Source organism: Chrysoperla carnea, chromosome 1 (assembly GCF_905475395.1).
Source record: "Chrysoperla carnea chromosome 1, inChrCarn1.1, whole genome shotgun sequence".
Taxonomy (NCBI): Eukaryota; Metazoa; Arthropoda; class Insecta; order Neuroptera; family Chrysopidae; genus Chrysoperla; species Chrysoperla carnea.
Window position 1 is genome coordinate 99,640,502 of NC_058337.1, and position 72,089 is coordinate 99,712,590.

Consider the following 72,089-nt stretch of genomic DNA (forward strand, 5'->3'; position numbering starts at 1 on the left):
CTAAATGTTTTGGGGTTTAAAACAATTCAGTTTAGCAATGATTCAGTTTAGAAAAGTTTGGCAATGTTATTATCGACACGTAGAAGTCGCAATTATAATTACACAAATATCATTATTTACAAAAATGATTTAGGTAACAGCAGGCTATTTACTATAGTGAATAAAAAAATAATTTGCACATGAATTGTTTCAAATAACAATAAAAATCTTCTTACTGAATAATAATAATAATAATAATAATAATAATAATAATAATAATAATAATAATAATAATAATAATAATATTCCTATAATATACCTACAAATAATACCAGCCATCACCTTACCTATCAACAACAAATACCTATCTACATTTTTACATATTAAAGGGTGTTTTATAAAATAACCGAGAATGTGGATGTGAAAACATCTTTAAAAAAGTAAAAATAACAACCTACTGAGTTTAAAATTACTACCAAAAATATTGGTATCTCTGTTGAATTTGGGACGAATCTATATATTTTATGCAGATATATGAGTGAACAGATCGGAAAACTGTGCCTTGAAATCGGAAATCTTTGGTAATACAAATACAAGCGTAAAAATATGTTGTAGTTTTTATTGCTGGACGATTTTCATGATTAATTATGTTGCTTTTCCATCCTAAAAGATATAAAAAAAATTTTTTCTCAGATCGAGCTATGACAGCATCTATACCAAAGTTATGTTCCTTTCACCAATATTAAGACTTTAAAAACTCTAAACTTCTTAGTTTTAAATATTTCTGATAAATGCTCATCAAAAGCATGAAAGATAAATTAAAAATACAAAATTTGATCAAACAGCTATATCTTTGTGAAAAAATATCGAAAAAGCGCAATAAATCATTGAAAACTTTCATTTCAAGTTTTGGTATTTATTGCTAACAAATATGTTATTGTTCATTTAAAAATTATTTTACCAAAACAAATTTTTAAATTTCTTATTAAATTTAAGATATTTCTCACACTTTCAACCCGCAGAAGGTACAAATACATTCAGCAATATATTCTAAAACTAGAAAGTACAAGTTTTCAAATGAGTTAGTTTTTGCAGCCCAAAATTCGATGATTTTTCGCAGAGATACAGTTTATACTTATTTAATTCATCAACACAGAACTGCAGGATTTTTCATTCGGAAATATTAAAATCCAAAACACAGATGACCTTCTGATGAAAAGTCAATAAAGCAAACTGTAATAAAGTATTCGAGTATATTCTAGCATGTTCCAGGTAGGTGAGAAACTAATGTGAATATTTATAACCAAAGACTAAAATTAAAAATCCGTTTTTATTTTTGCGACGTCGTAAAATTTTACTTTTATTGGTTAAATTCGGTTTTATTACTAAAACATCCTATATAATATATTTCACGGCATTTTCTGTGTGACATAATCATTACGCTCTCATGATTTTTCATTAGTAGAAAATTTTAAATTGCAAGTTTATCATCATAATCATGATTGTAACTATGAATACTGACGATGACTGACTGACTGACTGACTACGGTAGACGACAGTCACGGATACGATATGATATGAAATGATGACTGCTCTCTCCAGTTACCTATATATTTATTATCTCGACGAAGTGAAAAAAAAATGTATACTACACACCTATTTTATAGATATATCCATATCTAACTACCTTGTATCATCACCTTTTACAAAGACCAAAAAGCTACTAAGAGATCACAACATCATTGCATTGACAGTGTGGTATATAATAAAGTTTCGTTCCATATTTTTATTTCTCTGTACAACTGTACAATTGACAACTGACCATTTTGGCCATGACGTCTGGTGGTTAAAATTCCAACTATAATAAACTTGCATGGGATTGTGTCAATTCATAGGATTTATTCTATAATTATACGTAAATACAATTAATAATTATTAAATTAAAATGAGCTCATTTTACAGCTAGATATCTATATCTGCGCTGTGAGGTTCTAAAGTAGTAAGTCTCCTGAAAAGTTTTACGAGTGTTGTGCAAATTGGAAATATATTTGGAGAGTTTGAAAAATTAAATAGATTAAGCACGGGAAGCATGAAAACGTGCTTCGAAATTAATAGATGTATTTCCCAGAATGAGAGATTGCTCATTGCACTTAAATGCAAGTGATTATATATTTACAAGTAAATAACTTTATACTATATATTTCGACATAACACTTAGAAAATGTTAAGCAGTGTGATACTTACGGCGTAAAGTGAAACTTTTTTTCTGGCATACTTGATTTAACCCACAAGGATCTGCAAAATATTAATTTGGCGCTTTATAGAACGATTTTTTCGTATAAATATCGTATGTTCGTTCGATGTTCCAAGACCAAGATATATAACATTCAGCTCTTTAATGTATTTAATTTAGCGCCTCGCGCGGTAAATTTTGTAACTGCTATATATGTTTATAGTATTATTAATTTGAGTTTTCATTGATTGATTTTATCATTTATGTAATCTGATGTATATTTTAATATATTTTAATTGAAAGTTTGGATGGATGGGAATGTTTGGTACTCAATTATGTCAAAACGGCTAAATGGATCTGAATGAAATTTGGCACAATCATAGATTATAGTCTGTAATAGCACACAGGCTACTTTTTAATCTGCTCATAGGCGAACGTCCTGATTTTTCATCGTCTTGACGGACGAACAGACAGGCGAATAACCGGAAATAGACTAAGTGGTGATTTTATAAAAACTATTTATTATTATGAAAACGATTTCCGGAAAATCTTGTTCGTAGCATTAATATTTTTAAGCGTTACAAACTTGGGGTTAGACTTTGTATACCTTGATATGTTTCATATATACATGGTAAAAATATAGAAGTTATAAATGTTCTGCGCGCAGCGTTAAATTCGATTTATACACACCAAAATCCTGGAGGATCTAGCATGATCGACATAAAATTTGTGTTAAATGTTTTCGGCCAAAAACTTTACCAGAATCTTATATTTTTTATAAACCACTTTGTACCATTTTGTGTAATATTTGTTGTTTTATTTCTAATATATACTTTTGAAAAATACACATTTTTTTTCGTCTTTTTTGTACATAGTAAACACATAATTTTTTTTTTTACATAATTTTTCCAGTTGGGATGATTTCTATATGTTTAATTTAAAAATATGTACATCTGTATGCTCTCATATTTAACGAAGAAATTAGAAAAAAAAATTTTAATTACTTATTTTATAATTTCGTGTTTTGTTTTTTAAAATAAATAATTTTTTATTTCAATTGTCACCTTGGCTTCACCCGAGTAATTCTTTAAATAATTTTTTACATACAATATTATGCATTTAGAAAATTTTGTTGTAAATTGTCTATAGTAGATTTGTATTATTGGTAAATACTGTTTTTAACCCCCGACAAAAAATAGGGTTGTTATAAGTTTAATATGGCTGTATAGCGGTGTGTCTGTTGCATCGTAGCTCCTAAACGGATATACCGACATTGATTTTTTTTTGAAAGGTGAACCCAAAGCTCTCACTTCAGACATAGATAGCAAAAAACACTCTTATCGATCAAATTACATTTTAAAAAAAATCAAAACAAGTTCATCCGTTTAGGAACCACATTGCCGCAAATGAATCGATCAGACTTAACTTTGTGTCAACGTGACTCCTAAACTGATTTTGCTTTTTTGTTTGGAAGATCATTTGATCGAGAGTGTTCTTAGCTATGTTTCAAGTGCGAGTTTAGAGTTCTGTCCTCGAAACAACCATAAAAGATGCGATGACCTTCTAAACGAAACAACTAAGCAGATTTTCTTGAAGCATTGTAAAACTAATAAGCTACCTTTCAAACAAACAAACAAAAAATTAAATCCGGTTTCAAAAACATGTTCAAAGCAAAGAATTTTAAGCTTTTTATAAGGAAAAACTTTATAATTTAAAGTGTTGTTTTATTAAACCCTAAATATTTTTTTTCGAACGATTTTCAGGTACATTTTAAGCTAAAAAGATCATGCTTTATATAGTAAGCCTTGAAAAGTTAAATATTTTACCTAGCAATCTTAATTATCTCAGTATAATCTAGCAACCCATAAGCTGGAAGCCTGGTGCTTGATTCGCTTTAAATGTTAAGATTTTTCCCGTCGCTATTAACTTTTTTTAATGTTATCAGGAATGACTTACTTCTGTTCGATCTTCTTGGCCTATAATACTGATTTTATATTGAATTAAATTTGCTATAAATAAATATTCAGTACTCGAAAAAACTTTTAAAGTCATAATATATATTATTCCCCAAAAAAAGTTAAACATAAGCGTAAATTTTACATATTATTAGTATTATTTTAGCATATTTTCTACATTTTTTCATATATTATTTATTCATATCGGAAACTCACGTTATCGAATACATATGATACATATTACAAGTAATATGTATTCACTATATGTTTCGACAATGTATGTTTACAGTGTGATAATCTGTTCAGGAGACAGTAAGCAATAACTAACGCTTTTATTTATTCAATAATATTTTATATCAATATGTATATCATAGAAACTATTGATTAGAAATTAGGATAAATTTGAGTTTATCCTGTGTATGCCATAGAAGATATTCTGTACTTCGACCAATTTGAATTATTTTTAACCTCCTGTGTTACAAGTTCTACCGCTATGTGTGTCTATCTGTCCGTGGCATCGTAGCTCCTAAATGGATTAACCGATTTTGATTTTTGGTTTCTTTTAAAAGTAATTTAATGGAGAGTGTTCTAAGCGTGATTTTAGGATCCCGTACTCGAAACAACTAATATACAGAGCGATTATCTTCACTTATTAAATATGTTCACTTTTGAGACAGCTACAAAAAAAAAATGCTTTTGCCGGGAATTTTTTTGTAATTTTGTAAATTATTCTTGTAAGGATGTTCTTTTGTTCAAAGATCCTCCAGAAGTCCTATAGTTTTAACAAACTGCAAGATATCTCCGGGCGATTATTAGTCGGATCTCACAACATTTCTACTTTTCTTACTAGAGTATCAGGAAAGTGAGAAACGGTGTCAGCAAAACCGACCATCAGCATTTGTTACACTGAGAGAACGGAACTTTCAATAGATGGTTCAAATCCTGAGGAATTATTAATTTTTATAAGAATTTATATTATTATCATCCAACTTTTTATGATTCTTTCTCAAAATTGGAGTGAATAATTCAATTTAGTATTTGAATATACAGAGGAATACGCATAGAATGATAAAAAATGATACGATTTTAAATTTCACTGAAAATCTAGCAAGAGAACCTCATGGCCAAAATTCCTCACAGAAAAGCCTCGAAATAAACATTTTATGACCCAGACTGGCTTAATGCAATTTATTAAACCCAAGTTGAAGTTTAATTTTCAAATATAATCTAATTTTATATTTAATTCCATATGTTTCCATACTTACTTTGCATCAAATTTTCAAGATGATAATTGAAGCTGAATAATTTTCTATCGAAAAGATTCCATAAAATTAGAATATGATAAAATAGCAATTAATTAAACAGCGGGAGATTCAAAAAGGGTGAATAAATCAAGCAAAGAGCCGAACAAAAATTGACACTAACCGTTTATTCAAATTCACGTGCTACATGCATTATTAAAATTAAATTCAATTATTAATTAATGTGTCCTTAAGTATTAATTAACACACGGCATATATATGCATAAGAAAAACGAAAGGGAAATTTCCAGTGTTTTCACATCTTATATGGTTTAGTATTCTTCTTCCTCTTGAGTCGCGCAATACAATATCGCTTTTGTTGTCATCCCCCTTTTATCCCTTCTGAATACAATATATTCTATATATTATATTGGTTGTAGTCTAGGTAGACGACTTATGTATTTCTTAATACATGCGCCAATATCACCCTTCTTAGAAGTTGATTGGAATAAGCAAGCACGTGTATACGTTATATTTCACCCTAGTTTTAGACGGAATCCGTTTTAGAGTAGTAAGATTTTTTTTGTAACCTAGCTTGCATCACAAATCGTATATTATGTTCAAACAATATGTAATATTATTGATATTATCCATCTTTCTTGCTTTCCGTATGCTTTCAAAAAAAAAAAGTTTTTTTATGTAGGGTAAAATCACTATTTGTTGAACTTACTTAATCGACCAGTGTATTCGGTTTAATTATTTTTTGTTATCAAATTTTTGGGAGAACAAAACTTTTTTTGAATGCATAGAAGAACCAATCTTTAAAATTATCATTTTTACCCGAATACAGCTAGTCAAAATTATGTGTCGTGACCAGTAATCGTAATCGTAAAATCAGCAATACATATACGCAAAATATATACAATTTTATACACGCACGGGTATATGTTAGTTTGTCAGATCAAACCACAAAGTATAAGCCAGATAGCCGCTCCGCATTGGTCAAGACTAGAGCTGCTAACCTAAGAATATTGTTTTAGGGCTCTTTAATATAAAAAATGATCGCGAGGTGTCGTGGGACGCCCGGTAGAAACTATATTAGTTTCATACCTTCGTACATTATAAATGTCTTACTTTGGTTACCGTTGTTACTTTTTTTATTTTTCTGAAAATTTAAGGTATTAATTTTAGAAGTCAGAGAAATTTGGTTCTTTAAAGAATTTAATTTTAAAGCCGCTTTTAGTTTTCAAACAAAATTATGGTTGCCTTTCAACCGAAATTGGTTTTCGAAGTATTTTCTAGATTTTGTTTTTCGTGAATCTTTCTCGAGACATCTAGTTGAAGCAAATTTTCAACTGCCTATCTTTTATATTTTTGGAAAAAATGAACACCAAAGTTTTGTCCTAATTTTCGCTGTCACATATAAACACAAGTGATGTTTCTGAAAAAATGATTCAAGCAAGAGTTGTTTATTTTTTAATGAGGAATATTTTTTACACTTCGTTCTATGTCTAACGCTTTACAAAATGGATCTTCCTTGACTTATGTTGCTCATTTATGAACTCAACCATCACTTTTTACATACTGAATACGCTTTAAAATTATATATTTCACAGGCAGGCATTTGTGATCTCAGGCATGCAGACAGACGGACGGACAACCGTAAATGGACTAATTAGGTGAATTTATGAGTACTTATACCAAAATTTTTTTCGTAACACCAATATTTTCAAGCCTTATAAACAAAAATAAGTTCAAAAATGCTGCTTGGAGAATTTTCGGTTTCATTTCCTAACCTCTAGCTACTCCAACTTTAAAGTTCAAATGACACCGCCGACTTTGTGATGCTTCACTTGAAAGAGCATAAAATTCAATATTTTACAATTTTGCGTGCATACTTAAATACCAAATTCTAGAACTCTAAAAAATATCTTTATAAAAACGTAGATTTTTCGTCTAAAAAACAAGACAAACCCTTTTACTGCCACGAAATAATATTCCTGGATTACTTAATTTTTACGTAGGCGTAAAACTATTTGTTCGAGTGAAATGTGAAAATCATACATGAAAAAAAAGTGAAATATAAACACAATCATATTATTGGAGTTGTGTATATTATCCAGATGTCACCGTTAACGACGTAATAATATATATAAAGGGAGATCTGTGTGTAGACTTTATAAAAACAAACAGACTTTATATAGAAGGTTAAAAGAATGTAATTGACCTTATTAATTTCAATTGAATCAATATTGACGTTGTTAAATGAAATTAGTGAAAAGTAAACAATTTTGAACGAAGAAGGAATTGAAAAAAAAGGATACTTCGAAGAGGGTACATATCATTATATTTTAATGTAGGTACATAATGCATACACATATATATATATATATATATATATATATATATATATATATATATATATATATATATATATATATATATATATATATATATATATATATATATACTTACATGTATACTCAATGTCAAAAAAAATGCTCGTTTTAAAACATTCTAAGTGTTACTATTATAACATAACATAAGATGAGTACGCTTAGAATGTTTTAACTGTGGCATTTTTTTTGACAGTGAGTATACGTTCCAATAACATTATAGTCAAGAGACGAATATAATTTTTAGAATAAAAACTTCGGGCTCCACACAGCCTCTGTATACGTAAGTCTTATATGCTTTCACTTACAAAATACATTTCGGATGGAAACAAAATTTTTTTTAAACTCTTTGTCTCAACCGAAACTTGGACTGGGACCCCCCTGAGAATATGTTTTTTTTATTAAGAAAAAATTCCAAAAATTGAACGTCTTAAAAAAAAACATCCAATTAGATGTAATTAAAAGAGATAGCCGAACAATTAAACTACAAAAAGGATTTCTAAAACCAAACAACTATTATTTGAAACATGTATTAATTGTAGCGCAGGAGCTGCGTTAGCTAAGAGAACTCCCTCAGAGATTGAAAAATAACACATTTTTCTTAGAATTAAATATTTCATTTTTATTTTTCAAGAATTTTTATTTCCAAACTAAGCGTTTATAGAAAAAAATTACAAGAGTATTTATTTCTAGTATATGTGTGAGTCAGTAAGTGTAGAAGTACAGTGACTGTAAAAAAAACTTGGTTTATAACCTTAGTTATGTAGATACGTATAGAAAAGGTGACAAGCCGATGGTTTTGGACTGGACAACTGAGATAGAACTATCCTTAAGTATTTTATTTGGAAATATATATACACTTTTGATTATCATTAAACACTTATGGACTTTTATTTATGTATTGTATTGTGCCTAACTTGTGAAAGGACCCTGCACACACTACATTGATTTTTGGTTTCGGTTAAAATTTTTTGAAAACTATGGATTAAGGTAGTTCTGATCGTGTGGATCATAAGTTTTTATGGATTCAATCCTCAAAAACCCTTCTCTTTCGAGCTACGGCCCTTCAAAGGTTAAGTTTACATGAGATATTGATTTTTGGTTTTGGTTAAATATTTTTTGAAAACTATGGATTAAGGTAGTTTTGATCAAAAATTCTTATTAACTCAACCCCCAAAAACCCTCCCCTTCCAAGCTACGGCCCTTCATTGACATAGTATTTTCGAAATCAAGGAACCTTCTATTTCAAATTTTCATGTTGAAAACATAACCTTTATATTACCATGTATATAGAGGTAAAAATGCTTTGTGGAGTGACCAACAAACTTTTTAATAGAAGTGTACGAAATATTGCCTAATCTACACTACTTATAGCAAAGAACAATATGCTATTTACTACTAGCATAGAAAAAATAAAAGTTGTTGGCTATAGCATATCATCGACTTTTCTTATTGTATCTTACCTTATTTAGCAATCTTAAATTATACAAGCTTATTAATTGCTTAGAAACTTGCAAGAATTCCACAAAATATATTATAGTATGTAATAATTGAAAAACAACTACAAAAATTCTAAAAGAAAAATCGTTGTTATCAATAATTTGCTGTAAGTTTAAACGCTGGAAATATCCATACATTAAAACTAAGTTTAACTAAATTATGATCGTATATGAACTATGGAGCAGGCATATTAGTGTTAATGATAAATTCGAATGACAATCATTGAATATGTAGGACATGCAACAAACTGATTTTCCTTTACAGCTCTTTATATTAGGATTTTAGATTTAAATTCAATAAATGGAACGTGAACATTTTAAATAAGTACGTATATATATATAATAATAATAATAAAGTCATCAGGAACGATCAAGTCCTGCCTGTTCAAATTGCAATTTATTGTTTATTTTATTTGTATGTTTTGTACAAATTCAATGAATGATGTTTTATCGAATGTAAGTGTGCAAAATGCCGTAAAGTGTACAAAAATACAAAAAAAATTTACAGTCAAAGGACATTTTGTTTTTTTTTGTTCTTTATTATATTACAAAAAATTAGTTTGGAGTACATTTTCGATAATTCAATAAAATTAGGATTAGGATAAAACTATCAATGATATTTTCCTTACCTTGAATCTTTTGTGGTACGTACATCCTTCTAAGAATTGGTTATTCAATATCTCAATATCAATTTGATTGGTTATCTGACTATATTATTGATCTAAGAGCCAGTGGCTTACAGACTTACATTATTTTAACAAACTCTATCTATAGTTCGGTCAATTAATTGCTTGTGCTTGTCTTACAGGAAATGAGGATTCATTTGAGGATTTGATTTTACTCAGAGATTGATTGAGTTCTTAAGAGGTTTCTTGAGTTCCATAAACTGATTACTATTTAATTATTATTATGTTTGTTAAAAAATTTTTTTAGGTTTGTTGAAAAACCTTTCGAGAGTGTCTAACATGACTTTGGAGTTGGAGTTGCCTGCCACTGTTATTTTTCATTAATAATAAAAGAGTATTATAAAATATTCAAGTGGCTGCCGTTGAGCTCAGTTCAAGTTTTTCACCTTTCTAGCCTAAAGGGCAAAATAGCCCCCATTTTAATTGGCAAAAATAAAGGGTTAATTAAAACACCTTAAACATTGTTTATCTGCCGACCATTGGCTATTAGATTCGGCTATATGGGACTTATTAGTGAATAATAAGCAAATTAACAAATGATTTTGGAACAAAAATTTTTTCATGCCCTGTAGAATTTTTTTGGAATCAGGTGTGAGTGATCCAGATCCAATTATTTTTCCGTTATATCCCTATATATTATAAATGTGAAAGTAAGGATGTTTGTTTGTTTGTTTTTTTGTGTTTTTGTTACGCTTTCACGCAAAAACTAATGAATGGATTTGAATGAAACTTGACAATAATCTAGCTTATACATTAGAATAATACATGAGTTATAATTTACAAAGATAAATTAAAAAAATTAAAATTAGTCGATGACATTTCACTACGCCATCTATGAGCTTCATTCTGAACCATAAATTAAAAATTCTATAAAAATTATGAACGAGATACAATTTATGAACACATGTCTGATACAATCAATGAATCAATACTAAGTATATAACATTTTTTTTAAATTGCAATCTGTACATATATTTTACCTGTGTACAACAACCTGTATCCCTATTTCGAGTGTTATAGCAAGTTATATCGAGTGAAAGCAAAAGAGGTGGACGGTGGTCTTTACTTTTAAGCCCAGCGAAGCGGGCAGTTATAAAGCTATGCCTACATAAATCTCTGTTTGAAATCTCAGTGTTCAGTCGACGTTGCTGAAATACGGAATTATAATTCTTTCAAAGATGGTATATATTTAATGATAAACATGTACAGGCTAGTCAGTTCTTTTTGGTTCAGTACAATACACTGAGTGTAAATAGAAAAGGATGACAATGCCATTACAGAATTACAGTGTAATAATTCCGTTCCTACTTGAATACACTGTAAATAAATGTACACAGTATTGTCCAACTAAGAACATGCAAAATATCGAAACAAATATTTATAGACTAATAATCTTAAACGTACATAATATATGTAAATTGGTAAGCGTAGAACTAGTAGAACTAAAATGTACCGCATCCTCTATGCGTGGTAGGTGTATTACATAATAATATATTGAATTGTATATATAATATGTATGTATGTATACATTTATTATCAGAAAGTCAATGTTTACATTTTCGGTAATTGATTTTGCATATTTAATGCCAATTTGATATATGTATGGATGGATATACATATTTGTTTTATTATGGACCCTTATTTTATCAAATCTTGTTTAAAGAATACAAGTAGGTAGCCATTATGGGGATATTTAAAGGGAGTAAATATTTAAAAAAAAGTTGTTCAGTTTCAAATATAAATGTAGATCCATGTTTATTGAAATATCTAATATTTTGTTTTCTTTTTTTGTTGCCGATAAAACAGCAAAATGATAAATAGCAGTTTCAGGAACATCTTAAATAACTAAATACCGTGGAAATGGATCAACTGTCGTGCAAATGGCTCAATTCTTTAGTATAGTGACTACAAGCTTTTTGTTAGTTGCAAGGAAAGGTTAAAGTGTGAACCTGAATATAAAACAAGTGAAAACAAACAGTAGACTGAGTTAATTGTTGAAATATCATCTATACACAGTGTTGATTAAATAATCGTTTGATATTTTATGTCATGTAAGTAAAGAAAAATAGCCACTCTTACACGCAAAGTAATTTCAGTATGTTTGTATGAGTTTGCATTCAAACAGTTGAAATCACGGATGCTTATTTACAGTGCTTATAGAAGAGCGTTTATCCTACTGGATCATTCAAAAACCTGATCATGGCTGGACCACATCTATTCTGGCTGGACCACATAGTAACCAGTTTCATACCTTCGATTAAAATAAGACTTCTTAAATGCAGAAAATAATGCAACTTACAATCTAGAAACGCATACACATTTCCAATGCTAGTTTCTTGCGTAGTTAAGTTATTAAACATAGTACAGTAGGCAAAATCGTGATCATAAGGTTTTTGCGAGTAGTAATCGGGACAAAAATAGACCGAAAATTTTATAGACCTGGAGTATTGGTGTAGCTACGAGTTGTTTGGGTTGACTTTGTCGACTATAGAGGAGTTGATTGGGCTCTGAAGTTTTTAGACCTTGCGTTCAAAAATAGGACACTATTCCAGAAATTTTATTTTGGGTCTATTTTTTCCTACATGCTTTGCTAGTGATTAACAAAACAAAAATCATGTAAGACTAATATATCTCAGATAATATTTGAAACAAAATATTATTTTTAAACGACAAAACGAAATTTTTTTAATAGTACGCACCTGATAACACAAAATTGTTCTAGTTTTCTAGGGCTTAGAATACCTATTTTAGTTGGATACCAGTATAGAATAATATAAGTATACAAATGTAACATTCAGGCAGAAACGACCTTAGTTTTGTACGTACCAACAACATTATCATTTGTGTGTGAACATCATCATATACGAACATGTTACAATGTAAAACAACATACTACTAGATTGGTACTACGATTCTACGAACAGAATCAGAACGAACCCTCTATTATTACATTATGGATGTGTCTCTTAACAACCAATTCTCGAACAAGATGTTTAACTATGTAAAACAGATGCTAAATTTAATTTGCAAATATAATTTTATTTGTATTAACTTTATATTTAATTATTCATAAATATTTTATGTATTTTTTTGGGAGATATTTATTTATAAAGGGAACAACTGGTAAGAGAGACATTTTCTGGATACTATGAAATGTTCGATATAATTTCTTAACTTCTAAATTTTTTAAAACTACATCGTTTTGTTTGTGATTATATCATTAAGCCTGCCGCACTAAAGTATAGATTAGAGAAGATTAGAGAAGATTTTTAATAGACATTAAAGGTTAAAAATGTATTCACTCAAAAATAATTAACAAGTAAAATTCACAAAAACTCTCAACAAATTTTTCGGGTGAGGAACCCTAAACTCGCACCAAACATATATAAGAACCCTCTCCATTAAATTCCCTTTTTCCTTAAAGCATTTTGAAGATTTTTGCCAATTTTTTGTTTTTTTTTTTTGTTGCGGAGCCCTTAACTTTCACTTGAAATATATCTAAGAACACTCTCCGTTAAATTACCTTTCAAACGATTTCAAAAAAATTAAAATCGGTTCATTCGTTTAGGCGCTACGATACCATAGACAGACAGACAGACAGACAAATAGCCAGACACACACGGCCTTATAACACCCCTTTTTTATTTCGCGGGTTAAAAAATAAAAAGCTAATGCAATTGACAATTGTAAGTACTGATTGCATGAAATTTCTTTTGCTGTTTGCTGCGATGGTGTAGAACTAGGTCAGCCCAAATACCGCACATCTTCCACCTTACGATATTGCTCACTGCAATATCGTCACTTTGCAGTAATACTTCTTGAAGCTGGAGCATCGTGCAACATCGGAGCAACTTTATACAATTTTCTGCAGTGCTGAGTGGAAATAACTAACCGGTTGATTTCAACAATAATTTGATCATTTTCGAACTTTTTTTTAAATAATTTATCATATTGGATGTTATTATCCCAACTTTAACGTCTCATCGAGAGTTTTTAATTATTTCGTTGTGTAGTAATTACTGAGGTTCTTTACAGTCCAATGCAGATTGAAGGGTAATATGCGCCGAGGACGATTTTGTGTGAATGGAATATTGGACAAAAATTGTCATGAAATCAAAATTTCATTGTAGGTTTGCAGTGTGGTAGTAGTTTCGACTTTCTAGATAACATATTGTGATAATTGAACTAAAAGATATTAAGAGTGTGTTAGTTTTTTTTTTCCTTCAAATATTGAAACTAGAAATTTTTATCAAATGTCAAATAATCAAATAGTTCTTATTGTATAAATGTATATATAATATTATATTATTGTACTTACTTTTGTATATATGGGGGAATATTTCTCCGAAGGGTTTTGACTCGCATCTTTAGGTATATATGTGTGTCTCTGTGTGCTGTGTCGTGTATTTGACGTGTCAAATCAACCTCATCAACAGTCAACTTTGGAATTTTACCCTCATTGATTATTATTATCAATATTCTGAACAATTCTATAACATTTCCACCTATATAACAACATCACATACCCTTATATAATAATAATATGGTATCTGCCACCAAAAACTAACCATCATAACCACCCCCTCAACCACCAACCCTACAAATAAATGTCGTATATTATAAAATAGAATGATTCTGGAGGTAGGCTAAAGTGTTGTACCTTGATAACTATGTGATATATTCTAAATTATCTAGTACTATGGTTCAAAACAACGTCTTATGAGAGTGATTATTAAATATGTGTTTCCGCTTTTGCGGACAGAAAAATTGGGGATTTGTATATTGAGGTGTAGTTTATAATATAGAATGCGGTATTCTCTATGCAGTATTTAAAAGAGCAGACTGCTTTCTGCCCTTCTGCCATTTCTTTTCAAATTTTTCCGATAAAATGAGTCAACAAGCCACGCATCCTGAGTGAAAAAAAAAGTGAAATAAGCAATAGAAGCTGTTACTGGTAGATGCGAATACATGCAATGAGTGTCATTTTACTTTAAGGTGAGAACTGAAGCACTTTTATTGAAGCATTTTGTAAATAAAATGCATCAATTTTGTGTTTCATTGGAAATTACTGATAAAACTAATATCCCAAATTTTGAACGATTAAAAAATGGACCTCCAGGTTTATTATACTATAAGGTCGTTAAATAAACGATGGAACAAATAAATACAATTCAAATAAATTCATATAGTGACTGTAACAAAGATAAAAGTAAGCAAGTCCATTCCGTAAATACTAGGATAATTATCAAATTTATAATTAGAACGAGTTTTCAGGTAAAGATAAAAATAATACAAAAATTGTCCCAAAATTCTTGGTTAAGATTCTTGGTTGGTGATAATGATCCAAGATAAATTGAACTATAATTCATGATATCATACTTTATGGTCTTGATCCATGGATCAAGAAATATAAATATATATAATATAAATATATCAATGAAATATAAATATATAGTTTTTATCATGCAGAAATGAATTATGGTATCATAAAAAGAGATTATTTCCATTTTTGTATGTTAGAAAATAACATTTATAAATTTATCATTCTAAATTTTGAAGGTACAACATCCTTCCGAGATTTGATAAAAATTATTTTGCATATTATTACAACAGTATTTAGAAATCAAATTGTCCATGTGTTTGATAATGCATTTAAGAATAAATAAACTTAAGTACACTTATACCTATTGTATTTTTGTGCTAAACATCAATATCTCCAGCACAGGGTGCAAGCGTTAATTGTATTATTATAAAACTATTGTCCGTTTTAGAACTGTTTCAAGCTATCAGCATCATAACTCTCGCTTACGCATCTCTGGAGAATGAATTTGATCCGATATACCATTAACGCACTAAGACTATATTCATTATCTTTTTTAATTTTTTCTATTCTATCGATTAATATATCGATAATTAAGATTTTTATAAGAATCAAAATTCTAAAAAATAAATTTTTCTACAATTAATCATCTCATCATTTTTTCTAAATTTCAAATTTACAGAGATTTTTAAGTACTGATTCCAAAAATACAAAATTGGTTTGCAACACAACTTGTGCTTTAAAATTGGTTAAAACACAAAATCTGTATTTTAAAGCAAGACACATTAGAAAAATTCCGCTGGTCAAATCAGAACAATTTATGAAATATGTTGATTACCCAAAATCTGTGTTATCTTTCAAATATAAATGTCAATTATTAATATCATCATACCTACATATATTTGAATATGATTTTCAGTTTAAATACCAATTATACTGAAATATTTTCACAGCGTATTTCGAACCGGAATTTTCTTTAAATGATTTACCTACCCAGGTGAAAATTCCAACATTCTAGACATTGAAAATGTGTTGATTGATTTATTGATATCTAGGTACACTCTGAATATTTGTAATATGAAATGGATAGATAACACGTGGAAAAATCATCACCAGCACACATTGTTTTCATTCAAACCATCCGCACTCCTGTTGTGGAATACAAGAATAATGTGACAAATAAAATTGGAGACGAAGGTGTCCTTTTTGAATTCTGAGAGGAGAACATAAGTGTTGTGCTTTGATGGTTTCACCTTCATGTTAATGAAATTAAAGCATTAGAAAATTCTCAATTTCGACAAAAATCCTTTTAATTATTTTCGATTTAAGTAACGAAAATTTGGCAAACAATATTACAATTTTTGCATACGATATTAGAGTTGATGCATGTTCTAAACTACCGATAAGAAAATTTTTTTTTTCGAATTTCGCATGTTCATCTTATAGTAACTACCTATATATGTTGGGCCACGAGTAGCACAGGAAAAATCCTTGTCAGATGGCTGCGAGCAAAGTTATCGTCCCATCCAATGATTTTCATCACCGATTGGACATCATGGTCTTCGAGACATGATGCAAAATGGAATCATCTCGCACGGATTTTTCTCGTAAGAACAGTGCAACGTATGAAAGTATAATTGTAAGACATCATTTTACGAAATAATCTGTAAGCGTTTCAGTTAGAAGACATTAGTCGAACTTGGGGACATTATCTGAAGTAAGACGAGTTCTTACGGACGCTCTTATGTATAAAGTAAAGATGGATTGGATATGTGTATACTTGATGTCAGTCGGTCAGACTCACTTGAAGTTGTACCCATACAATACCAATCACACACAGTAATACATAACCATAACACACAGTACACACTCTTTCTTTGTTTTATACATAAGAACGCCCATAAAAACTTATATACTTTATTATTTCTTTATATAACTTTTTTATAATATATAGAAACATATTTTATGTACTATTTTGAGATCCTTGCAAATTTTCAATTTGAAGTTTGTAAATCCAGAGTTGACGTGGTTGGAACAAAGGACATCGGCTAGAGTATATTCAAGATAAATACTAACCATGTTAGTATTTATATGTATGCTAGGATATACTTGATAAGGCAAAAGCTTTATCTATAACATTCCAATATTATATTTGAGAAATGATAATATGATGTGGCTCGTATTCGTATAGCTTATACTCTACAAGCTTCATATGTTATGAAATTGTTCGCAATATTAAATTTGAAAATCGACCCTCATCGTGAATATATTTTCGAGAGTAAGAAGGGCCTTTTACACCTCATATGTGTCGTATACAAGTTGTGCCATCACAGTTTATGATTCTACCAATGTAATGGTTGAAATTTATCAGATTCCAGAATTAAAAATGCCAGGTCAATAACTCTAAAATGGAAAATTGTAAACCTCAAAAAACGAAACTAAAGAAGACCAGTTTAAATTATAAAGTTGTTGTTTTTACACAAGAGTGTATTGATCTAGTTCCTTTTCACTGGATCAATAAACAAAAATTTTAAAAACAAACACTGTAATCGATTTTTTTAACACGTTTTTATTAGCTTCATACGTATGTTATTGTATGTTTGTATGTAACCGAAACTTTGAACATGATTTTGAACGTTGGATTAACTCGAGATTTGACGATTTTTAATGATTTCCATATCTAAAAATATATACCTTTACTTGCGCTCCCACCATATTAATACTGAAATTTTGATAAATAAATTATATTGTCCAAAAAATTAAAATACATTAAATTAATAATAGTTTAAAACAAGTGAATACAAACAATTGATTGAGTTAGTTGTTGAAATACCATGCATTGTCAGTGTTGAATTCTTTATCATATAACACATACAGACATGTGACACATATAAAACTGATATTCAAGTATAGTGCATACTATAAAATTTCGGCCTGATTGGCGCCCTCACCGGTAAACAGTGATGTTTACCAAAAAATGTTTCAAGCAAAAGTTGTTTATTTTTTGATAAGGAACATTTTTTACATTTAAACTTTTGTTCTATGTCTAACGGTTTACATGATGGGTCCTACGGACCCAAGACCCAATTGACCTATGATGCTCATTTACGAACTCGACCTCACTTTTTACGTCTTGAGTACGCTGTAAAAATTTCAGTTCGATATCTTTTTTTCGTTTTTTAGTTATCGTGTCCACAGACGGACGGACGGACGGACAACCGGAAATGGACTAGTTAGGTGATTCTATGAACACCTATAGCAAAATTTTGTACGTAGCATCAATATTTTTAAGCGTTACAAACCTGGGACTAAACTTAGTATACCTTGCATATTATATATATGCATGGTATAAAAACTAAAAAACACCCAACGCGATAAAACTACATTTTTACGGTAAAATTATTTTTTCGTATTTAAAGAAATTATTTTCTACTTTTTAGTTCAGCTCGTTACAAAAGCATGCATTTTTTAATTTTTTTAAACGGTTATTTTTGCAGAGTTGATTGAGTACTTTATAATTATGTGATAGTTTTGCCTCATACCTAACATTGACAGATCCTAACTAATGTTGGTTAATAGTTACACACTGTATAAATAGTAAATATAACTCACGTGCACAACATCTCTCTAATATAACCAGAAGTTCATTCTGGAAACGTTTCAAATTCACATCGGTAGGTACCGACGTGATATATGCAAAATTAGGTTTACCATTTCTATATTACCTATACGCGAATTTTCAATATAATAATGTATATGTTGTCATCTATATATATGTTGAAAATCTATGTATATGTTGAAAATAAGATTTGTAAATTCATTTGATCGAATTGAAACAGCAGGAGTGCTTTTCTTTCCATATATATATATATATATATATTTACCATATTTTCGATAATGTCGTATTTATTTTCTTAAAAAATATATTTTCGATTGGTAAAAAATTTACATTGGTTTATTTTGCTTCATAAATGGATTTATTTATTTTAAAGCTCTTAACAGTTTCAAAAATGGATAAATGTATTACGTTCTTGTTTTAAGATTAAAAAAAACTTATTATTCTGTTAGACTACGAATATTTTGACAGAAATTATGACCAATAAAGAAACTAGGTGCTGTAACAAAAGCTAGAGATGTAGATTATAACGAACGCACAGTGGTTCCTCGCCTATGTAAAGGTAGGAAAACATTTAAAATGATTTGGAATTTTTTTTCGATAGAAATTTTTTTTTAGTGTTTTTAAAGTTTTTTTTCTATGAATCCTTGCAAATAAATATCGTGTGCGTAGCTAGGCGTAGCTGGAAACGTTTGTTTTAAGATACTAAAAGCTTTTCTTTAGGTTTTGTTAATTTTTGTGTATGGTCACCATGGGCATAGCTAAAGAGAGCAATAGTTGGATATGCACCTCAAGGAAAGCTCCTAGGCTGCACAATGATGGATGTATGTGCCGAGGGACAGATTTTCGAATTCTATAGCGGTAGTTAAGAAGTTTCGAACAAATTACGATTGCATCAGGAAAATTCAGCATTAATCTCTTACATATATATATGAGTAGCTGTGAATTTAAGCTTTTACCATGCTGTAGTACAAATAAAAATTATTAGTAGAGCACTTTTAATTTATTTGAAGTTTGGACTTTTTAGATAAATATTACCTAGTAGATAAAAAATTTACTGTAGATTTTTTTATTTTTGTTCTGTGATGGAAGCATTGTGTGACACCTGAACTATTATTTAATTTACCTGGCATATATTACGCCAAGTATTAAAACAATCACCGCAAATATTTCATGAAGGGATGGCTAACAAGTGACTAATGAGTGACTAACCATTTTGTTAAGACAATTCTTTCATTTCTCTTCACCGGTGCGGATAAAGTCGTAGGTAGCTATTGACCTCACGTTTTATCGTGCTCTTGACGATTCGCATATACTGGCGCTTTCTTTGTCTGTGCATAGAGGTATAATACCAGTATTACAACCAATATTATGGTTGTATGTATAGAGGTGAAAACAAAATTGATGTTTTTTTACTGTAATCCAAATTATAAATAAATTATTTTATTTTGAACTTTTATAAAATATTGATGATAATAAAATAAATAAATTTGTCTACGTTATAATATATTTCATTTAAATACATATACAAGCTGATTATAAATAATTCATGCGGTTTTCAATAGAGTGTTCCTGGATAAAACATGGTGATCTCAAGTTTAAGCTTTGGAGTCATTAAAGTCATTAAATTTTTAATAAAGTCATCAAGTATTTTGTGTATACTGACTTGAAGCATTTGCAGGTAATAAGTATTGAGTCCTACAGGTACGACATATCATATAAGTTGATTTTTTCGAGTTACCAACCGTCTGTCACAACCATTGGCATATGTGCAAAGTGAGTCCTTCTGAGATGGACTTTTAATTTTATAACATTAAAAAAGGGTCTATTTAAGATATTTCCCTCCTTACACGGATAAACAATATGTGTTCATAAGAGTAATTTATTTTCATGGTCAGAGTTTTGGGCGAATACAAATAGAACAAATGAAATTTACAAAACCCTCCGACAAATTTTTCAGGTACGAAACCCTAAACTCGCATGTAAAATATAGCTAAGAACACTCTCCATTAAATTACCTTTTAAACGAAACCAAAAAATCATCAACCGCTTAGGTGCTACGATGTCACAGACAGGCAGACACAAACACATAGCGGTCAAACTTATAACACCCCTTTTTTTAGTTCGGGGATTAAAAACGTTATGCAGTATCCTATCCTTGGGGGATTGTGTGATTTTGAAGTTTTCTTAGCAATTGCCTAGCAAAATTCATAATACTATTCATTTTTTCCAAAATTACACCATTCTTTATCACTTTTCAGACCATAGATGATTTAAGAAATTGTCAGCATTTAAACTTTATCATTAGATGAAGCCCTGCTGTTCTAAATTGTATCACGCTGTATATCCCAGAAACTTTGAATATTTATATAGAAATAAGGAATATAAAACAATAAAGAAACTTAATTTTACGATAACAAACGCAGGAATTTCAAAAATTAGCCTCTACTGAGTTCCTTAAGAATAATCAAATCCATCGCATCGCAAGAAATGCTTAAAAATAATCTGGTTCACTACAATTTACGTAATATTTTCGCTCCTTGAGTATACCCTAAAAAAAAAATCAATGCAATTTTACACTACAAGATAATAAAGTATATTTTGAAAATAGTTTTCCATTATTTCATTTTAAGCTTTTTTTTTGTAAATAATCATCAACAAATATAAAACATTTAATGAAAATATTAGTGTTAATACAGGGGGTTTGTTTGTTTATTTAAAATTATATATATGAATGTGGTTAGAGGGGTAGTTGACAGATTTGATTTATTCTAATACAATAAGTGAAAGTGAGATAAACATATTAACATTAAAAAAAATGCAGGATTTATATATATGTGTATAAAATGAAATGAAAATATAGCGAGTTTTATACAATTACATTCACATAGAGAGTTCATTTTGAAATGACTATGTGTCACAATCAGCGGGTAAAATGAATCAGCTTTTCATAAATTACATTTTAGTCATTTTCATTTAGTTTTCGCTTTATATAATACGTATATACAAATATATGTGTATTTTATGTATAGTGAAAGTCATTTTGAATGTTATCATTGGCTATAAAATGGTGAATCTTTTATTCCTTTGGGAGAGATCAATCAAATTTTCAAGTAAGGTTAAGTTGTAGTTAAAAAATGTTTGAAAGTAATGAGAGGGAATATTGTGAAATTTGAAATTATTCAATAATTAATATTCAGACATTGGAAATACTTATGATAAGCAATGCTAACGAAAATTATTTTTTCTAGAATTTCTTCAAACCTTTTTTACACGCTTATATTAGCTTCACTTGTGTGTATGTTTGTATATTTTTATTAAAAAAATCTCTTAAAATACATCAGCTTTGAAAACCTATTAGACCACAATCTCATGTAGAAATTTTTCGGGAGAAATGACCAACCAGAAAGTATGTTGAAAAAGATGCTATATGTCAAAGTAAGGTAAGTGTAAGTACCATGACGTCAGTTCAGCATACAAGTGAAATTATGGATGTCCCACTTCTTGGAATCTCACCCCTGCACCAGCAAATATGTTCGGCGTAGATGGATTCTAACTCTTCAAGTATTCGCAGCGAATAATCAAAGTCTTTTTTAACTTCCGGTACTGAAGTTATCGGATTCATTTCTGTACGTAATTATGTAATTCGCTTCGAATACCTATGCAGAGCTAGTATCCACCAACGCCGTACATATTTGCTGGTACAGGTGTGAGACACACAAGGGTGGGACATTCATATTCTCATCTGTACTTAACTGTACTGCGCAGAACTAACGCCATGGTGCTTAAAGTTACTTTAACATATACGAGCATCTTCTTCATCCTAGTGAGTCATTTTACCCGAAAAATTTCTACAAGGGCTTGTGGTTTATACCTAGAACAAAAATTATTGAGATTGAAGTTTGGCCTTTGATCCTAATGTCTAATTTTACTCAAGTACGTTACTAATTAGGGATAGAATAACAATTTCAATTAGAAATTTAGTCCTTGTAAAAAAAAATGTTTATATTAGAAATTTATTTTTTCGAAAATTGAATTTAATTGAATGAAAGTTCCTTAAAAATGGAAAAATAAACTTAGTCTCTTGTCTTAGCGATTTTCTTGCTGCTTATGACTTCCTGTAATTTATTTGAGTTGACTAATTAATATCGAAGAACAAAGTCAAGTACTATTCATCAGAAAGTCAGAAAATTTCGTATTTTTCCTTTTATTCAATTTCGGCTAGTCAAATTCTTCTGATCACTGCCACTGAAATTTTGATATAATTTTAGAACCCGAATATTGTATTTCACATTAACATAAGTCCACATTCACATCAGATCAATGTCCTATTAAAAATTTTATGGGGAATGTAAAGGAAAATTATATTAAATTTATTATAAAAACTGGAATGGTGTAAAAAATGTTTTCAGTTCATCATTTTAACAATTTTGGTTGAAAATCTTCATATACATCTTATACTATATTTTACACTCGCTTTGTATCTGTATGGAGTCAATGGAGAAAAAGGAATACTTACAAATTTCGTTGTTAAAAAGTATAAATGGGATATATAAAAAATATATCTGGGAAACTTGTAATTCCGTAATTAAAAGATTACGTCTTATATTTCCACGAAAAGTCGATGGTACCTACGATACAGCAATCATCGAAATAAATTTATACCATAATGGTTAACATCCTCTCGAATTTAAAATTGAATATTCCATATCGGAAAATTAAAAATTTCGAGCCACTTGGAAAATTTCAAAACTTTAGAAAATTTTAAATTGCCGAATTTTAAAAATAAAACCATTGGAATGGGCACAGTTTTTTTCATGAACTATGAATATTCTTCAATTTTTGTTCCAAGTGGAATTTCCGACAGAAATACACAGATTTATTGAGGTTTTATGAGATTAAGCTCTTATTTTAATAAAGTTGCCATTTTTTATGAGAGAGTATTGTTATGCTGAAAATATTGATTTTTGAAAATAATTCGGAGGATTTTTAACTTTTATTATTTCGATTTTCTTAAATATAGTTTCATTTGAAGTGAATACCCGTATTTTCTTAATTTTTGAAACATATTTCTCTAAATAAATGCCAGTTTTCAAAGTTGAACAGATTTGCTTTGTTTCGCGGTACTTTATATTGTAATTATATATCTAAAATATTCTTTATTGATCTACTATTTGGCTTAATTCATTGTACCCCATGTATCGGACGCAGTGAATAACTTTTTGGTTATTAAGACGTACGAAAGTACACGATAATTTAAAAAACCCCAAACAAATCGGATTTATTTCCTGTAAACCGACTTGTGGAAACTTAGCTATAAAATTTTCTCAATCGAGTCGGTTCGACCGTTTAGGGGCTACAATGACACCGAGAAACACACAGACGCACAGATTAACACTTAAAGATCAATATTTTCCTTTTGGGAAACTAAGTTTTGTAGTCAACGTCAACGATATCCTTTCCTTTGAAATTTTTATTTACATTTTTGTTCATTTTATTGATATCAATTCTACTTTTGTGAAATAGACTTGTATTCCTTTCATTTAATTTATTTAAAAAGATTGTGGGTTTTTGAAATTAATAGCCCAAGAGTATACGCAATTTAAAGCACAAATTCAGTACCTTTTTTTGCTGCATTCGGCTTCAATATCTATATTTTCTCAATTACGCTTTTACTAGAGCTGCATAAATATATCGACCAAAGCAAATGAACTAATTAAATGAATAATTCGACTACAACAGACACGTGATATTATTATCTTCATTATTTAAAATTTATTTTATATACGTTAAATTATCGTTAATGTTAATATACAATTAAATTTATAGTATTTTGATTAGAAATGACATTAATCGGATATAATAGGTAATACACATTTAGATATATAGCTACTTGACAAGAAATCAATTAACTATATACCTTACAAAATATTATTACCTATAATCTGATCAAAACATAAATATATTTCTTACTTAATACGATTATAAACAAATAATATAATAATAATCTTAAAACTTATGTCGACACTTTATTCATAAATAAATTATATATTAAAAATACATATTTTATATACTATAATGAATGAATGGATATGTGTACAATGGGTATCATGCTTAAAAAGTATACTCACCACAAATACAAGTTAAAAATTATTTTTAATTGTTTTAGGAATCATGCTTTTTGATCCTTCTATATGGTCCAGTTGAAAAAGGGCTACTTTACACGATTTGCTATCATGAAAGCGTTAAATCCCGTAATTTTGATTCCGATTTGGTTTTAAGCTTAAGTGAAAATTTAAACAATTAAATATTTAGTTATTTGTAGGGACTATATTATATGTTTTGCTAGAACTTTAATCTTCTTAATAAAATTGGGTCTTCATGAGGCATTCCCTCCGGTAAAGATATTCCTATGAGAACATAATAAGGTGCAAACTAAGAGAAGTCAATGTGCCTAGAGTTGATTAATGGACACCGGTGAAAATTTTTATTAAAGTGATGTTAGATTTATCACATTTGGACCTTTTTAAGAACCCGTTGGGGTAACCCAACTTTTGAATAATTCTTTTTATGTATTTTTCCACATTGATATCTCATAAATATTTATCGGGGAGCTCATTGGGATATTTCAGTGGCAAAATTATTAAATTCGTTATTAGTTTTGCTTTACTGGGGTCTGTCTAGAAATTAATTGAAATAACCCCACGTTAAAATCATTAGAGTATTATCAGTTTTGTCATATTGGAACCGGCCAAGAATAAGCCATTATCGTATAATATCCGATTTGCGGCAATGAAACTTACCTGGGAGCCCAATGGAGTACCCCAACCAATGTTTTTAAATATCTTCTATGGTGATTGCAAGTTTCTCTCAAGGCAGCCATTATTAATGACATGCAAATAGACATTAACAAGTCATACTAACAGAACAAGTCATACTACCATTATCAAAACATTAAATTTAATTTCGTGAGTTTGAGATTCAAAAGAAACAAAAGTGAAATCTCAAACTACTCTCTATAACTTATAAAACTTTAAATTAGATAATTTACATTTTAAGGATTAAAGATTTGAACCACCAAAATCTTTAGTTTCCAGCCAGATTCCAATGTGATAAAATTGATAATACTTTTATTAGGTAGGTATACCCGGTGTACCTACAAATCAGCTTAGTATCATTGATTTTTTTGGTGGGGTCTTGATGGTGAAGTTTCCTAAAAGTGTCTTTAATGGACATCTTATTTGCGATGTAAGGTCCACATGCTACATGTAGCAGACTCCTTAGGATTTGTATTCAAAAATAACTGTGCTCGAGTTACAGTATTTACCGTTTTCTACTTAGGCGATTGTCCTGCCCAAATTATAAATTATATAACCGTGCATAAAGAGATCTTACTGTAAAAAAGAATATATTTATATTCAAGGGTTTATTATTGAAGTAATATGATAGTACAGAAGACTCGACACGGCATTTTTAAGGTGGACATTTTTATAATATACAATATTATATATGTATACAGAAGGCATCACATTAGCAAACTAATGACCGAATTAAGAACATTTTTATGATTATTTGACTGCGCCTACTTATAGAGGTAATAATACTACTATCAATTATTATACCTGATCCACATGATATATAATTTAAATGTATGCGTCGCAACTCCCGAAAATGTGAAAAAACCTTCAAAACCACCATTTTTCATCTATATAGTTTTTTGGCTTTCGGAGTGAAACTCTATGAAACTAAAATAAAAATCATTTATTTAATTAATGATTAAGTTAAAAGACTATATAAAAGAGTTGTTTACTATGCCGAACAGACTTTTTCTTCGTCGAAATCGTGTATTCCTAATCCTAATAAGTCGATATCCTAAACAAAAAATAAATACCTATTTTAAATTATAACGCTTGAGGTCGACTTTAAGGAGCAATTTCTCACAAGAAAATTATTGATTGAAGTCGAATGTTTGCATGTTATCATAGACATATAACAGAATCGTGTGAATTGCCTCATAGTCTCGATATGTGGTTCGAAATAAGAATCGCTATAAAATTTATTCAAGGAACTGTTGTCTCTACTTAGCGGGGGAAAACAAACAATTGATTATGTATAACTGGAAACACTTCTGAGAGTTTTTAAGTATGCAGCAGAGTAATAAACGAAAATGTAATGGCTTTTAAACGAAATTGGAAGTGCTTTAAAACAAATGACCGAAAAAGGTGTTAATGGCTCTTGTAAATCACAATTGATCACAGAAAAATGTAAATGTCGCTTTTGTAAATACTTAAAAAATTTTTGCACCCTTAATTAAGCAGAGATAAATCGATTTGAAAATTTGCTATTGATTGAGAATGTTTTTACTATAAAATTGCTTATTGAATCGCTTATCGCTTAAAATTGCTAATTAATTGCTGGGATACAGCTCTGGTACTCTTGACATCATCTAAAAATTGAACACACTATACACTTGAGAATTTGAATCAACTTTAACATTTTCTTAGTGTAGATCAGGCATGATAATCTTACTATTTACTAATGTTATCCTTTTCTTATATTAATAATGCCTCTTAGTATTCATTATGGACAAAATAGTCATTGTCGCGTTTCATATAAGAAAAAGATGAAAAAAAAAAACAAGCGCTACAAGATATATTTTTTATATATGATATTTAAGAACGTGTATTTTTAATATCATTTAAGATTATTTAAATTTTAATGTGCTCGTTCGGTACTATATGCCTGCCTCGTAGACTCTTTTTATTATTGAATAGATGAAATGAAAAAAATAAAATTAAAACATTACTGTTTATAATAAAATTCTTGATTATTTGATAAAAGTGTAATAATTTTGATAAATGTTCTTTCATTTATGAAACGAAAACTTTTTTCCTTACCCAACAAATAATAAAGTCTACTAGACGGATTAGGCTTTTAAAAGTTTAATTACAAGAGAACTGGTTGTCGCACGGTTCACTGTTTATCGGATGAATTTATAGTTTAGCCCACGCAAAAGGTTAATAGTACTAGAACTATTTTCGATAAATGATTTCAAAATTTGTACTCGATTTCATTAAAATCGCGTCAATTAAAACATTCCAAGTGTACTCTAGATGAATTACTCTAGATGAATAGACGTATGATTGGTTTTGTTGACTTTACTAAATAATTTGAACTATTTTAAATTTCCATTTCCATATAATATTTTAAAAACATATTTTTTTTACCAACTCTAATATTTGTGTATTTTGCAAATTGATTTGAATGATAAACATATAGAAGGCCTATATACGAACAGACTGATAATAGGGTGGAATGTCACCACAACGGCTCGACGTCGTCTCTTTATGTCAATAAAATTATTAAAAATAAATATATAACTTTTAAAAAAATAAAATTTAAACTCAGATGTAATTTTTCTCACAAGTTTGTGATTTCAACAAAAATAATTTATTAGATACATCTAAATCTACAGTAAAAATCCTTTATAACGCTTTTGAAAGCTATGAGGAAACTATTTCTCAAAAGATTTTTCATAAGGAACGTCCAAAAATGCTTCTTAAACTGAAAGAAATTAAAAGACAATACTGACTCTTAATTAAATTTTGAAAAATAGGTCTGGGATAGGAGTTGAAATTTGTATAATTAATTTAGTACGGCACACATATCCATGAAAATTGTCTTGGTGCCAAAACCAGCTACTAATCCATTCCTTCTCTAGTTGATTGTGCGCAGTAGTTTATTTTTCGTTTCTTAGACTAAAATATAAGCTACTTAGCGACTTACTAAAAGGAAATTTAGATTAGTCGTCTAAACTAACATATAAGCTACTTAATAATAGAAAATTTAGATTAGCCTTCACTTTAATGGTGTATCTTATAATGATTTTTATGTGTGATCAAACCATGGAACCACGAAATCAAATTATTTCATGGTTCCAACCAGTGTTTAAAAGTAAAAAATAAAGCATTATCGTCGGCGTTACCAAAATTTTCATTTTGCCTTCTTTACCTCTCGAGAGGTAAAATGATTCGGGTAAAACGGATCATGAGGTTCTCATTAACAAAAAAAAATCTCATCTAACCAAAAAACAAGGATGCTGAATGTGTTATATTACACTAATGCAGAGTGGGTGCGATAAATACTTCGCCCTTTATGAGATCATTGTAAATTCCCCCACCTATTGTCAACCGATACTAATTAATGATGATGAAAGTTGCAATGTTCACAAACCTCAACAACTTTCTTCGATTTTTGTTTTTTGCCTTCTAGCAAAATTATTAAGTCGTTGCTTACTGTTTTTACTGTATACAAATATTACATAGAAAGGAACATTGGGCATTTAAAAAATAAAAAGTTCCTTTTTTTATTTACGAGGCACTTAGGTTTTTATGTTTTTTTTTTCAGGATAGATAACCATTTTTTAATGCAATCATTACAGTAGATGATATTTTTAAAGCTTTGTATATATGGATATTATGTAATGGTGATAAATAGGGGGTGAAGGGGGGGGGTTGTATATATGTATGTGTATGTATATACATATTTGCTTATAAATGGAAGGGATGAGTTTTCCTTTCTGTTCTTTCGACAGCGATATTTTTCCAATGAGCATATACATACTAGTGAAAGGTAGTATTTTCTAGGTCTGTTTTTCGTAGTTGATGTAGTTGGTTTTCAATGTTTCTATTACAAGAAATGTTATTTTAAACTAAATGTAATAAAAAAATTTCATTTCTAAATACTATAGAAAATGGAATAACTGAAACCAAGCCTAATGTTCCCGAAACGTAGGTAATCGCGACCTTGTAGAAATATCGCAAAATGTGCGTAATCCTTAACAAAAGTAATAGAACGTAAAATGATGAAGTAATGGTAAAGTCTCTTTTCCTCTTTCTGTCACGGATGAGACTGAACATTTTTGGTGGCTTTGTCATTTATGAATCAATTTCTATGGTAAAATCTTGCACTAGAAAACGGTGGGGATATGATAAGGATTGGAATCCTCTAATTTTTCCAGCAGGTTTGTTTTTGTTTATATCTTTCCTTAATATAAAAACAGGCCAGACATATAATTTTATTCATATAATTAGGCGAACCTGTTTCCAATGTTACAGTTTTTAAAAATGCTCTACTAATACTGAACATAAGAAGTAACAAAACATGTATTCTTAATACTAATTTAAGCAAAATTTTTGAACTTTTCACGACTTTTCTTCGAAATTTGGTATTGTTTTTATCCACGGTATCCACTAGTTCTTTTTTCAATGAGAGGGGATGTAAGAAGGAACGTTTAAAATCTTTCAAGGATTCTTTAGTTGAGTAGCTTAAATTGTTTAGGTACATTAGATTAATACAATATAGCGAAATTTTTTCCTTATAATTGATAATACGAACAAATAATGGTTCGTTTTTTAATAATTTTTTTTTCTTTTACAGGTAAGTGATAGTTGAATTCTTGAATTATACATTTTAAGAAGAAGGCTACGGGTTGATGAGGCCTAAATATTGGTAAGTATTGATTATTTGGCTGTATATCCAGAAACAAGTGTTTCTGTTAAATAATTATTTAGGGAATCTAATTGTAAATTAAAAATCGAAAGGCCCTCCAATAATGCATAATACCATAATTTGAACCATATAATATTATAAATTATTTCTCTAGCCTGGTTTCCTGTCACTCCGAGATCTTCTATATTCTTTATCAATTTCCCCTCATTTTAAAACTTATCGTGCTGGCTAACAACAAAAATAAGACTTAAGGTCTATAAATGTGCCGCACCGATTTGGTTTCTAAGATATAATTTTGTTCAGTATGTAATTTGTATCACATATCTGTCATAAAATTGCCTATACACAATAAAAAGATATTAAATTACACTTGATATATTTTAGTATTTATATATCATTTCTCACCCTGTTTTTAGCCACGGAATTCCGCACGAGTCAACTAGTTTATATTAATTTGCCAGTGATGAGTTTTAGATCAAAATAAGACTAATTTTATTCATACTTTGTTCTTTCTCTAACACATAAGTCTTGGGTCTTACAAAATCAAACTTAAAAGATCAAGGATAATGTGTAAGAAAAATACAGAAGTTACCAAACTAAGTATGTTAAACAAACATAGTCATTCGAGATGGGTGTCTACGCAACATTTTCTTTTTTGGTAATCTGACGTAAACTTATGTCTACTGTCTTAATCATTTACTCGACAGATATGTAATACTAGACGAGCTATTAAAGAAGATACTTAAGTACTTTCGAGCACTTTCTGCTTTCAAATTTAAAATGAAAAACAAACCTTTTTTATAATATGTTACAATATATATGATACCGGGATTATTTAAAGGGTAAGACGGGAGTAAATGGTAGTCTATACTTTTACTTTTTATCTACCCTACGCTTTCCTACACAGAATATTATTTTTCTCTTGCACTTTAAACTAAATTGCATCGTTTACAAATAATATTACTATGTGGGTGTGGGTGTGTAAGGGTGTATATGTGTGTGTGTAATACCTATTCGACAGACAGGCGGACTCATTCTGACTGACTATATACTCATTCGAATGATGCCTATTAAAAATATTTCTGTTTGTTTGTTGTTAGCTTACGTTTTGCTTAAAATGTTTTTGACTATTTGTGTTTTTTTGGGTTCAAATAAATTTCATAATGACTCAATTATTTTGATTATTATTATTATTGTATATTTTAATACCTTATTTAATAGCGTCTATAAAATTTTTCGAATTAATATATAACTTTTTTTTTCAAATAAATACACACTTTTCTCAAATTATGGAGAAATATTTTTATACTTATTATATGTGAAAAATTAAAATTATGAGATGTAATTTTGTATAATTTGTGGTTTTTCATGAATTATTTTTTTTAGTTTTCATAAATTACCATAGTTTAGAAAATTACTCATTAATAATAGCTTTCTGTATAATTTCATTCATATTTGAGCAATCGCATTTAAAAAAAAAAAAAATTGCTTTACAAAACACACACTATTGATTAGGTATGGTCCAAATTTTAACCTACTTCTAAGTGTCGAAAAGGTAATATCTGTAACGGACATATCTTTCTGTAGCTATTGATTATTCAAGTAATTAATAGTACAAGGAAGGCTGTGCCGTTGTTGCATTTATCATAACAACATAATTTGTATAAATATTTATTCGAATAATAAATTCTGACTTTGAAGTTTCATTTTATTATTTCCAGAAGAAGATTTATCTCAAGACTTCATATATCTAAACCTCAAAATTTGTTCAGGAGTTTTAACAAAAACTTTAACAGGGTCGATGGCGCTGGCCATCCGGACTATTATGTGTGCTACTTGAATTATCAACGTATTTTATTTATTTTGGTAACACACACCGATCCATGCAAGCATTATTGGCTTAAAATAGTATGTTTGGGATAAAGTCATCTCTAAATGTCCTAGAGATAATATCTAAATCTCAAAATTTGTTGATGAGTGTTCATTTGATATTTCATCTTGCTATTTGAATTATCGTGATTTTTTTGTTAACGTGGTAGCACACACCGATTCATGTGCCACGCACTAATGCCTAAAAGTGGCATGTTTGGAATTGAGCTACCTTAAAAGTATCAGATGAAAACTCATAAGGATATTTGGGTATAGATATTACCTTTTCGATACTTAGAGGTAACTTTAATACTATTTACTGATTCCGAGAAGCCGCTTGGTACACGGTAAGAAATTTTTTGTGAATATCACTGTCAGTATCGGTGTTTTTTGTTGAACTGATTTGACCGCTGAGGACGAGGCAATGAAGTAGGCCCATACTGTTGACGAAATAACAATACTTCTGGTGGATTGCCCTTATCAATACTGTAATATTACTTAGATACGAACTGCTTACTTAGAAACTACTGCTTACATAGATAGTATAGTCTTTGCCTCTATACCATACCAGCATTGTAATAAACGCTATGCATTTCTCACCGTTAACGAAAGTTCTATAGATCCAAACACACACACAGTGGAGGGTCCGGGCGTAGATTTTTTCTACCTACGAAATTATCTTTTCATCACCAACATGAAACCCGAGAGTTAGGTAATCGAAAATCAGTTTCAAAAAAAAATTCAAGCTGACATAATTTCACACGCATAATAATTAACACTTTGAATATAAATAACAGACTTATTTCTGTGTCAACGGCAAAGAAATCGGTGTTAAAATACCTTTTCCGATTTCTTTTCGGGAAAATTTTCAAAGATTCATTTTCATACAATCCATATGTGAAAATCGATTCATTTCGACTTCGATATGTGAGGTATTTTAAATCGTTCCATGTTTAGTTCGCTGAAGAAAATTGACGAACGTAGTGGTTTTAGTCTTTTTATTTTGGAAGTAAATATATTCTTTTTTCGATCTTTAATACTATAAAAATTTATCAGACCTAAGTGCCCGGAGCTCTGCTACAAATGATTTATTTTTTAAATAAATTTTTAATTTAGACCAAATTTTGTACAACTTTAAATAATCTAAGAATTCAAAAGTTTTTGAAAACGGAATTGAAAAATTTCCTGGCATTCTATACATACATACATGTTAAGCAATTAACGTACTAAATAAATTCGTTAACAATCTTAAAATAAAATCTTTCAATAATAAAAAACTATGTATGTATAATCTTATAAATATGAGGCGTTAATGTGTTATTATTATTATATTTTTTGATAAAGAATAACACAAAATAAAAATTAAATGACACAAATGAAAAAAAAAAAAAAAGTTTAAAAATAACTTTATAAAATATACACAAAAAGCCATTATAATGGTGCTTGTGGTTAGATATTATACATATAAATGAATATAGAAATACAGAATATGTGCGTTGGAATATTAAATGCAGACAAAGAAGCAATTGACTGAATATACTTGGACTTTTAGAGGTTCAAATCAATAGATAGAAATTAGAATATGACAAATCTCTTTGGTTTCCGAAAAAATCATTAAACGGCTTTAGATGTGCTAGCAGAAAAAATAAAAAACTTTGTTAACTGACTTGACCAAGAATTTTTTGAATTTTGTACATCACATTTATATTATTTTAAACAAGTGAAAACAAACAACTGACTGAGTACATTGTTGAAATACCATGTATAGACAGTGTTGATTACGTAATCGTTTGTTTTTTTACGTCTTGTAAGTAAAGAAAGATAATAACTATTAGATACATACTGATATTCTCATATAATACATACTATGTAATTTGTGTCTAATTGGCGCCCTCAAGGATAAACAGTGCTATTTACGAAAAAATTTTTCAAACAAAAGTTGTTTATTTTTCAATAAGAGACATTTAAACTTCTGTTCTATCTCTAACGGTTTACAAGATGAGACCTATGGACCTAATCGGCAATTGAACCATGATGCTCATTTATGAACTCGACCTCACTTTTTACGTCCTAACCAAGCTGTAAAAAATTTTAGCTTGAAATCTTTTTTGTTTTTGAGTTATCGTGTTGACAGACAGACAGACAGACAGACAGATGGGCAGATGGATAGGCAATCGAAAATGGACTAATTAGGTGATTTTATGAACTATACCAAAATTTTGTTCATATATATACGTGGTATAAAAATTCGATCAAAATTGCCGATTTGTTTATGATTATCTTTCATTTGATTTTTTCTCATTTATTGGGTTCCATTGTAATCTCCCAAATATGGGATATGTCATTTGTTATTGAGGTTTTTAGATGAAATCCTCTTTTCAAGGACAAGAGAAAATGTTTATTCAAAATGTACATTGACTCAATGCAATTTAAAAAATAACATCTTTTAAAACATATTATTCCACCAAACGGATTCATTTATTTCAAAAATTTAGAAAGATTTTCTATTTAATATAAGGGTTTTTGAATTGGAGATAGCGCAGGTCAGTTTATTACCAAATTGTACTGTTACAGTCCTTTTACCAGAATTATACAAATGAACTGCTTTTTTTTGACGCCGCATAGTAACGGCTTAAATCGAGATGCTTTTAAATAATCAAATGAATAAAACAGCTTTAAAAAATCGAATTCTGGTTTTGAATTAAAAGCATTAAATTAATTTCATTCGATAGCACGTACCTACTACTGTATTTACTTTAAATATTTATTCACTGAATACTTTAGTATCAACTGCCTGTTGCTAATATAACTTGGGATATTCTTGTAAATGCCTTGTACGAACTTCTTAAAAGGCTATTTCATAATATTTTGCCAGTTGTACGTTGAGCCTTACTTAAGATTTTATAAGAAGGGTTTGATAAAAGCGTTTTTGGACGTATAGGTTATCAATTGAATTACTTGATTCGGTTCGATTATGATTGTGCCAGCTATCGTTTCTGTACTAGTTAAACCATCCTCGTTCTTTTTTTTACTTTTTAGCACTTTTTGGAGATAAGTTGCATTACTGTTTGTACCTTCAGTTAGTGAATAAAGTACTGGTTAGTTATTTTTAGCCATGTGGCTATCAGTCTAAATTTCTTATATACTTACATTGTATGTATATAGTGAGTATATACATACATACAGCATAGAGACACAACTTAAATATATATATTATATACATATATACATGCGACAATCATAATTGAATATAATATAAAGAGTTAAAACTTTGTATTTGACATATTTATGGGATTAGTACTAGGTTATGTGAGGTTATAATATGAATATAACTATGTTTATTTGAATATGCGCAGTACTATTTTAATATTTTTTTAAAACAAATAAACTTACAAAATATCATTTTGGAGCTGTAACTAAGTTTGCTTTCCGTCGATTGTAGCTACGCTTAAGTTTACATTCCTTTGTTCATAGCATGCATATATATGTTGCTAGGATGATCATATGATATCTATAATCAATTTACATCAATTAATGACCACTATCATGTCTATAAAGTTATTATCGATGACATCGTATCGTAGTGATATCTACATATCATTAAAAGAGGGAATGTTCTCTTTATTAGAGGGGCACTATGTGTTTCACTTCATTTTCTGACGCAAGTCTCAACACACGACCTAACCAATATCTTTTCCGTTCTTCGTAAATGATCGTAACGTCTTTTACTTTGATTTTTTCAAGTATTTCTATTAATTTACATTTATCTTGCTTTTCAATGCAATTATTAGTCATATTTTTAAAATTTAATAGATAATTTCTTGACTAATTTTAAAAGTGAATGTGGGGTAATAATTTGAGAAGTAATTGAATTTCTACTAACAATATTTGCCCTACTCTGCCAAATGGACTGATTAAATGTAATGAAAAATTACTGTAGCATTACTTGACGGAATCAAGGACTTGTCTTGACCACCGAGATAGAAAAACAATATCAATTGGCAAGATTCTTTAAGAAGATAAACTTAATATTTTTTTAATCTTAAGTTCAGTATCAGTTAAGTTTGGTAGTGATTCAACAATGGTAGTGATTCACAATTTGGCATTGCCACAGACTGCCATACCTTGAAATGCCTGACTGGTATAAAGTAATGGTAACTGGAAGTTTTCTGAATTTGAAAACTTACATAAGTGCAATATCCCAACTGAGGAATTCCGAATTCCCCATTTTAATGGTCTCATACAAGTCGGGGCAAGTTTGGCTTTCTATATTTTATTTTGGTTTTCTATTTCTCTTTCTCCCGAGTAGAAGTTTCAGTAAGGCAAATGATGCGGCTCAAATAGAGCTAACAAACATCAAACTTGCGGTAGGTGAGACCTTCAAACCAGGTCCACGCTTGGGACGTAACGCAGTTGCCAGGTCCTGTCTAATTTGGCTTCGAAACTTCCGTTACCGAATTCATTCAAACCAGGCCTAGTCCTAGAACGAATTGCAGTTGCGAGGTCCTCTCTAATTTGGCTTTGAAATTGCTATCTAATAAGTAAGTCAAATTAGAGAAGATTTCACAACTGAGCTACGTCTCCAACGTTGGCTTGATTTTAGCTCTGATAGCCTAAGATGCATCATGCACATAAAGAAACTGCTATGCTATAGATTGAGGCACCTGGATTGGCGTGTGTTTCACTAATAAAATAAAATATTTTATAAATCTATGACAGTTTGTAGTGAATGTAATGAATATATATTTTATATTGTGTAGGTAGCTAGCTAGCTCACAGTACTTATTTAAACTAACTAAACAACAACAACAACAACGATACAACAAACAACAACAACAACAACAACAACAACAAACAACATACTACTACACAAGTGATAGGAGGACAGACATCAGCCACTGAAACTTATGCTGTGAAATGTGTTTCTATTGTTATATTTTCATGTAATATCTCATACTTATACATATATGAAAGTGATTTACATTTTAAAATACTGTTATTATTCATTTATTATTAAGTAGAAAACTAGTCTATTATTGTTATTATTATTAGTTCTATTTTTAAAATTTAATAGATAATTACTTGGCTAATTTTAAAAGTGAATGTGGTGGTAATAATTTAGGAAGTAATTAAATTTTTACTTAGAATTTTTATCGCACTTTTCAGAATGTGCTGATTAATTTGAATGAAAAATTACTGTAGTACTACTTTACGGTAGTAAGGCTAAAGCTTAGTATCAAAACCCCATGGCAATATCAATTGGCAAGAGCCTGTAAGAAGATAATGTGTTTTCAACAAAATGAGACTATGAGACACTTGTTTAATTCCCTACAAATATTTAATAAAATTATAAATCTATATCAATGGAAAAAAATAAAAGTACACAAAAATTCCCCAAATTTTCTTATGATTTTTCGAGGGTTGTTTCTCAATGAATAATAATAGATCGAGCTTTGAAAAAACGATTCTAGCTTTGGAATGTTTTGGCAAAAGAGTTTTTGTGTAATTCTAAAATAAGTCGTAGAAGAAATTTTAGAAATTTATTTCTTCCTATGGATTTGTAATATTTTTTTAGTTAAAGCAATGTATGGGCCGTAAAGCTTGTAAATGCAGCCTTAATTTGCTCTATTTATTATCTCTACGTACATTTTTCGCTAAAATAAATGGCTTTTAAAGAAAAGGAATTCGTTTTAGTGACATTGCTGTGAAAAGACAGATTTTAATTTGATACCTCGGTTTTAGACATACACGACAATAGGAATTATCTAAAACTCATTCCACCGGCCTTGACTCGAAGAATGGATTTTTGACAGAATTGGAACCGAGTTAAGATAGAATTGGATACAAATTATGGAATCTATTGAAATGGTATTTATCTTGTTACTCCGTATCTAAACTATCGCAAGCATATACCAGCTAGATAATGTACAAAATCATATTTTACTAGAACTGCTACAATATAAAGATCCGTGGGTTCCCGGATATCCCGGTTTAGTCGTAGCTAGATGATTCTTAACTAATTTATTCAACTTGAAAGAAATCGTGACTCGGGGTATTTCGGTAAAGGCGGAATTTTATATACTTCAGCAGATATTTATAAATAAAAAGCCTGAAAAATTGACAGATCATTCAGATGTCCGAATGTTTATGAAGATTAAAATGGGAAATTGCGTTACCTTCATATAGAAATAGACGTACTATAGCTATGAAAAACGTGTTAATAAAAAATTATTCGTCGAATACATTGGTTTCGCTTATTTTGCTTTTTTTTTAAATTACGGTTATCGCGAAAAAATAGGTAAATTTTGTACTGAAATGTCTTAGAAATGTTTAATCACAGAAAATTGGAAGCTTGATGCATAATTCCCTTGAGTATACGGTCCCCGATAAATTCTCAAATTTTCTTAATCGGTTCACCAATGGCGCTATTTCATTATTTATTTTTATAATAATTATTGTAACATTAGATCCTACTCTGGCTTTGCAAAAGTTCCTGCTCATTCTTTGTTAATGCATAACTACATAATCATATTAATATATTTATGAATAATAATGCAATAAAAAAATTTGTGGCATCCAGTTTTTTTTGAAAAAAAAAAAATCCATTATTTAGTGCTATTTACTGTGTAGGAGTATCATATCCTATGTGGTAGCTGTTCGTTACTTGCCTGTATGATTTGTTTAACCCACACAAACAACTGGCAAGATGTGGCGATCTGACTAAATAAACTTTTTAATCGTAATTTAAGTGTCTGCAAGATTACTTATTTTTTTGTTTTTATTGAATACCACACACAATGGCTTGTGTTATTTATTTTTTTGAAATGTATCTTTATGTGAAAAAATATTTTTTTGCACAAATCTTAAGAATAAAATTTATTAACTGTTCTTAAAATTATTAAATCCGAAAAATCACCAAATTTAACACAATAATTAACAACGAGTCCACGAAACCCACAATTTGTCAAACATTGCGTTGCCATGTAGGTATAAAGGTTCAGATTTTATTGATAGTCAAAGATATAAACATTTTTACCGACGAGTAAGATATCTGTCTGACCATCTCAATGCTCGTGCAAACTATAAACCCATGATTACTAACCTAATAGATATACAAACAATTGGTTTACGCGATATTAACAAAATAGGAAATTTTATTCCCTTGATTTTTTTTAATAATCTGCTGTTGCCTGTGGTAAAAATTTAGTACCTAGAAGATAAATTTGCTTGAAAAATTTTTGGATTGTGCATTTCAAAATTCAAGCCAAATATATGACGTTTTGGTTTTTAATTATTGTATTAAAAATCTGTTAATTGGGCATGCGACTATGTCGTAAAATATTTTTCATACAACTCAAAAGTAGTTCTAAGATAACTACAAATGTTTTACTTATCACATCACATTTGTAGTTGAAAAATGCTGTTGAATCACAAAAATTACATTGCATATACAAACATAGAACTTTTTAAACAAAATTCGATTTTTGAATGAATTTTGCGATTAAGGTAGGTTTTGGTGTTTTGCTTTCTAATTTCCATTGATTTTGCTACAGGGTTCCATTGAACTTAATAGTACTCTGTACATTCTTTTTTGTTTGAAATCGTTGTGTAGATTTTATCCAGGCAATGATTGGCCAGTTATTTCAACTAATAACTGGCCAATCTTTTAACCATGTAGGTAAAACAATTAAGAGCAATTAATTTATTAACAAACACAATTTAAGATTAAGTTAAAAAGTATGAAAATAATTATACTTAATTTGATTACATGAGGTTACCTATGCAATTTATTTTTTCGTAAAAAAATTATGTTTTTAAAACTTAATTTATTTTAAAATGCAATCATCTGTGAACATTAAAATAACTTGATGCCTTCTTGAGTAAAAAATTTCTAAATTTGATGTTTTTTTTTTATTTTTATTTTTTTATTAAAACTAATTTAACCATGAAATCAGAAATTATTATTTTTTGTGGAAATAATTATACCATAATTATGTTTAATATATGAAAATAATGTCTCAATTAAAATTTCACTAAAATAAAAATGTAAGAAATAAATAACTAACTGTTATTATTGTATAAACAAAATATTGATTACGTATAATTTGTGATAGATATTTGGAGAAATATTCTTCGATAATTTAGAGATTAAGATAAAAATTTTGAAATTAAATCTAGCTTTTTAGGTAATCTAACACACAACATAGTTCTAAGAAGTAAAAATGAGTATGTATTTCAATAAGTAGTTTTGCTAGCAGTAATCGATGGCAACGTTATTCTTTTCTGTTAAAGGAAACTATTTCAGTGTTTTAACATTTCTCTACTAATACCTAATTGGCCTTATGATTGTTTCTTACTTATAAAAAGTATAAAGATCAAAGCATAAATTTTAATTTTTCATGTTTTTCACCTTCAATTCCAATTTTACTATTTTTTTAGATAAGATTAAGTGATATCAAAAACATGTTTTTAAAGTTTTGCACAACCCACTTGTCATTAGGTCCCATTTTTATTTTACATAAATTTTCCTCATTACGAACAAGAGTTATACGGTTTAAGCTTTTCAAAATGGAATTAATATCAGACATTTAAATGAGAGATAATAATTCATTAATATAATATATCAGAATGGACGAGTGCTATTAGTATAAAGTTGGTAAAGTTTAGAATCTACCCACAGTACTCGATTCGGATTATTTTTCACCATATATTATAATAATTATGGGAAATAATTGCGTTCATATATATTTGAATACATATAAACTCGCTAGTGGTCGCAATTTAAGTCCGATAAACTTTGATATACAGAAGAATTTTGGTATTTGAAAGGTAAAGTTCATTAATGAGAACAATCGATAGATAAACAAGGTGGACCAGGGCTTCGTATAGTACACATTTTTTTACAATAAACAAATTTTTGTATTTTTTATCAGTTCTAAGGAAAAAAAGAAACTTGTAATTTTTTCCCTAGACGCTTAGTTTTCGAAATAAAAATTATCTGAAAAAAAAATTATCTAAAAATGCAATATTCGATTTAAAGAAAAATGTGTTATTTTTTCAATCTGAAAATGGCTTTGCTCCTGCGATATGAATAGGGAATATTCATGAAATTTAAATTTGGTTCAAATATTTTTTAACTTTATTGGCTGGACATTTCAACTAAACCATTATTTTAGTAATTAATTACCTTTTAATTACTTAAAATTAATTCATAAAAGTAAAAATCAATGAGAAAAATTCAAAATTTCTAAAATAGGAAATTCAAATTTTTAAACGGACGTGACATCATAGCACTGGCTTGTCAAATTTGTTGACATATTGTATGGTATTAATTACTTACATTTTGTATGGTATTACATTTATTTTTATTATTCTATGGCTTTTTATTAGAAAACTTAATGATAACGAGTGTAAATTTTGTGTTGTAAATTCATTTTTTCAAAGAGTAAATTATACATTAAACTGTCACCAATGGACAGATCACGTACTTATACGTCATCAACAGAGAGCGCCAAAAAACTGTGTTTAAATATTTCAAAATTATTATTTACTTTAAATAATTTTTTACACTTAAATACAGTATTTTTAAGCAGTATTTATATTTTTACTTTGTTATAACGGTGTAAACAATGAATTAAAAATATGAAGAAAAAAATAATACATGAATATTCCCTATTATTAATAATATTAGGTTTCCTTTGAATATGAAAATTTACAAGTGAAATTCAACTTAATTTTGCACACTTTTATTTAAACGATTCAAGAAGTTACTTAAAAATAAAAAAAATCTATATAATCATTAAAAAATTACTTTGAGTACCATTTAATTTATAAATACCCTTGGTCCATCTTCTTCAATACTAGGAAACAGTTTGTTGAAGAATTTATTCAACTGTGTATGTGTATTATCGTTAAGTATTTTCTAAAAAAAATAAAATAAAAATAATATTCCCTTAATAGTTTTTATATCTTCAGAATGACTAAACATAGATATTCATTGATGCATAAAACTGATAAATTTGATCGACAAGAGATAAAATCATTCGGATAGCAAAATAAAAACGGATGGTGGTCACGTGACCAACTATATATGTACCAAAAATATACTTATACATATAGTCTATATATTTTATATATTGTGGAGTATCTTATATACTTGCAAATAAATAACCCTGTAATTATCGAACAAAGTGGTTCATGAAAATTTTGCTTCATATGCTTGTGAAAAATAAAGATACATTATGGTCCGTATTTTTTTTCTCATCTATTTTGTGATTTTATTTTAATGGTTTAATTTTGGAATACTACTACTTATGGCTTATAGTGTTGGTACAGGATAGCAGATGTACAGAGAATTTTTAGGGAGATTAGGTAAGGTTAGATAAGAGCGGCTGTCCTGAGGTGGGACACACTTAGACCATAGGGTCCGTTATAGATACGGTTCCGAAACTTTAAAAATAGTGAAACTAAAAAATAAATTTTCAACCGATAGGAAGTTTTTTATGGGTAGCACAAAAAATATGCCTATCACTTAATTCGTTGTCAAATAAAAAAAAAAGAAGGAAGTATCCTAATTTCGTCAAGTCAGTCTGTTTGGAATTCAGATTGTTAAAAATCATCGGCTAGATCTAAACAATTAAAACAATAAAGTTTTCAAATACATTAATAAAAGAAAATCGTTGAAACATGAAATTAAAAATTATGTTTACAGTCACAAAGGGTTACGGTTTCACTTACTCCAATCAATAATTGGTATCTTTCAGACTAATTTATGATTGAGGCATACTAATGGCCGACTGACTTATGACTGTGCTTTACTGCGCGCTGACGGTCACTCATATATTATCCCGCCCATTCTCGCGGAGTATTCTCGCCAAATTTAGCCGTAGTTTCACCACCACAATTTCACCTTACTTTGGAAGTATCTAATTACTGTGGCTAACATCGAAGTGGTAACATCTGTTGCGGTAGCTTTCTGTGCGTTATAACAATGCATTTAAACTGAAGTACACGAGTTATCACGAAAATGCGTAGATGACACTCGTCTGATCTCGTGTAGATGCTTCGTGTTACCTTTGAATCGGGTACAAAAAAAACATTTTTAGCGAGGTAGGACATGGCGAGGACAGGCGCGACACTGCAAGTATTCTCACGTTACTTTTATTTTAGAAAAAGAAATAGTATTCTGCACTAAAAAAAAACAAAAAGTTAAAACCCATGATATTGTGATTAAAATGTCGATAAGTGAGGGCAGAAGAAGTGAACTGTTTTTTTTTTTTAAGTTGAAATAGCCCAGTGAAGTGGCTGGGTAAATTGCACAGTGAAACCACGGACATTACTCTTTCCGGCTAGATTCTCAAACCGTAAAAATTCTTTTATTTTCGAAAGCTTGCACCTTCACGTTTATTATTATATGTAGCTTACGCAGACATTTTTGTTATTATTTTGTAGTTAATAAAATAATAAAGTTTAATAGGATAGGTCTTTAAGTTTCTGCATTAAAAGGGAAAAGTATTTTTTATAAAATTCTGATGATTCTTTTTACATGACATTTAGATGGTATCATTTAGAAGGCCATACCTTGTTCTTAGAAAGCATTTGACCTCTACATTTCCTACTTGGTCAGTTAAACTATCGTCAATCTCAAAAGAACTACTGAAAGGAGAATTTTAGTGAGGTAATTATGAACTAATATCTTCCGGAATGTAAGAAAAATCAAAGCGTTTTATTTACTACTAGAGTGGTACTCATCCGCTTCGCTAGGTTTAAAAGTAAAGATTGATAAAGATTGCTCTCGCTTATCCCCTTTCTATAACACTCGAAATAATGATAGCGATTGTTTTACACAGCTAAAATAAATGTATGATTTTCTTTTTTTTTTTAATGTATAATAGTCGTAATTATTTATTGAGTTTATCAGAAAAGATGGCCGTGAAATATTTTATATTGACTACTTTTACGGAAATCTGTAATTTATGGCAATGTCAAATTAAATTTATTTTTTTTTATTCTGAAGAATGAGCTTTATTGCTGTATAGTTTCATTAAAAAACATTCGCTACTTTTAGCGTGAAAGCGTAACAAACAAACAAACAAACAAACAAACAAACATGCATACTTTCGCATTTATAGATATTGTCTTGGACGTGCTGTCAGTTAATAGTTATAAATGACTACCTACTCTTAAAACTATGACAACTACAATATGACGGATGAATTAAATGAAGCGTGAATTTAAAACATTTTCTTGATTCAAAATCTTTTCCAGTAAAATCTAATCGAATATTTTAAAAATAATTCTAGATTCAAATTTTCATAAATACGAAAAAAATCGTATGCAAATACAAACTTTATGGCAAGCATACTAGATAGACTCCCCTATTTATTCGACCCTATTTAAAAAAAAAAATGTTTATATGTAAATTGATTTTAAAGTAATGTTTAGACCAATGTTAGTTGTAGCGTATGTACCATACGTATGCATGCGGTCATCATTCAAACGTAACTTTGATAGACTGGGCGGTACATCTCGTTTCAATTCATCTCATGTTCTATTCCATGCCCGTCAATACTATATTCATTTATATCCCGTGTTTACCCCACATTGTGTCATATGTCAATGTCAAACAGTACGTATGCATATATATACATTAATTTAAAAAAAAAAAATCTAGAAAATTGTATTGATTCGGTGAAGTTAGTTACCTCTGTGTCCAAACTGTTATGACATATATGTGCCAGTAAACTTAAGATAATTTCCATTTGGGATTTGAGTCTTTTGGTCTTTTTGAAACCGCAATTTTGGTCATATCAGATATCGATTTTTACGCTAAATCGAATGCCGGAGAAATTTTAATAGTCTGTAGATATTTTAACTCGAATTTATATAGGGCTTATCACGGTAAATATTGAGTTAACATGAAAAAATATATATATATATATTTAAATATGCATAGAAGTTTTAAAACTTGCTCTTTCTTTCCCCATCTTAAAAGAAATGGCTTTATAAAATGAATGCTCAAACCGACTTACGTATTTCGTTCATTAAAATGGCTTACTCCTGGAAAGGGTGTTTTTATAAAGGTATCGACTTCAAATCGAAATTAAACACCTTTAAAACTCGTTAAACTTTTTGCCTTTTGCGTTTTGAAGGCTAAGAAATTGTGGGAACTCCTATGGATTATTGTCTGTGGGGATATATGAAGTCGTTAAATTACGCCAATAAATCACGCACATAAAACCACTGAGTATACAATATCAGTTGTGATATAGACGATATAAGGTCCCAGCTGCTCGAAAAAGGGCAGATTACGCTTCATACGAGAAAGTTTTTAGGCCCAAAATCATATATAAACTCGAATGGCACAAATTGCCTTCTACCAATGGGCCCAATTAACCAATATTATGGTCATGGATATTTTATTATTTTGAGTTAAGTTTGATACCTAAAAACCACTCGTTATAACATCGTGTAATCTTAACTCGTAACACACTGTACCTTGTATATGGAGATAATATGGCGTTCCTACAATTTTTATTTTTATTTTGCATGTTCATATATCGAATATATCGAGTGTTAGAGAGTTAAGAAAAGTATTATAAATCTTATGTCTAACTGTTTTAAATTAATGTAGTATCAAATTTTATTTTCTATAACTGTGTAGAACATTATTTATAGTACCTACCTCTTAAGTATATATTTCCAAAGCTTGGTAACTGTAATCGAGAGAAATCGATGGGATTTATGGGTATTTAAATTATTTATTATTAAACTATTTTGATTTGCAGGTCAACAAGAAAAACCAAAATTTTAACTTAAAATATTATGTAGAAACATTAAGTAAAAAAAGGCCGATTTTGTTTTATTTCGAAAATTTTGAAATTAGTAGTATTTAAAAAAAAAAAACCTTTTATGCTTTGATTGAATTTTCATCAAAATTTGCCACACAAAATGACCACTTTAATATTGTCGGATAGGTCTGATACGAAATTAGATTTAATAGACCCATTGGTTGAAGTTACCTACAAGTTTGCAATCATATAAAGTTTAGAGAAAAATGAAATTTAAGTTTTTCCTCAAATTTTCACCCTTTTGAGTAGTTTCCATTTTATTATGTTTTAAAGTGTGCTGGACCTCGTTGTTAAAATGCGTGCTCCCTCAATAGTGCCCTGCCTTTGTGTGGTTGGACTATCTAAATACTAAGCTGACACAATTTTTTAAAACGGAGTCCAAAAAATGTACACGAGTTTAATATCTATTTCAACCCCGTTTAATTAATCTAAAACCTACTTTAACTAATCAACGTTACTCTTTGTTTAGCAAAAAAAAAATATTCTCATACAATAAACTAATGAATCCATAGCAATATTATCCATGGCAATAACGATGGTTGATGATAATTGTTAAGGACTTATAATGTAACAAATATAATATAATACAGTAATAGACATTCGTCCATTTAATATTATCAATGATGCAACAAACCAAACGTTAACATATATATATATAAAAGCCGTGGTGGATATGGCCTTTAGTAGCTGGGTCCACAACTATTTTGAAACAGTCATTATTGTGTGTATCGAATGAATATTGTGGGCATTTTTATTTAAGTAAAGTATACGTAAGTTTACATTACTAAAAAAAAAAGATACTATACCAACTTCATGTAAACAATTGAAAAATAGGAATATTTTTTTTAAAAAACCGTGTGATTTATGGCAAATTTCATAAGAGAGAAGCGCTGCTATTGGTTCTGTTGTTTTCTCCACCTAGTTTGCACACAATGAATAGGCATAGGCAAATTCATGGAGTACAAATATGCACTGATATATACAAAGAGAATCGTTAAAACATAGAATAACTCTTTTCACGATTCTTATGCTCCAATAAGTTTTTAATAATTCTATGGGCGTAACTATACCAACTTCATGTAAACAATTGAAAAATAGGAATATTTTTTTAAAAAAACCGTGTGATTTATGGCAAATTTCATAAGAGAGAAGCGCTGCTATTGGTTCTGTTGTTTTCTCCACCTAGTTTGCACACAATGAATAGGCATAGGCAAATTCATGGAGTACAAATATACACTGATATATACAAAGAGAATCGTTAAAACATAGAATAACTCTTTTCACGATTCTTATGCTCCAATAAGTTTTTAATAATTCTATGGGCGTAATTGATAACTATTAGGGATACTAAAGAAACAAAAATTTACACTTTAAAGAAAATGGTCTGAGGATGAATTAAAGAGAAGTAGTGTTTCTACAACTTACCTTATTATAAAAATTATTTTCTAATCTTAATTGAGAAAATGAAAGGGAATCGGAAGAGAAAGGGAATAGAGTTCCACTTACATTCAATAAAAATTACAAATTTATTGGATAATTTATTCGGAGTTATCATGTGCCAAAAAAAAGGCAATCACGCTTGCTCACACGCATACCTACATTTTTTGAATGTTATTTTAGCATTTTAGACTACCCAAACTGTAGAGATATAAACTTTATCGATAACTTTATATTTCTATTTCCAGGTTGAAAACAATAAGATCTTTCACAAAGTTAATACATACATATATCGTTATATGATCACATCATCATACGTTATCGAATTATAGCGATTATCACGCTTAATTCACACATGATCGACAGTCAGTGATTCGATTCGCATCATCCCTTATATGTGTGTATACTTATGTGTATCCCACATGCATTTATAATACAAAAACTATATACACGTATTACCTTATACTCAGCAACTCTCCCATCTTTGGTCTATGTACTATGTAGACTCCTTTCCATTTCATCAAACTCATCCACCACACGTCCCTTATTTTCATACATTGATGATTACTGTACTGTGCCTTCAACTATTGCATACCAAATTAATAGTTTAGGAAATTGTTGAGTGTTCTAAACAAAATTTCCACTAGCATGTTAAGACTTTTGTCTCGATATGGGCATAGTATTTGAAAATTCTAAATTTTTTTTTACTTATTTAGCATATTATAACACAATTACCAAAAAAATTTAAAGTCGATTAAAGCGAAATAAATTTAAATAAAATTCCGATAATTAACATGGATAGCCTAGGAGGGGTTGTATTTGAACAAATTTTTAAATTGTTCACCTGCAGATATTTTCAAAAAATTAACTGAAACTTGATGTATTTGTTTTGAATAAAAAACAAAAAAGCAAACAAAAATTTTGACCGTTTAACATTATTGAGACATGCTGAACAGAAACGACAATAGTTATTGTGGTTGAAAAGAGATATCTAGATAACATAGCACCTGGTACCTATACAGTATTTGTTATGACAAATACTCGCGTGGTACTTTGGAGTGAACAAGTGAAAACAAACAATTGACTAAGTTAATTCTTGAAATACTATGTATATATAGTGTTGATTACGCAATCGTTTATTTTTACGTCATAAACGGTATAACCTAACCTTTTACGGTATAACCTAATTTGCACTCTCATGGGTAAACAATGATCCCAACCCTCAATTGATCTTGCTCATTACCAACCCAACTTGACTTTTTACGTCCTCAGCACGCTTTAAAAATTTTAGTTTTATATCTCTTTTCGTTTTTGAGTTGTCGTGCTGTTGGACGGACAGGCATTCAGATGAACAACTAGAAATGGATTTTATGAACACCAATATCAAAATTGTGTTGGTAGCATCAATATTTTTAATCGTTAAAAAATTGGGACTAAACTTAGTATACCTTGATATATTTCATATATACAAGGAATAAAAATAGTACATTATTTAACTATAAGCGTGTATAACATTACCGTGAATAGTCCAAAAGATTTTTACAATATCGCACGAAGACAACAGCCTTAATGTAAAAAAAATTGCAATATTAGTTAAGCAATTTGTGTGCAAAGTTGCGTTTTACTTACGAGCAATTTATATAATTGACCTGACTCTTTACTTGGCGTTAAAATGAATACAAGAGTGATAATCAGAACATGAGCCGATTGACGAGTGTACTGGCTTACACGAGTACTCATTTTAATGCAGATAATAAGCGGATTACCTACGATTTAAATAATTCGCCATAATTATGATTGTTAATTATATGCTATTTATTTTTTCCAAGAAAAAGATAATGCGATAAAGTACAAAATTTACTAGTAAAGTGACTTGCCTTCTTGACTTATTTCCTTTATCTTCTAAGAGAGCATAAGGCATCCACAAGAGTTCTTCACTCGCCTTGTCTCCAACAAGCGCCTTCATCTCGCCCAAAGTCTTGTTCACTTCCTTCGATTCTTTCTCAATTGCACTTTTCCATGTGTCTAGGGGTCTTCTTTTTCTTCTTGGTCCTTACGGATTCCTATTTAGAACTAAAAATTACAAATATCAACAACACAGAATGTATTTGGCAATTTTTTAAATAACGATAGGGATCAGCTGTCAAAAGCACGCTTTAAACGCAATAATACAAAATTTCTTCAAAATAAATACACATATCAACGCATTTTATAATCGTTCTATAATATTTTTATTCAATGAAAATGATCAGCTAAAGACCTCATAGAGAGTTTATTTTTCAACTACCGAGGCGCTGAGATCTTAAAAATATTCTAGGATATTTTTCAAAAAATATTTGGCCACCACTAAACATCTAGCAGAAAACCCAATATATGGTACACAACACACACTACTTTAACCCAAAATTGATGTAAGAGAAAATAATGTCAAAATTTGTGAATATGAATAATAAGTGATGAAGAAAGATAGATTGATTATCAATAGACATATTATTTACTCTACATTATATTGGCATTATTGTCTAACACATTAACTTGTATGTATTATACATATACGTTCGGTTATAGTAAAATAATAAACATAAACATGGATGAGTTTCAATATTTTTATTATACGTTCATATGGGATTTATTTATGGTGTAGGGTAAAAATGGGATAAATTTAATGTATGTAAGAATAATATTATAATTGATTAGGAATCAATGAATTTGATGCTTTATAAATTTTGATATCATGTTTATTATTAGTTTATATGTTAGGGGGATATATGGATGATATATTGTTGATGTTAGAAATGTGTCTTCGAATATATTTTATTTTCAATAAATTTTTTTTATTTATTTTAATATTTTTTTTATTGTCATATTTTTCTTTATTTTAGAATCAGTACTTACGATACGCATTTCTATGATTTTGATAATTTTGGTAGCAAAAGCAAAAGATAACATATAAAAAAGGTAGTCTCTCTCTATATGGTTTTATGAAAACCTAAATCAAAAATTGTTTTCAATTATTAATATTTCTTATCGACATTAACTTGCGAATAAACTTCTAATAGCTTTGTATATCACACACATACACAAAATATACAATCAATATTTTACTGAACAAAAATAAAATATTGGGAATTCGAATTAAGGATGTGCGAGCGCCGGGGTAATTTTGGATAAAAGGCTTGATTATTATACCATGTATATATAAATATTCGTATATTAAGTTTAATCTCATTTTCTAACGCTTAAAAACATTGATGATACGAAAAAAATTTTGGTATAGGTGATCATAGAATCATCTAATTAGTGCATTTTCGGTTCTCCGCCCGTCCACCCGTCTTTCAACTCGATAACTCAAAAACGAAAAAATCATCAAGCTCAAATTTATACAGCGTACTAAGGACGAAAAAGGTGAGGTCGAGTTCGTAAATGAGCAACATGGGCCAATTGGGTCTTGGGTCCGTAGGACCCATCTTGTAAACCGTTAGAGATAGAACAAAATTTTAAATATAAAAAATGTTCCTTATAAAAAAATTACCAACTTTTGTTTGAAACATTTTTTTGTAAACATCACTGTTTAGTCACCAGGGCACACATTAGATGCAAATTTTATAGTATGTATTAATATGGGATTATCAGTTATGTATGGGTGGTATAGGCATATGAGTAATCAACACTGTCTATACATGGTATTTCAACCATTAACTCAGTCAATTGTTTGTTTTCACTTGTTTTTATATGAAGTTGGGCTAAGTCTAAATCAATTCTGAAAATTTTATGGGGAGTTACCCGATGACTTCAAAAGTAAGCATATTTAACATTGGTATTATGGGAAAACGGTAAATGGATGATATCATAGATTTCTAAACTAGTCTAAACTAGTCGATGGAAAAAAAACATTTAAATTTAAGTTAAAACCTTAATAAATTATTGAAAACAAAAACAAACCTATGTTACCCGACTAATTACGGAGGAAATTAAAAAATATATATTTTTTCAATTTTGATGTTGAATTATGCTTTAACTTGACAATATAAGGCGAAAAGTAAGAATAATAATTTTTCGATTACTGGAGTAATTTTCAAACTATCGAAAATTAAATATGTTGTTTAAGTATTTAGCTTTCGATATTTCGAAAACCAAGGCATATATCGAACAATTTTTTTCATATTTTTCGTCTACATCCATGGAGTTATAACAAAATTCATCATCAAAATTGAAAATAAAGTACAAAAAATTTCAACCACAAGTCTAAACTTGCCATGACGCTCGTACTACCTTAATAATAATATAAAAACATGAATTGAAAAAAACAAATAAAAACAAACTAAAGCAAATAAAAATATAATTAAAATTCCATCAACGCTAAAAAAGTATTAAAAACCATGTTCATCATCTCCGAACAATAAATAAAATACTAATAAATAATTTTTATTTAGTATTTATTTTATTTTATTTTATTTATTTATTTTGGTGTTGTTGTTGTTGTTGTTGCTGTTTGGGTTGCATAAATAAAAATATTTTCATGTTTTTATAATAAATTGCACAAAAGTATATAAAAATGACACGTGCAGTATCCAACGGTGAATACAATTGCAAATGAAATATTATCATTCTGTGTATATTAAAGCTTCTAGCTACTCTAGCATATAGCAAGCACAGTACAGTACGCATTTATAAACCAAAGCAATGATACTCTCTGTGAACGAAAGCAATGATACCATAAATGTAAATATAAATATTGTGTATTTCAATACAAGTAGATACTTTTACAATGTGTCAATTTGCTGTGGTAGCGATATTTACATACCTATTCGTTGTGTCCGTAGTCATGGTAGGGACAATAAAATCGATGCCAGCGCTTCCAGTGAAAAATTTTGGCGCTAAAGGAGGCTGTTATGACTAATTTGCAATTCTTTACATGTAAATATTATAGTGAATGTCAAATTAAAATTATTGAAAAATACTAATTAATTAAACTTAATGCATTAAAAATTGTGAAAATAAGAAATCAAATTACATAAATATTATTTTTCAAATGTAAATTATCATAATTATTTATTTAAATTTGTGAGGCAATAATGTTAAATTTTCAATGTAAGTCATAAATGCAATCCATACAATTATATATGTATCCATACAATTCTATATCTAATGTAGTGGATCGTTACCATGGAAACGAATCCAATAAAACTCACGCACGTTGCGAATAACTTATTTTTAAGGATAAACGTACCTATAACTTATTTTTAAGGATGTACCAGTCCTGTGCGCAGGAATTATCCAAGGGAGGGGTTCGAACCTTTGTTCATCATGTTAGATCATAAAGTCAATATAAACAAGAAACTATTTTTTCGGGCAAAAGAACATTTCATTCAGCCAAAATATGGTGTTCAGCCACTAATTTTAAGTTAATTTTGTGAGATATTTAAAAAAAAATTTACAAAACTGTGGGCGGATTGACCTCTACACCACGATCTGTATTGTGCGAGACTATGCCGTTTAGCAGATCTTATGATATTGTAGATCTAAGTCATGTTATCATAGACAAAATTCCTATAACCCGTAGCTTTTGATAGACATTTGGAAACACATCTTAATTGCAAGTATCAAGCTCTTCGAGTGAATTTTTGACATCCCGTCCAGCAATTCATTTTCTCACCAAAGTTGAACTCTTTCGGTTCACGGTTTCGGTTTCATAAATGGGTGCATTTACAGGACTTTATTGTTGAGGCTTGTTTGGGTACTTTCGGTAGTTTAATATAAGTCGTACACAGTAAATTAAAAAAACTTGTGATAGAAATTTGTTGAAATGAGTAAAATGAATTTAATTATTTAGATTATTTCTTTGCTCTAATATTTTCATTTGCTCCAAAAATCATTCAATAATCACGTAATAAAAATGTTTTAATTATCTACTATATCTAATTATCTAATTTAGTGCATTAAATAAATTTATATAAAATTATGTAGAGGTTATGATTTACAACTAAAAAATTTACATTGATGCCATTTTCCGAAGTCAATACAGTGCTACTATTTATGTGATTAATTTTATGGTGTGATTTGGTCTCTGCTCAAATACTTCCTATTAGAACGTCGTAGCAGTTGACACACTGTATCAAATAGATGCTATTGAAAAATAAATAAATTATTATCCTTTTACACTCCTTTTTACAAATATAAATGTAAGTGAATTTGGCAAAAAGCTTTTTATATAATTTGCTGAATATGTTGTAGCTTTCCTCTAATTATTTGTTTTTTTTTGACATAACGAGAGCGTTATGAATTTTATAATTCACTCATTTTTTTTTATTACAATAAAATGCAATATTTAAGGCTTTTTTTTTATTTGCGATGATAAAGACATGTTGTTAACTAGAAGTCCAATCCTACTAAAATACCTGCCGTGAATAACCATAAGGATGAGAAAGCCTAGCTCCGAAAATCTTGGTCTTTCAGATTTAGTCCCGGTCCTGTTCTTGCTTTTATACATCTACTCTCAGTTTTGATCTTGGTCTCATACGCTTAGTCGTGACCTTGAACTTTATCTTGCATGCAAGAATCTTCTAAGAGTCTTGGTTTTTATTGATCCTAATAGACTGTGATGAAGTTAAATTTTCAAGATTCTTTGCATCTGCCTGTTTGAGGATTGTTAAGTGTTTGTTTAGTAATAAATAAATTAAAAGAGTTCTTTACATATGGAATTCGAGTTTGTCAGTTTTTGTTCTTTCGTCCTGAATGCGCTCTCTTCAACAAGTAATTTGTATAGAACACTACAGGTTTCATAGAACATATGAAATACTTTTCTTACGGGAACCGATAAAAAAGGTGAAAATATTGATAGCATTAGTTTTCCAAGGACAAGTGGCAAGTTTCAACAATTTATAAACTATAAAAGTGCGTGTCTACGAGTTTTCTCAATTTAGACATGTTATGAATTAAACTATATCATTGATGAGAGCGAATAAAACACAAGGCTGATTATGTGTAAATAGTTACATGATTGTGAAAACGGGCAATTGAAGAAAATCCTTATTTTCGAAGATATCTTTTAGTATAAATCAACCTTAAAAACGAGAGGTCATTTTATACATCCTAAATTTAGTATTACATACTAAAATTATATACTAAACATATTGTTTTCAAGGATATATTTTGGGCTGCATGAGCATTATTAATATAATATAATATAGGCTTTTATTCGACGATAGCCTCCTATATTTATCACAGTTAGTGTATGCTTATTATTTTACATTGAGATAGATATTGGTTTCGAGTCTCGATGCCATTTGTTGTATGTATATGTGGTTGTCTATTATATAAACGTTGCCACAATCCCTATATATACGTATGAATGTATGTATGTACGTTGGTTGTTTATTCTCTATATGTGATCCTAGATTTTCTGAAAACAAAACCAAAAGCCATTGATCGTTTGTTAGTTAACGTTGTTGCATATTCAATATTCAGTCCTGATTTTCCGGCCTCTTTATTGTTAATATCAATGCCTTGTTATATATATAGAAATATTGTGTATTGTTTAGACTTTCTGATATAATTATTTTAGTTTTGAAAGTTTATCAAGTGGACAAACTTGTTACATATATTGTAACAAGGCGTGTTGGTTCTGACATTTAGAGCTTAGACCAATATCTTATTGATAAAGATGGTTGCCTTGCTAAGGAACTAGAGTAAGAAAATTCTAAATTTTTTTTATACTTATTCAGGAGATTAAAACACCAATATCATTAACAGTTGATGTCGATTGACCGTCTCTAACTCGTCATACACTCAATTTTTTTGAGATACACACTTTGCGAACATGGGGGACGGGTTTTTTATGTTGTCAAAGCAATCTTTTTTGTGAAATTTTGAAAAATGTCCCAAATGCCAATTCTGCAATTACTGCCAGGTATTTGTTTTTGTAGGTATTTAGTCATACTTCGATCTAAGGTGGTTCATTTTGGCCTCTAACTTCCTCAATTGCCAGCGGCGGCTCATCAGTTTTCAAAAAAGATTGTTCCTGGGAAATTTTTTGTTGAATTTTGTGGGATTTTTTGATAACATTAAGAAACCATATCCCATGGCCTAAAAGTGAGTATCTCAAAAAAGCTAATCTAATTTTTTGGCTGGTAGGGGTACTGGCCTAATTAACTCGACGAGTATTGTACAGGTTGTATTTTTAACAAGTTTTTGAAAAAATGAAAAAAAAACTGTCAAAAATTTTCAAAAAAACTAACTGTTTATCCGATATTTATCCGCATATTATATTATCCGATATTTTTCAATAAATATATGAACTTGGAGTGTGTTTTCAATAAATCTGCCACTGTTGGTTAAAATAGCCGTGAAGTGTGGTGCACAAATCATATCGAGTCTCAAGGTAGAAATTAGTTGCATTATTAATGAATTAAACTTCATCAGAAACCTAAGATTTCATTATATGTCATCAAAAGATATTCAATTATATATCATCAAATGGCACATTAAGTTCCTATCAAGGACTGAATGGACATCCTAAGGATTTTGTAGGAATACACGAACACAAAAACTGAATGGAATAGTTTTCCAGCTCTAACATTCCAGTTGCGCGGCTCACTCTTGCGAATATATAGTCGTTTACAAAAGATAGTATGCTAGACTCAACTTTTAAACTTTCTGATTAAGAAATCAAAAATTATTTGCCGGAATGTATTTTTAAAGAGTGACAAACTTCTGTGCTTTGTGATTCAACACATGTGATTCAAACAAAGCATGGCAACAGAGGATTTATTAAATTCTCGAATTATTTTGCATTTACTTATTTTAGCCTCGTGTAGATTTCATTATTTTTGGTGTGCTATTCCCTATTCAGCATGCCGTATTTTATGATATTAAACTTTAATCCATGACCATTAGGCCTTTATATTAAAAAATCAATCCATTTTTGAGCCTCGTAAATTCATAAGCTGGTATATATTAAAATTTTCGAATTTTTCATTCAGTTTCATTACACTTTTATTTTGTTCATGGCCCAGTCTATGTTTTGTATTCGAGATCTTAGGGAATCGCAGTCCTCGACTTGTTCGGGAGTTATAGCGCCGGAAATTTTCCCACAAGCCTGACACGCTGCATGAATTCGAACAAAATTTCATTTCTCGAGGTGTAAACAATAACCTTATATCAGAAAACTTAATAATGCATGTGTGTATTTTTTATGGGTATTGACGTTATGCATCATGAATGAATGGGAGGTTTTGTTTGGTGTGTTTTTGAGTGGGTGCAAGCTGTGTTCAAGAGTACTGGTGTTGTTATGAAGTATCTAATGAAGAGGTTTTTTACTAATTAAATTATTTAAAATCTTTTTAGAATAATATTAATGATTAATTTAGTTTGTCTTTGGAAGAAGGTTTTTAAATATAAAGAGGAAAACTTACTTTTCCCCAGTAAGTTCAAATACAATAACATCATTTTTGCTAAAACCAAAAATTTGCTCTTCCCTGGTTTGGCAAGCCGGAAAGATCTTATAGGGACACCTATATAGTTCAAAATTTTTGAAATATAAAATTTGAATTGTGTGCGTTTCACGTTTCTTTGGAAATCAGCGAAATTTTGGAAAATTTCCGGCGGCGCTCTGACCCTCCACAGTAGTTGTTTCACATCCGGAAAGTATTTCTTTAAACTTGCAACTGAGAATTTGTTTTTATGGTAATTTCTTAGGCGAGAGATTTCTTTGGTCGAAATGTATTCTTGGAGACTGCAAATGGATTCAGGGATGATCGAAATGGATGAATACTTCTGTTGAGAAGTATGAATTTTAGTAAGAAACATAGGAGCGAATTTTGTTTTGCGATAAAATGCTTCTTTTACTCCATGCATTTGCACTGTGCATGAGTTTTATTTCAGGAATTTCCATGGTAACGACGCACTACTTTACCAATATAAATTTATGGATGGGCATTAAGTCTATGGTTTATATATATGGTTTACACATATATTTCATAATTTAATTTTTTTAAACATATTTAAATAATAATTATGTATTTATTAAGTATAATTAGTTATTATTTTTCAAAAATTTTTATTTAACATTTACTATAACATTTATAATCAATGCAAACAATTGATAAATAGTCATATTTTAAATAAAACTAATTTTTTAGTGCAAATTTTATAAGATAACAGCTATGGATGCGATCAATTGAGATTTAAAAAAAATTTTGTTAACATTTGTTTTACTTTTAACAGTTTAGTCTTATTTCCTTGTAAATATGTTTTTACGAAGGGTTATAAAACATAATTTTTTTAAACCCAAGGTCACTCAGTCATGGTAATTATTTACACACTAAACTTTTTGTAGACAAATTACGTCATAAATTATTTCATAAAATATACCAGCACGATATTATGTATTAGGAAACAAATTTTTGTTAAGAATATTTATTTTTATCAATGTTTTAAAATCATGAAGATCGAACGAAGGTCATGGTTGCAGGAGGTAGTCAATATGTGGTGATCTAGAAAGAAAATAAAAATTTAAATATTTAGATCACACAGGGAGATGACGACGACTGTGATGGTGAAAAAAACACCTGGGTTGTTCTAAACAGAGGTAGGGGTTGATTTGCATAACAATTCATAAACACACACATACATAGACAATTATATATTACACAATGGAGCAGCATATTATTGAAAAGTACTTGGACTAATACTTAGGTCACATCTCTGTATTTTGTTAACCCACCTGGTTAAAAAAACATCTATGGATCAACTATGAATTTGTATCATTGTCTATCTCTCTCGTAAAACATATATGCGTCTATTAGTCGTAGTATATTTTTATACCATGTATAAATGAAATATATCAAGGTATAATAAGTTTAGTCAAAGTTTGTAAAAATATTGATGCTACCAACAAAATTTTGGTATTCGTTGTATGCGTGGTCATGGTAGCGACAATAAAATCGATGCCAGCGCTTCCAGTGAAAAATTTTGGCGTTAAAGGAGGCTCTTATGACTAATTTGTAATTCTTTACATGTTAATGTTATAGAAAATGTCAAATTAAATTTATTGAAAAACACTAATTAATTTAACTTGTGAAAATAAGAAATCAAATTGCACAAATATTATTTTTCAAATATAAAATTATCATAAATATTTATTTACACTCATATATGCATGCATACAATTCTATAATTAAAGTGGTGTATCGTTACCATGGAAACGCTGCCAAAAAAACTCACGCACGGTGCGAATAGGTGTTCATAAAATCACCTAATTAGTCCATTTCCGGTTGTCCGCATGGCTGGCTGTCTGTCTGCCTGGCCGTCTGTCACCACGATAACTAAAAAATGAACAGAGATATTAAGCTGAAATTTTTATAGCGTGTTTAGGACGTAAAAAGTGAGATCGAGTTCGTAAATGAGCAACATAGGTCCATCGGGTCTTGAGCCCGTAGGAGCCAACTTGTAAACCGTTATAGATAGAACAAAAGTTTAAATATAAAAAATGTTCCTTATAAAAAAATAAACAACTTTTGTTTGAAACAGTTGTTTGACAAAAAAACAAACCATTGTGTAATCAACACTGTCTATACATGGTTTTTAAACAATTAACTCAGTCAACTGTTTGTTTTCACTTGTTATTTGTTTGTATTTGTATAGTATTTTAGTTACTTGATAGTTACCTGTTTATTTCTATACTTCCATCTGGCTCACTGGGGTTGTACTGTACCATGGATTATATTATAAGTAGATAAGATTTTTGTCCTAAATTTAAATAATTATAGGCAAATAGCATTTCGTAATAGTTTTTTTATAAGAAATAGGTATTAATGACATTTGTTTCCACATTTCTTAACAAAATATTAAAACTGCATAAAAGAGACGACACAAAGTAAAATTAAAATCGGCCAAAAAATACGGATGATGTAAGCATTTTAAAATAATAACTAGACAGATATTAGACAGAGAGATCAAACATAGCTTTTGACGTCATTTACTATGTTTGCCATTATAACTCCATGCTAAAATCTGTTTTGCTAGAAAGAGATATAAACAAATCTTTGATGACTTTTATCTTGGTTGTAAAAAAATAGTTCACGAATATACCCTTTTGTTTGTTGATCCCATCTAGTAAATATCTCAAAATAGCCGACGTTAAAAATGTTTCTGAAAATAAAGAGTGATAATAAACTTGCGTTTGCCAACTTTATTTTTACAAAAGACCCAAAATGTAATAATATCTAAGTTATATTTTTATAAATCGAATATTAATTTAATATAAAAAATGATGGTCGCCTCTAGTCCTTCTGCAACAGATTATTTGTTGGAGGTAGTTTTCTGTGACTTTTCGCAAGTTTTAGAAGATTATTTCGACCATAACTTGGCGAATGTTAGTTTTAAGGTGCTCCAACATTGCTGGTTTGTTGATATAGACGCGGCTCTAACAAGACCTCAAAAAATGTATCCAATCCAATCCAATCGTAAATACAACTCTCAAGTTCATTTTCAGTTATTGTCTTGTATACGGATAAAAAATGACAATAGTTTAGACGTTTATCGTGTAAAATGAGGGATATTGACACCGCTATATAATTTGTAATAACAAAAATAAAAACTTGATTGGTACAGGCAGATAGGTATTACAAATTTTCTGATATCCCAGTAAGATTGCAAAAATCGAATTGAATCGTATTCTGGGATAATGTATTACATGCGTTATGGAAGTGTTCTGATGTTCTTGTCAGATTGTTTAACAACTTTCGAAAATCAAAATATTAATTTGTTTTCGCATAGAGAAGAAACTGTAGGTACCAATACTTTGTCATTGCGTGCATGTTAAACACAGATTATTAAGCATATTTATGTGTTTTTTAATTCGTAATATTTTCAGTGTTTAATTTTATTATGCACAGCTGACATATTTTTAACTTTTTTAATCTTCATAATTTTAGCTTTAATTTTTATATTTACACGTGATCCAACGAGTGATCCAAAACAAATGTTTATCATAGTTCAAAATTCACTTAAAATTTAACTTTCATTTTTTATCAAATTTCCGATTAAAGTGATTTATCAGGGCCGTAACGACGGTACATAGCGCCGGTGGCAAGTATTTAGGTTGCACCTTATATATATCGGAATCGGCTCTAATGATTTTGATGAAAATTCGTATTCTGATAGTATTTAACATAAGAGTAAAAGCAAAATGGGGGAGAGTTGCCATAATCGTGTCATTTTACCTTAAAGAGTCTGTACATTTAATTGACAAACTTTTCTAATTTATTCAAATGATAGAGAATCAAATTAAAGTATTGATTTCTCTCGTTTTCGAGCCAAACGAGGAACTCATTACTCTCCTAAATGATACTGGGGTGTTTTGCATAAGGAACTGATTAACCTCCAAAATCGAAATTTTGTTAATCATAAATGAAGCAAATGATACAGAGTAATACAGACAAAATTAGATTAAAATTGTAATTAATATTAATATATTCGTTGTTCATTAAAAGGTATCAAAAAGTACCTTATTGGCAAATTTGCGTGTGTTATCAAAAAAATCGAATTTTTCTCCTCTATTTATTATGCGTTGGTGGCGGATTCCTCCTTTTCCTCCCCTTAGTTTCCCGGCAAATCGGAAAACCATCTTTTTGAAAATGAGCTATAAAAAGTTCCCGTATGAGATTTTTGAACTTACATATTCGCTTTCCATGCAAAATTGATACTTCTGGATTTAAAGTCCTGCATTTTCTGAAGTAATCTTACATGCAAAGATATAGATTAAAAAGTATGAAAGCTAAGAGTGATCATAAAACATAAAGATTTCCGTAAGTTGATTTGATTTTGATCCATTACAACAACTGAATCTGAGAAGTTATGTGGAAGTTAACAAAACAATTCATTGCATTACGGGAAGCAGAAAAATAAATGGAAAATAATTATGTTTTTATGCCCAAAAAATATTAAGAACTTGCTTTAGTGTCGTGAAAATTATATCTAAATTTGTAGACTGGACTAAAGCCGTTCTACAATATAAAAGAATTAAGAATGGTAAAAAGATACATTATTTTCTCACAGATTTTTTTATAATTGTAGAACAACTTAGGAATTGTAATTAATTCGTTCTGATATGAAGATATTATATTTAGCATGAAATTTCCAAAATTCTCATCTTTTATGTAGTGGCATTATTATGACAAACACCCAGTGTTTAGAAAAAGACAAGTATAATAATTACTGAATATACCTTTCTTTTTCCACGAAAAGATTTCTATATGTTTTTTTTTTCTTCTTAAAACTTACATATCAGTCAGTTAATTCAGCGTATAGATGCATATACACGCGCAATAGTTTCTGGGAATATATAAGATGATATTACCTGTATTTGAGGACTTTAGCAGAAAGAGTAAGGAACCTCTATATTTAATAAGAATTTAAATATTGTGCCTGATATACATGTGACATCAAAAATTATAAAGTATTATTAATTTCAATAATCTAAAAATCATTTCCTAAAACATAGTTTCGTCTTTTAAATAATGACCCCTCTATACAAAATTACAAATTGTCCATAAAGATGAATTATCGAATTAATCTCCTTATGAGTGGAGGCCCTTTGGGAAAAGAATGTCGGGGAAGTCAAAAAGTATTGACAAAATTAATTTTTCGTTTTCGAAAAGTTTTAGCATTGAATCTGCTGCTTGGATAAATTTTACAAAAAGCTCAATTCCGATAAAAGTAGTTAAAAATTTATGAAAAACTAGACTTTCATTAGCAATAGCAAGACCACTGCTAAACCAATCTCAATTCTATTCTCAAGTTTGACATCCTTTTCTTGGACAATTGCAGTTATATGACACCCGGTAGGAACTACATCCTTTTCTTACCTCGGAACATTATAAATGTTGCGCTTACTTTTTTTATTTACAAGATATTTTATTGAAAATTTAAGGAATAAATTTTAGAAGTCAAATACTTGTTTGATTCTTTAAAGATTTTAATTTTACAGCTACTTTTAGTTTTTACTGTAAGAAATAATTGTGTAAGTACATTACGTTTGGTTGGATCTGAATATTTATTATGACATAACATAAAAATTTCATTGTACTTACTTTAAATTATCTCTGATTTCTTTAACTTCTGATAACTTTCAAAATTCAATTTTTTTAAATAATAAAACATAAAATTTTGACACACAAATTGACAGTTATAAAAAAATTTTTGCATTTTCTCAAAGTTCTTGGTAACCTGAATGGATTGAAAAAGTTTTAGTTTTCTAGGTAGCCTAGATGTCGATCTTTGGTGTCTATTGCAGTTTTTTTGGCTTTAACTCCCAATCAGCAAACAAATATATATCGTGTGATAAGGAAAGTAGTTCTAATATTTCCTTTGAGATGCATACATTTGGAGAGGATTTTAGTTTTTCATTTGATAGAAAATTATCGTTCCTAAACTACGCAAAAGTACCGTTAATTGAAATTTGATTAATTAGATTCTTGAATATATAAGAATATTTTTTAACTGTTTAGGTCACTTATACTTTGGCTCAAATTTTATAATAAATTTCATGAATCACATGTAGAGCTCGCTTTTTAGATGGATTGAACATCAACCAGGTGTGCAAGAACATTATTACGTCCGTTCATAATACCAAAAAAAAAAAAACGCGTTGTGTAATTTAATTTTTTCTTCTCCATATGTTCACAGTATGTACATATATATTCTATTTATATTTCAAGTAAAACCAATTTTATTGACCATTTAGAATTGGAATAACAACTATAATTTTAAAATCATAATGATGCCAATGACGACATTTGTGATTTTATGCTGATTATTTTTTATTGTTATCAATAAATATGTATTTATCCTTTTGAATCATCTGGGGAGTTTTCTTTTTATAAACTAAATATAACACATAGGTAAGTTATATTTAATGGGCGAAGGATTCTCAGAGGATATGCTTGTGTACTAGATAAACTCCTAATAAAATAATTTTTTTTGAATCAGAAAGGACATTCCACGCGTGTCCATGTTTAAGTATAGAGTACTTACTAAAAAAAGGATGTTGCAGGGGTACGACGGATGTTGCAGAGCTGACTGGTAAAAGTGTCAGGTCCTAAAAATTGAAATAATTTATGTGTTAAACAAGTGTAAACAAACAATTGACTGAGTAAATTGTTGAAATACCATGCAAAGACAGTGTTGATTACTCTATCACATTACACATACATACATGTCACACATACATAACTGATATTCCCATATAATACATACTATACAATTTACGCCTAATTTGGGCCCTCGCGGGTAAACAGTAATGTTTACACAAAAATGTTTCAAACAAAAGTTGTTTATTCTTTGATAAAGCACATTTTTTACATTTCAACCTTTGTTCTATCTCTAACGGTTTACAAGATGGATCCAACGGACTCAAGACCCCGTTGACCTATGTTGCTTATTTATGAACTCGGCCTCAATTTTTACGTCCATAACATGCTTTAAAAATTTCAGCTTGATATCTTTTTTCGTTTTTTTTTTCACAGACGGACGGACGTACGGATAACCGGAAATGAACTAATTAGGTAATTTTATGAACACCTATACCAAAATTTTGTGCTTAGCATCAATATTTTTAAGCGTTACAAACTTAGGGCTAAACTTATACCTTGCATATTACATAAATGCATGGTATAAAAAGGACTACTTTTGCTGAAAATGTTTTAACAATCTTTAGTTTAGGCATTGTGCGATTTTGTGTCTAGGCTAGAAATTAGGCAGCAGACTTTGAAACCACAATTTTTTTTGTACTTTAAATTATTATTTGTTTTGTCCCTTGCCTTAATTCAATTCTTGGACATTCTTGTATTGAAACAGACAACACCGCCTTTTCTAAGATTAATTGGTGTCATCCTTCCTTTTCAAATATCTATCTGAAAGTTTTCAGCATATAGAAGTGGGGTTTCTGTTTGAAAATATGTGCCAACTGCTAACGGAGTAATTAATTGTCAAAACGTGTTTGATTGTGGTTTATTAGTCAACGATGCTACAAAATAAAAATAATATGAACCATCTTTATATTTTTTCGTTTTGAAAATTAAAAACTACATGAATAAACTCTCTGGTTGTCTTTCGATAAATGTATAAGATAACAATGTCTTAAAATAAGTCTTAATTGATTAACAGAACCACCATACCGTCGTAAATTACAGGTAGCTAAGTGAAAATAAAAAATGGAAACACCACAAATTGTTACGTTTTGTAACAGGTCTCCCTATACTATCTTTATCGTTTATAAATCTTTATAAAATTCAATAATAAATGAAATTAGCTACAGATGATTTGCATTTAAAAATAAATAATATTTATTATAGATTTTTAGATTTTGTATATAAAATGAAATCTAGTATAATAAAATGAATATTTATAATATTATCTATGATATGATGAAATATTATAAATAAATAATATTATTAATACATATTCATAGATAGATCTTTGAAGGATATCATTCATATATTTTAACACTGTTGTAAATTCTTAATACTTAGTAATGTAATGTAAGAAAATGTTGGTAAGGTGTAGTCTCTAGAGTCAAATGTACCTTGAATCATTCGTAGTTTATCGAGAGAAATTGATATTTGCTTGACAGTATATGTATTGAAAGGAGAATATTTAATCAGATTATAGGTAGACTGAAGACTGGCTGTCAATGTGGTTTTATTTTCGAATAAACAAAAAATAAATTTTTTTTCAATGAAAGTAAAAAATTTTGATTCTTTGGACTGTCTACTTATAAGCTGAACATTTCATATTGTTTTGTGAATCATACTCAACGTTAATCATTCGCTATTAGCGAGTGTTTTGTAATACCCTAATCTTGTGCAACGCAAGGTGATGTACCTTGAATTTTACAACCAGATGTACCTTTAATGTATACCATTTATACAGGGTAATACGTGTACCTACCTTAATTTTTACAATTGTATTCTAGTGTTTCATAGGTTTTCGAGTATAGGAAAATGTATACATTCGAGTATACATTCTATGAGGTTGTTCCTTAGAGTGAACTGTAATGATTATCTGTTGAGGAGACCACTTTCAAGTGCAATCGGAGGGGGTGTTTCTAGGAACGTTGGGATGTTAGCCATGGTACATAGCATGTTGTAGCAAACATTAACTACTGTAAGTTTTTATCGCGAGTTTTTTAAAGTGATTCTGAAAAAATTCTGAAAAATACAATGTATAATGTTGAAGAATAACAATCCTATAAATAAAAAAAGGCATATTCTAGGTACTTAACTTTCCCCTATTTTTTTGATCATAAATATTGTAAATTTAAAACATTATTTGTCATAATGATTGTATTATGATCCGCCTTCACTTTAACTCATAAATTAATAATAAATATATGTTATACCATATATATCATAAAATAATCAATTGTATAAATAATAACCTGCCTACAATATTTGAATTTTGTTTCTTTTATTATAATATATAATCTTATGATTCATGGAAATTAAGCATTGACAAGCTGAAACATGGACTTTTCTTCGATTTGCTCCCCTGCGTGGAGTTGTAGCTCTGACTTACTTTACGATGTCGTTCCATTCTCGTGTTTTTGCTCTTACTCTTCTCTAATATTTTTAGAACTAGAAAATAGTATTTTATTATTAAGCCATTTGTTCTTTAGTTTGCTTTCATTCAAGTTTTCCAAAAAAGAGTTTTGGAAATGTTTTCGGGGGAAGCGTCGGTCTATAAAGTTTTAAATTACAATAATTTAAAGTAATTTTTAGGATATAAAATTCAATCTTTAAATATTTATAATGAGGAATTATACGATTTAAATAGTTGTTTATCGTCAACTATATTATCTTGAATACTTTGCGTGTAATATTTTTATTCGGAACTGAAGCTGTTGTTAGTGATGAACTGTAAAAAAAATCAACCTAAAATATCAAGGAATGATCATAATTCAAAAGAGTATACTATAAGTCCTATTCTATTTAGTGTTTCAATTATAATACAAGTTTTATAATTTTTAATATATAAAGGAAACAAATTGTTATTAGTTAAAAATTCATGTTGTGCTGGTTCATTTAAATCACTATACCCTGCTCTATATTTGATATTGATAACTTGCTACTTAGGTCACAACTTCTCGTGGCTAAAAATTATACTATTTATAATAATGTTAGGGTATCAATATCAGGAATAAATTCTTTTTTAAATTTAAAATAACTTTGATTATTTTATCTCTTACAAATGTTGGAGTTTTTAGCATCTACATTAATTGCATAAATAGCATGCAACAATGTTTGGAAATACGCTTGCTTCAGTGCCGTTTTATCCAAGAATACACTATCAGAATCATCGAATAATATAAAAGTTTATTTTATTAATAGACGAATAAATGTTGTTATGGTTTACATTAATCACAGCCATTCCTAATTGCACGTATTCATAGTATTCATTCTTTGTTAAAAAAAGATGGTCAGTCTTGGGGACTGTCGACGGAAGTGAAAGCTTAAAATTTTGAAATAACTTGCCTTTGGTGTGACTTTCGGTTTTTGGCCTGACTCGCATATTGCTCTAATGAATACCTATTCACAATACCTGAATAATAAAAAAATAATATCTCAATACCATTCAAATACCTGTTCACAATTCTAGATAGATATGGTGGGAGCGCAAATAAATACATTTAATTTAAAATATTATTTATTTGCGTTTCCGCCATTAATTTTTTGTTGTGGAACCCTCAAAAACATTCTATAGTGGACCGAATTTTGAATCTTAACCATCCTCGCATCCACTTGAACACACACAACAAATTTCATCTAAAATTGACGGTGGCGCTGACGCGGGTTCCATGATTTTTGTTCACCCAAAAAGTGCTCAACGTGCCAGAAGATGTTTTCACTTCAAAATCTTTCAGGATATGCTCTTGTTCGTTTTTCCATTGAAATTTTTTGCTAATACTAAATAAAACAACTATCTGTTCCCTTTTCTTAAAGAAAGATAAGATAAGATTTTTCATTATTTTTTTAACTGTATTGTAATGATCTAACATAAGTATATTTCTATGCCAAAAACAATAAAATAAATTCAGACAGAGACGTTGAGTATATTTGATATTAATTAGAGTGATTTATATTATGGATAGAGTCTGTAAAATATTTGATGATAAGCAAGTTTTATAATTTGGCATGAAATATCAAAGGCTTTTTTTTATATTTATAGCTAACAACAAACTTAAACTAAAAACCATTCTAGTACCTCACAAGAGCTATATGTTGAGTAGTACAGTGAATATATATTTAGAGTATATTATCAGAGTCAGTACTAATAGTTAGTGTACCAACAAACCGGAGTACTTACCTATGATGTATTACATACAGGTATTCATCTGTATACAAACGGATGAATTCACTCTCAAGTACTCCCGATGATTATTATTATGAGAAGTATCTCATTTCTATATCTAGAATACATGTATTATTCGTTAGGTATAACATCACCATACCTTATTTATCTATACTCCATTGCTACCTTCTTCATCCTCTGCCCTATAAGCCAACTACGTCATCTGTAGTATAGATATAATCGCCTCATCATTTATTTTTATCGTCATATTATTTTGATGTGTATTTGTTTCTGGAATTATTAAGCATATATTTATATGTATACTAATTTTTACAAGTGAAATTTACAAAATTTAAAAAAACTTCCGACAAATTTTTCGGTAACGGAACCCTAAACTCGCACTTAAAACATAGCTAAAAACACTCCTCATGAAATGACCTTTCATACGAAACAAAAACAATCAAAATCGGGTCATCCGTTTAGGCGCTATGATGCCACAGACAGACAGTTAGGCAGACAGACACACACACACATAGTGGTCAAATTTAGAACACCCCTTTTTTTTAGTTTGGGGTTTAAAAATCAACTCACATTGTATCGAGCAAAATTTTTTTCGATGTTTTCAAATTTAGAATTTTAAATTAAATATGGAGTTGGAGTACAGAAATTTTTTCGTTGATATATTTCAGTTACTTGGTGCTAGCGAATTTGTGCTCAAGTTTAAAGTGTAAAACAATTGCTTTATACCAATACTGTAAAAAAACTTACCACCTGACCAATTGTAAAAAAATCTGGCCATATTATAAAACAAGTCAATCATTTTCAAAGTACATTTAATTTTAAGTAACTTTATAAAAACTGTTACATTAATTCTAAAATGTTTTACAGTGTAATTAATTTGCAATAACAATTATACAGTGCGCCACATTTAAGATGAAGACACTCTCATACTCATACTCATACTTTCGTTATTTATAGGAATATCGATTTGAAATTTTGCACATAAAATGTCATAAAATGTGATGGGTCACATTTTTTAAGATACTTAACAAAAAACTGATCTAATTCTTACAAATTGACAAATGGGGCTGATTCTTAATATTTTGTCTAGCGTCAGAAATGGTTAGAGATATAGAAGAAAATTTTAAGAAAACGCTTTTTTAGAATATTTTTTTATACCCATATACCGAAACTCGAAACAAAATTCTTTTTCTCTTCTTTCTTATTGTGGTAGCCGATTTTAGAACAAAAATTAGTAAAAAGAATTACAATTTTTATACAATTGTTCTTAATTTTGTTGTTAATTTGTGGCTTGGTAATCAGTCTGTAATTTTTATACTAATCAATATTATTGGTCCTGTAAGAAGACTTAAGCTGTCATTGTATGAATTGTTTTCTTCAAAAATCGCCCCGCTAAAATTTGTTAGAATATTTACTCATTTTTTGAAGTAACAAGTAAGCACAATATTAGTAAGTTAACACAGAAAAGCACCCTATTTTATTAATCCGTTTGATTCCTCCACGCTGGGAAGATGTTTATTCAACTGTTTTGTTGTACTTATGTACATATTTGTGAAATTTAAACAACCCAAAAGTAAAAATATTGTAGGGGATTCCACGTAACATCTGTATACAGGCTAAAAACATCTAAGTTATGACAACATTCCTAGCCATTATAAAAGCTAGAAGCACCCAGGAGATTAGCTTAGTTATATTATTTAATTGATTAGTCACGGAAACAAAATACTAAAAACGGCTAAAATTCGATAAATTTGAACAGTAAGGCGAATTTGAATGCAATTGTGTGCATTCGATTCGTTAGAGCTTCAGGAAACTTTGTGACCTAAATTCACAATTCGGTTAATAGTGAGGAAAATGATTCCAAACTCGTTACACGGGGTTTTTTTGGATACTTGAGTACGAATAACGGTTGAACGGTATCTTCATTGTCCCCATAAATTAATGTTATAATTACATGATTTTCTGAAACTTTGTACATGGATGCAATTTATGCAATTAAATTTTATGCAAAAGGTGTAAATTCTGGTGACAACTGATTGATTATCTAAAGAATTTCCTGAAAACTCCAAGAGTCGCCAGAGATCGATATTGTCGTGATTTCATGTTCAATGATCTTAAAAAACTCTCGAGTAACGAGTTAGAACTGACTATCTAACAAATTCCCCGAAAAATCCAGGAGACGACGGGGATACGATTTACACTGGACACCAGGTACCTTCAAGACCAATTCATTCGCAATATTCGTGTTCAGCGACACCAAAAACCAACGGGTAACGAGATTGGAATCATTTTTATTGCTATTAACCGAATTGTGAATTTAATATTTACGGCCAATTTAAAATGCAATTATAAAACGCATATTATTTATGCAAATTGCATATTTTTAATTTCGTATAAATCAAATCAAGTCACAAAACGAAGCGAATGCACGAAACTACATTTAAATCTGTCTGACTGTTCAAATTTTTGAACTTCAGTACTTCGTAATATGCTCACAATAACTAACACTTTTACGGTACATGTATATTTGTGTATAGAGGTACAAAATATACAAAAAAATCAGTAACAACTCAACCTCAGAACAGCAAGTACCTTCATATATATATGAATTTTTTTTCTTTTTCCATCGTAATCCCTTCATTTTCTGACTTTATAAATTATTTATACACTCAATTCAGCAGTAACAGCTTATTTGTTATTAGATGAGAGACTATATTATTGCTGTATTCACAAGCAACATAATATGCATGTGAAGTTAGTTAAGAGTCAGTTGTAGCCAATGGTCTTTGCATAATGTATTTATATTTTTAAAAATTGGTGGATTTGTATCTGGGCTTTAAATACCTGAACATTAATATAAAAGCTGATGGGGAGATTATTTCGACATCTCATAGAATATTTACAATTGATCATTTTGGAAATGAAAGTCTTCCCCATATTTTTTACTTAATTTGAGAAAACTTTCCAATGTTATTTTGAAGGGAGCATTCAGTTACTGCTTACTTCAGTATTTATGCAAATTTCTTATTTAAATTAATCGAATGGGGATTAAAGATTCGGATTGTGGTTTTCTTGGTAACGCGAAGGAGGGAAAAAAAAATGATGCTTTAAAGGTGAAATAAAAACTTTCAATGTCTTCAATTAAAACGGAAGGGATTTTCAATACTTATTGCATATTCAGTTAGTCTTAAGAGTTGAATAATGCCTATGACATATAAAATAACGTAATCCCTATCCCTATCCCTATATATTATAAATGTAAAAGTAAGCAAGTTTGATTGTTTGTTTGTTACTCTTTCACGCTAAAACTAGCGAATGGTTTTTGATGAAACTGTACAGCAATATAGCCCATACTCCAGAATAATACATGAGGTATAATTTATAAACATACATTAAAAAAAAAAAAAAATTGAATCTGACATTTACTATTTTAAATTTTTACAGAAATCTGTAATTTATGGTTTAAAATGATGATTATAGATGGAGCAGGGCAATAACCATCATTTAAACCATAAATTAAAGTATTCTGTAAAAATTTAAAATAGTAAATGTCAAACCACTCATGGCCAACTTTCCTAATATACTCAATGACTTGTGACTATTTTACATTTAACAAAATTGAAAACTGTGCATATCAAGAGAGGTGGAGGCTATAAAGCGTAGTTTTTTACTTTTAAGCCTAGTAAAACGGGTGGATATCAGGCTAGTATGTAAATAAATTAGTCAATCAGAGTCTAGCTCCTACTCGACTGTCAAAAAGTAAGACATATGATTGCTTCAATTTTCTTTCACTTTACACTTACGTTTTTTTATGTGTGATGGCGGTCATAATTTTTTGTTTCTCGAAATATCTTGAATTAATAATTTCGTCGGTTAAAATAACAAAAGTAGTGCTCAAGTTACAAATCCATAATCCATTACACTTTTTCATTTATTAAATATTACATATACTTTTTTTTTTTTTAAATTTAAATGGAGTTTGTAAGTTTTATACATGTTTTCACAACCTTTTAAATTTTTTTACTTTCAGGAAAATAATTTTCATAAATGATTTTTATTTTCATTTGATAACATCAAAGGTAATAAGTATATACACACATTATTTATTTATCCATGTGAAATGTACG